The sequence below is a fragment of the Cibotium barometz genome, chromosome 11 (assembly GCF_041138505.1).
Source record: "Cibotium barometz isolate CiBa-2024 chromosome 11, ASM4113850v1, whole genome shotgun sequence".
Lineage (NCBI taxonomy): Eukaryota > Viridiplantae > Streptophyta > Polypodiopsida > Cyatheales > Cibotiaceae > Cibotium > Cibotium barometz.
Genome location: NC_141056.1, coordinates 24,574,531 through 24,646,619, shown reverse-complemented (window position 1 = coordinate 24,646,619; position 72,089 = coordinate 24,574,531). Strand labels below are relative to the sequence as shown.

The 72,089-nt window shown below is 39.0% G+C and overlaps 2 protein-coding genes across 5 annotated transcripts; one reads left to right on the top strand and one right to left on the bottom strand.

The window, feature by feature from the left end:
• Positions 1-40,588: 40,588 nt before the first annotated feature.
• Positions 40,589-44,736, top strand: LOC147633945 (peptidyl-prolyl cis-trans isomerase FKBP62-like). Its single transcript, XM_086805018.1, has 13 exons — positions 40,589-41,059; positions 41,466-41,552; positions 41,940-42,200; positions 42,270-42,350; positions 42,454-42,534; positions 42,642-42,836; positions 42,932-43,021; positions 43,121-43,296; positions 43,437-43,559; positions 43,678-43,824; positions 43,925-44,052; positions 44,175-44,295; positions 44,390-44,736. The coding sequence occupies exons 1-13, from the start codon at positions 40,867-40,869 to the stop codon at positions 44,468-44,470; spliced, it is 1,764 nt and encodes a 587-aa protein (XP_086661144.1). The 5' UTR covers positions 40,589-40,866; the 3' UTR covers positions 44,471-44,736.
• A 22,902-nt stretch (positions 44,737-67,638) lies between these two features.
• Positions 67,639-68,927, bottom strand: LOC147633944 (uncharacterized). 4 transcript variants are annotated; one of them, XM_086805017.1, is made up of 3 exons: positions 68,643-68,927; positions 68,503-68,535; positions 67,639-68,118 (listed from the first exon to the last, which is right to left on the bottom strand). In XM_086805017.1, the coding sequence occupies exons 1-3, from the start codon at positions 68,764-68,766 to the stop codon at positions 67,955-67,957; spliced, it is 321 nt and encodes a 106-aa protein (XP_086661143.1). In that variant the 5' UTR covers positions 68,767-68,927; the 3' UTR covers positions 67,639-67,954. The 4 variants fall into 4 exon arrangements, with proteins under 4 accessions (XP_086661143.1, XP_086661142.1, XP_086661141.1 ...); XM_086805016.1 differs by having other exon boundaries at positions 68,503-68,538; positions 68,643-68,926; XM_086805015.1 differs by having other exon boundaries at positions 67,639-68,124; positions 68,643-68,913.
• Between the last annotated feature and the right edge of the window lie 3,162 nt (positions 68,928-72,089).

Sequence of the window (72,089 nt, the reverse complement as noted above, 5' to 3'; positions counted from 1 at the left end):
ACTTTTGAATTATAATTCAATCTTTTATATATCTTCTCATGCATAAAATCAAAATTGATGAAAATAACTCTTTTAAACTAAAAATAGATTTCTTTATGCATCTTTCTATGCATAAAATCAAAATTGATGAGAATAACTCTTTTGAACTAAAAAAATAGATTTCTTTATGCATCTTTCTATGCATAAAATCAATTTAGTAGGAATTACACTTTTAGAATAAAAGAATTTTTCTTATGCATCCTATTAATGCATAAAATCATTTATGATGAAAATCACACTTTTAATATAAAAAGATATCTTTTATGCATATGTTTATGCATACAATCATTTATGATAAAAATCACTCTTTTAATATAAAAAATATATCTTTTATGCATATGATTATGCATACAATCATTTAAGATGAAAATCACCCTTTTAATATAAAAGAATTTCTTTTATGCATCTAATTTATGCATAAAATCATTTATGATGAAAGTAACACTTTTATAATTAAAAAATAATCTTTTATGCATACTTTTATGCATGAAAATCAATTATGATAAAAGTAACACTTTTATAATAAAAAAATAATCTTTTATGCATACTTCTATGCATGAAAATCAAATATGATAAAAGTAACACTTTTATAATTAAAAAATAATCTTTTATGCATACTTCTATGCATGAAAATCAAATATGATAAAAGTAACACTTTTATAATAAAAATAATAAACTTTTATGCATACTTTTATGCATAAAAATCAAATATGATAAAAGTAACACTTTTATAATTAAAAAATAATCTTTTATGCATACTTTTATGCATAAAAATCAATAATAATGAAAGTAATACTTTTATAATAAAACTAAATTTCTTTTATACAATTAATCAAAATGCATCTTCTATGCATGAAAATGACACTTTAGAATATAGAAATCATAAGGATTACTCTTTTAGAATAATGAAAGATAATACTTATTTCCAAATTTTCGAAAAAATTCGCCATAACCTCCTTTGTATGGCTGACCATTTTTCAATTTTAAGCCTCTAAAATTAATTAGAAATGCATCAAGAGTATTTAAATCATTCTAAAGTAACATTTTTCTACTTATTTAAGAGAAACATTATTAATCATTCACCTAGGATAAAGAATGGTTGGATTTACTAGAGAAGAGGGGGGAATGCCTTTTGCAATGAGGCATAACATCATTTAGAGAAGACAAAAATCATAAAAAACCATAAAAACCATAAAAGAATGGAAAAGAGAAGAATCTCCAACTTACATTGATAATTCAAGAGCTTTCCTTTGGCTTGATGGTTTGAGGGTTCTACTCTTGTTTGGAAACGAGAGTGGCCACCAATCTTTTGGAAGAGGGAAGGTCAAAAACTAATGAATTATGAGTAAAATTCATTGTTTTTGGCACTTGGGAGAGGCAAGGTAATAGTGCAAAAACACTATTGAGTTTCAACAAAGGAGAGGGCTTCTATTTATAGGAAAAAGTGAGCCTCTAACCAAGCAAACTGTTTCTAGAATTTTCCAGATCAGTTTGGTCAATTTTTGACCATTTTTAGGTCAGCTTTGCTAACTTTTTGGATCTAGTTGAAACAGGAGAGAGGAGAGATAAAAATATCTCATTATTTGGGAGTTTAAAACTCATTCAAGCATGTGAAATAGGCGCCTCCTTCACGAGGGGAATTCCCCCATGCAGAGGTGTCAAAAATGCATCATTACTTCTAAATATCTCCCTTTTTTAACTATTAACCTTGTCCTTAGTCAACTCTTCATCTTATGTGAGTATTTACTCATTTTTGGGGGATTTTCCTCTTATTGCTTCATTTATCTCCTCCCTACATTTGGATGAATCTTATTGGTCCATAGGAACCTTAATTTAAAATTTTGAAAAAATCTTCACCCCAGGATAATGCCTCTTGAACAGATTATACTTAATTTCTAATGCACCTTCTGAAAATCTTTTTGAACTTCTGTTTCAGGGGAACTTATTTTAATAAGATGAGAAATTTTTCTATCCAAAAATATTTAAAAAATTGAATTACCACTCTCTAGAAGATTTTCTCTCTCTAGGTCAAAACTGATAGAAACAAGATCTTTTATATTTCTGAAGAGGGATTTGACTACAGGGGAAGATACTGGACATCATGAGGGCCTGGGGGAGGAATCTTACATTGCCTCTCGAATGGATGCATGCATAGCATAGAAAACTCCAGTGAGGCTTTGAAGTGGTTGTTCCTCACATAATTAGAGGGGAAAATATCTGCAGATAGAGACATAAGAAAATTTGAAACAAAAAATCCAACATTAACATGTTGATAAGGCAGTGTTTATATTACACTGACAATTTGAAGGAAACCTTGGTCATTGGCCTTGAATGTAAAGGTCTCCAAGGGTATACACATGTTGCACTATGGCAACTAGTCCTTCCTTTAATGCTTGAAGCCTTATAGCCGCCCCTTCCAATGATGTAGCATATTCCCCAGTTTATGTACTCGATGTGATCCTTTAGAGCTTGGCTACATGTAGACCCAAGCCCTAACCCTGAATCTTGTTGGAGCCCAAACTCCATGCTCATCTCTTGTGTTATGCAGCACAAGCTCTTCCACCTTCTCCCTAGGTCTTCTCACATTACTGGAAGAAGCCATGGTGGTAAGAAAAGAGAAGAAGGGAAAAGAAAATCTTGTTACAACAGAGGAGTGGAGAGGAGATAAAGTTCAGGGTTTTCAGCAATGCAGCAATGGAAAGCTTAAAAGAGGGTTAGAGTTTGAGAATAGGCTTCCTAAACCTAGAGTAGACTAAAGAGGGAGAGAGTTTTTGTAGCAATAGAGAGGGAGGGAGCTTGAGAGAGAGAGAGAGAGAGGGAGCTTGAGAGGGAGGGAGCTTGAGAAGGAGGGAGAGCTTGAGAGGGATGGAGTTTCTGCAGCAATGGGGAGAGCTTAGAAAAGGAAGAAAGAGGGAGAGGGAGCTTGAGAAAGAGGGATCTTGAGAAGGAGGGAGAACTTGAGAGGTATGGAGTTTTTACAGCAATGGAGAGCCAAGAAGAGAAAGAAAGAGGTTCAAAATGAGCTTTCCAAACCTAGAGTATGTTGGGGGGAAGTTTGAGAGGGAAAAAACACTTTTAGGAAAAAAATAAAATTTTTAATTTTTAGGGTTTTTTAATCTGCGAGATTCTAGGTGGGAGGATCCCTAAGTTTGGGCCCAGGAGGTAGGGGGACAAGAGTAGTAATTAGGCCCCATTAGCAAACCAAAGCCTGGGCCCCCTAGGGTCAAAGAAGTTAAAAATGTACACCCAACCCTCTTCCTATTGGTCCATTCCTAATCAAAAGTTAATCCAAGAGGCCCTCTTTGGGTCCAAAAAATTCCTAATGGATATCCCAAATATATGAACAAAGTTGGAAAAGGTGATATCTAATATGATCGTGTCATGGGTAGTCCATGGTACTGCATGCGAAGAATCTCTAATAAAAATCTAGCATCACATATGCATCCCCGATCATCTCAAGAGCAATAAAATAATGTCATCATCAAAGAAAGAAAGGACCATGGCGACGAGTAGCAAAAGGGTAGTAGAAATAAACCATGGCTATACGTGAACACCACCCAACAATGCTCAAAGCATACGAACAAGGTCTATAAAACTCAAAGTGTGCAAACAACCCACAATGTGCTATGCATGTGAACAAGGACTAGCAAAGCACCAAGGAGAATTAAAATGAATTTGAATTTTAAACACTAAATCTATACATATAAGAATAAAATTTAAAAAATATATTCAAATTCCTTAAAAATTTATTATTTCTTACAGTCATAAAAAAATTCTTCAATCATTATAAATAGTGTCATTAATATACAAAATCGAAAATGTATTTTTAATAATTATACTTAATATAAATGCTTACATAACTAATCCCATAAATAATTACTTGTCTATCTATCTTGGATTTTCATGACTACATGTAGTTTGTACGTGGTGGTCACTCTCGTGATTAAAATCATAATTCTTAGACATGGAAAGCCCATTATTCTACTTAATACTTAGAATTTTAGGTGATGACATCTCCTCTTTTATGATGATCACTCTTAATGGATGCTATGCAAGGCCTAGTATAAGAGTTTGATTTTTTTTGGGTTTAAATGCAACTATCCTCTAAATACATTAACTTACTATAGAAATTACACTTGCTAATAAGGAAATCATGTAACAAGTGTTAACGAGTGTCCAATCTTCACTCTCTAAATGAGATGTCCTCTCTCTCTCTCTCTCTCTCTCTCTCTCTCTCTCTCTCTCTCTCTCTCTCTCTCTCTCTCTCTCTCTCTCTCTCTCTCTCTCTCTCTCTCTCTCTCTCTCTCTCTCGCCTCTGTTCGCTACTGTCGCCACCGCCGCCTGCTCCCTGGGCCGTCTGGCTGTCTGATAGCCCCTTGTCCTCCCTGTTCCCACCCACCCTTCGTCAGGCCCCCAAGGCAGCAACATAGCACTCTCTCTCTCTCTCTCTCTCTCTCTCTCTTTTCTCTACATGGCTTGACCCCCCTTGCTGCTGCTGTTTCGTGCTGCGCGCAGGCGCCATGGATTAATTTCCAGTCCATTGGTTGTGGGAAGTACTGCAAAAAGTCATGGCCAAGACCAAAGTTAAAGAGAAAACAAGAAGATGGTCGACTCTTCCGTTACCACAATCATAAACCGCCTCTCCAAACTCGAGAAGGGATTTGACAAAATCCAAGAGCTCGAAGAGAGAACATTGAGGCAAGAGGCTGAGATTTCAGCCTTAAAGGAGGAACTAGTGAAGGCCAAATTGCATGCTAAAAGTCAAGCGGCTGAAATCTCAGCCCTCAAAAAGGAGTTGGAAGCCACTTCACAAGGCAAGCTTGAGGATGGAAAATTTTAGCCCTCCTTTATTGAAGAGCTGAATACCATCAAGGAACAAATGAGGATCATTCAAGAGGAGGAGGAGCAACATAAAGAGAAGACATCTTCATGGGTGGAGGTAATCACAAAGACACAAAAGAAGATGGACGAGGCGGAGAAATGGATCGAGGTCGCCAAGAAAGGGAAAGGTAAAGAATCGCCACCCATCCCCACTCCCACCATCATCAACATGACCCTTGAAGAGGAGCAAAGAAGGAAGACTCGGGCCTTACATGTACGAGTGTCTAGTCTAAAAGACCGTGATAAAGCAGAAGGGGAAACCAAGGAGCTCTTCTCTATGATGGGCATTGAAGCCACGCACACAAAGGCATGGAGAGTGGGAAAGAAGAGAGAAGGTAGTGGCGAATCTTCTAAGGAAAGAGCACTTATCATTCGTTTCCCCTCCATGGAAGTGAAGAAGGACTTCTTGAAGAGACGTCCTACACTCAAGAAGATGGGAATATTTCTTGGAGATGACCTCACACTCTCGCAACTTGCCCACATGTGAAAGAAGTTATGCCCGAGATAAGGGCAGCCCGAGAGAAAGGGAAAGTGGCCTTCTATAGAGATGGTAGAGTGGTGATTATGGAGAGGCGCTCTTCAATGACGGTGCGAGACCTATGGGACTACACTCAAAGTTGCTACTTGGAATTGTAATGGATCTCTACGCCTTGATGTAGGGGCTTTTGAGGATAGTTTCACTAGGAGGGACATCATCTTCTATTGTGAGACGCATCAGGCTCCTAGATAGTCCATGCCACATGTAAGTGGATACCGATGGGAGATAGCTTGTAGACAGGAGACTCGCTCAAAGCATAGAGGACGGGGCTCAGGAGGAGTGGCAGTATTGTTTAGAGAGGAGCTATAGCCCACTGATACATATAGTCCGCAGAGATGAGCAGGCTAGGTACATGTGGGTTAGACTGAGGGGGCAGAGACGGGCAAATATCTCTACATTGCTATATGCTATTTTGCTCCTAGTACATCAGTGTATGCATAGCGGGCAGTCCCCCTTTTCTATTTTGGATGATGACATTTGGGAGTTCTCCAAGGATGGTTACATCATTCTCCTGGGGGACTTCAATGCCAGGACCACCCATAACCAGATAGTATTTTATGATACCTCAGAGGAGATGTTGAGGGAGCTTGATGTTAGGGATATGGGCCTATCTAGACTCTCACAAGATGAGGAACACACTGAGTATATGGGGACTGCACATGGATTGGCCATCCTGAATGGCCTACAAAGATTCCCGACACAACGGGCGGTTTCACTAGCTTTCCACATCGGCATGGTGCTAGTACAGTGGGCGGTTTCACTCTTTTCAGGATTTTATGGTAGGCACTAGGCCAGTTGGAGTAGCAGTGGATCATGCTATCTTGTCCTTCACTCTCACATTTCAGTTCAACACAGCTCCATTGGGACAGGTCTCCACACACACACTCATTATACCTTTACGAGGGAGACTGACACTATGTACACGGATGAGATATATAGACACTTATGTGTCGAGGAGCCGGGATGGCCATTAGATGAGCTCACTCAGATATTGATAGAGACGCTTCATGCTGCAGCATCAGAGGCATATCCCCATAGTCAGCCTACACGGAGACGATCTGGGAACATGCCCCAGAACAGCTGGTATGATGAGGAGTGCAGAGAGATGAGGATCAGATTACAGAGAGAGGTGCTCATGGGTGTTACCACTCACAAACAATCACGGATTACCTTTCGGCGCCTAGTGCGACGGAAGAAGAGGGCTTATCTTGCTCAGTTAGAGAGGGATTTGTATCAGTTATTTATGAGTTAGGACTCAGGCGAGGCATGGAGACTATTCCATGAGCATTCACCATCACTAGCCATTACCTCCATAGAGATTTGGGATGAGTATGCAGCATCCCTGTACACAGCACCAGGATAGCCACCCCTACCAGACCCATCGGAGCCATGCCTAGAGACATGTGCTTTCTTTACCTGCTGCTGCTGAGATGGTAAGGAAAGCTATTGACAGGATGAGGACTGGGAGAGCATATGATCATGATGGTTTTGGTAGTAGCAGAGCACTTTATTCATGCCAAAGATATGCTTGCAGAGCTTATTACTATGATGTTTAACCGAGCCATGTGTGAGGGTTTTCCTGAGACTTGGAATATGTCCACGATTGTGCCTATCCTCAAGTCAGGGGATCCCATGCTTCCTAGGAATTACCATACCATCATGATTGGTCACACATTGGCTAGATTATATGCATCTATTCTTGAGCAGGAGTTGAGTAGATGGGCAGAGAGAGAGGGCATACGTGCATCAGGGCAGGTAGAGTTCAGGAGAGGTTTCTCCACTCTTGACCATATCTTGACACTCAGAGCTAGTATTGAGGAGGGCAGATCATATGGCAGGAGGATTTATTGTTGCTTTGTGGATTTCCGCAAAGCTTTTGACACAGTTTCGAGAGCCAGACTGATGCGCAGACTACAGGAGATGGGAGTGCCCACAGAGCTGATTTGGGGAATCATGGCTTTATACAGGGGACAGTTGTGGGGCAGTTATACAGGACAGTTGTGGGGCAGTTATATAGGACAGTTGTGGTGCAGGTACATACATGAGATGGGAGTGCCCACAGAGCTGATTTGGGGAATCATGGCTTTATACAGGACAGTTGTGGGGCAGTTATACAGGACAGTTGTGGCGCAGGTACGTACAGAAGATGGGAGTGCCCACAGAGCTGATTTGGGGAATCATGGCTTTATACAGGACAGTTGTGGGGCAGGTACGTACTACTCAGGGTATATCTGAGATGGTTCACTCCACTATTGGGGTGAAACAGGGCTGCCCCCTTTCTCCCACCTTATTTGGGATGTATGTGGATGAGGTTTCGGACTATGTAGAGCGGCAGGGTGACAGAGGAGCACAGCTAGCAAGGACATGGATTCCGATGTTATTGTATGCTGATGATATTGTGTTGATCTCAGATTCTCCAGAGGGAATGCAGCATCATTTGGATGCATTGCACACGTTTGCACAGGACAGTGGATTGTCTGTTAACCTTGGTAAAACCAAGGTGGCCCACTATTTTCCTTGAGGAGAGCAGTGGAGACCAGATTGACCAGAGCTTATGTAGCATTAGGGAGACTAGAGAGGATGTGTTTGTCGCAGGTTCAATTTTCGGAACCTCAAACAAAGCTCTGGCTCTTTGATACTTTGGTCACTTCAGCCATGCTATATGGAGTGGAGATATGGGGACCCACAGCCGAGCTGGTAGCACTGATGGATGGAGATGTATGGAGAGGCCCTTGGTTTCTATGATTTCCCGGATGATTAGGGCCAAGGCCTCCGTACCACATGATATTATCCGTGCAAATATGGTTGCCCCCCCATTGGTAGATGCACTCACTCAATCAGTCTCCTTTATACATAGCACTTGGGCTCTCCCTAGAGACAGATATGGCTTAGCCCTGGAGTCTTCATGACAGTTGGCATCACAGGGAGATGGATCATGTTGATATGCACAGATGACAGCTTGGTTCCAACTGCATGGCTTTAGTATGGACAGCTTGGATGGCTTTAGTATGGATAGGCTACCTCCATTTCAGTACTCCCTGGATATTAGAATTTTGTGGTGCGCTCATGCTAGATCAAATATGTGGAGGAGAGAGACTCACAAAATACAAGAAAAGATCTTGCTTATTAAGTTGCTCAAAATACAACTAAGTTTCATGCTCATAAAATGCCTTCTAGCTCCACCTTTAAATAGGTGAGCTAGTGGACCATAAGTCCATTCATACACACACCCTTCTCCTCCCCTTTTACATAACCTTAGTCTCTTAATACCCCCCTCTCAATACCAACTATAAAAAAACTGGAATAGGTGGTATTGGACATAGGATGCCTTTATAACATTAGGCATACAAGGTTAGGAATATAGGTGTGGTTACATTGAGATTTAAAACAACTTCTCAGTGGAGTTAGAGGCTGATACAAAGTTAGCCTCTGACTCTTTGTTAGGACATTTGGAAGTGAGATGTCCCGTTTGATTACACTTGTTACATTTCATTTTGTTGGGATATTTGATCCAACAATTATTTGCCAAATGACCCTCCTTTTTGCAATGGACACATCTTACTTTGATTACTTGATTACTTGATATTTGATCGAACAATTATTTGCCAAATGACCATCTTTTTGCAATGGACACATCTTACTTTGATTACTTGATGTGACAAAGCTTGTTTGATATTCGATGAAGTTGTTGCATTTGAAGATTCAGCTCCTCCCTTTGGCCTCTTTTCTTCATCAAGACAAGATTGAATGACTCCTTCAAGGGTGGGATTAGGTATGTTCTTCAGGGTGGTGACTAAGGTGGTGACTAAGGTGGGGTTGACTGCTTTTAGCAAAACAGCCCACTGCATCATCTTCATCCATTCTCACATTCACTGATGCAAGTTGAGCCATAAGGCCCTTCAAGTGAGAGATGAAAGCTCCAATGCCGTCTCCCTCTTTGAGTTCTAAGCTGAAAAATTCAATTTTAAGTGAGATCTTGGAATTCTTACCATGAGCTCCATAGAGCTTGTCAAGCTCATCCCATTTCTCCTTTGCAGTCGAAAGCTGGTCCACATGGTGAATGAGAGCCTCAAGATGAAGCATGATGATGGCTTGTGCCCTCTCATCATCTTCAATATCTTCAGCCTTAGTTTGATCAATAACCTTAGTGCCGGAGATGAATGGCCAAAAACCTTTGGACATCATCTTGTACTTGACAAGGACTTGCCAAGTGTGGAAGCCCTCTCCTAAGAACTTCTTAATTTGGGTGTTGTCTTTTGACATTGGGTATTGAAGGAGATTACTAGAGAGTAATGGGCTGATTTATGAAGAAGAACAAACTAGAAATTTGTGATGTTTTAGCTTCAGTAGAAAGAGAAAGGCTTATGAGAGTGCAACAACCCTTAATCAAGCCAAGGATGTTGTATAAAAAAGGAGATTAAGATGGTGAAGTTTATGGTTTAGCACTTAGCATTTGTGCCCAACCACTAATTCTAATGGAGATTAGCTTTATTAGTATCAAAGAACACTTTGTTCGGTGATTAAGATCACCATTAGTGTTTAGCAACACTATTAGTGCTTAAGAGCACTAATAGTATTCTTAAGAGCACTTTTTTAGCATCTAATGACACTTGCATTGGTGATTAGATTCACCATTAAGTTTAAGAACACTCTTAGTGTTTAGAAACACTTTGGAATGGCTCCCCTTTGTTGGATTAGTAGCCTCATTAGTGTTAATCAACACTATTAGTGCTTATAAGCACACTTTGAGAAGCTTTGTGCACTTGTTGAAGATGCTGATGAAGCTTGATGACAATGAGGCTTATGAACACCTCATGGTGTATGCCCACAACATCAGAGGATCTGGAGCAAAGCCCTTTCAAGAGACTAATGTTATGTAAAAGGGGAGGAGAAATCGACTAATTAGCTATACGTTCCTGAGCGCCCGAACCTCCTCTACATTTTCCTAGATGGAAGCACGCCGAGTTCTTGCCTCCACAATTTGCTAGAGCTCCTCCACTGGCAAGAGGTTCAGCTCCACAAAAGAAAAGGGAATAAAATTGACCTATTCTACACCACCCACAAAAATAACCTAATCTTTCCAAGCTCTAGATACCATGTTAGAATTTCGTGGTGCTCATGCTAGAGAGACTCACAAAATACAAGAAAAGATCTTGCTTATTAAGTTGCTCAAAATACAACTAAGCTTCATGCTCATAAAATGCCTTCTAGCTCCATCTTTAAATAGGTGAGCTAGTGGACCATAAATCCATTCACACACACACCCTTCTCCTCCCCTTTTACATAACCTTAGTCTCTTAATACTGGATGCACCCTCCCTCTCTCTCACACGGGCAGAGATTACCAAACTTATCAGGCAGGACTTGACTCAACTGGACACTAGGAGGACATGGATATAGCCGACACACAAGCTTGGTACTACGAAGATGGCTTTCTATAGAGATCATCTTCTCTAGCTCACGGAGGATGGGTTTTTTATTAGACCCAGCTACATGGCTACTCATCTTTCTCATGGGGTATCTAACATTTGCAATATATGATTAACATTTACATATTGTCAAACTAATGTAGTAACCTGTGAATAATAGGATGAGTACCTTGAAGCCACCTGAGATATTGACCCCCTAGTAGATACCTTGCCTGCAAATGAGTTCAAAGACAAATGGAGAACTACATTTTATAAAGATAAGAGAAAATGGAGGCATGCTACTAGACGGCTAGGTGTGATTACAAACCTTGCACAAGGAGAAGGTTTCTTTGAGTAAGAAAGCCTACACTCTTCCCTCTTTGTCTTTTTGGTAGGCAATGACATATTATGGTTTTAATGTTGTGGTTTAATTTTTGGTGTCATGTTATGGATGACTAGTGCAAGTAAATTGGGATGAGAAACCAAATTGTTTAACAAAGGCACAACTTAGCATCTAGCTCATTGCCAGTGGACCAGAAAGCAATGATGTTAGATATTTTAATTGATGGAGATTCGTAGAGGCTCAAGGACTTACAAATCTCTAAAAGTAAGTAATAATTACTTTTCCTATTTTCTTTATGTATACAAAGCCCTGTATTTTGTATGAATAACAATTTCAATGACAACACAACAAATGCGAGTTTATTCAAGGATTGGCTAGGAAGAGAAGTCATATGGCACAAGATTAGAGCATAAGGTGTGGCCATCCTTGCAGAAATAACAGATAAGTACAAAATAGTTTTTCCAGATACATTTCAAGAGGACCTCACACCGATCTCAAGAGACTGTATTTTGGGAAAGGAAATGGTGGATTCCTTGAAAAAACAAGGCATGGTAGCTTCAAACCCTACTATCATCAAAGCTACTAAGTGTGATGTGTTTAGGTGTGTAACATTCTAGAAAGACTACTAACTACTTTAATGTGCTCTTATATTCATAAACTGAACGGAAACAATTATATGTAGATGGATTCATAAGTGCCATGCCAAGAAATATATTACAGTTGTGCTTGCCGTCATAAATGACTATCGTGATCCACGACATGAGAGAATAATATATACCCAACAACAACTTTGAGACCTTTGGGATGTAGGGATATACAAGAGATGCCCATTATTTCTTGACTTAAATTTTCCAAGAGTGAGAAGGAGATGTATACTCGGGCTTGTAAATTAAAGCAATCAAAGATGGTATGTGTCAACCCATTCTTAGGGTTAACAAGATCTATTGCCATTATCTTATATCAAGGAGTCAAGGTAGATACACCAAAAAGTCACACATTCAAGATATGAGGCAATGATGGTGTCCAAATCTACAACTTGGACGGGCACCCGTAATGGCCAGACGGAATACTTATGGGCGAATCCCACTTCAAGAGTGTGTGGTAGCAAGTTAGGATGAAGTCCCAAGTGATGTACTTCATGGATATATTATGAGAGTGGTCAGTATAATAGCATTAGGGCGGTCGACCACATTTTAAGTGAGTGTGAACACTTATGGCCATGTATATAAGTGAATATCTCTCATAATACAAAAAACTCTTCCATTGTGCAATAGAGTCTTGCTCTTTCTAATATCTCTCTAATCCATGCTAGTGAGCATGTGTGAGTGAAGTGAGGTGAGAGGAGGGACGAGTACACGTAGTGCAACACAGCAATGTGACACTTACGGGAGGTGCGATGGAATTGTTTCTCAAGGAGTTGTAGAGCTTGGAGACCTCAAGGGTTACGAGCTCGAACATTGGAAAGATCCTCAAGACAGTTGCGGTTCACCAAGTAATCTCTTGTTAGGTGTGTTTCAAGGAAGTTTGGGTGAGCCATAACATTTTTGGCGCCGATGTCGAGGAATCATCCCTTGGTTTTTTCCATTGTTTTCCTCTAATCTATGCATTACCCATTGCCCATTGTCTTGATTAGTGGTTTTCCATGAAAAATATGTGGTTTTGATGGTGATTTGTGTGTGATTTTGTGAGAAATACCTCTCTTTTTTGTTTTATAAAGAATGCTTTTTTGGTTAATTTAAATAATGGTTTTTGTTATTGTGAATTTGGTTTTTAATGTTTCTAGGGTTTGCATATAGAGGCTAGTAGGCTTTTTTTTCTTCCATTACATCAAATAAATGCAATAGAATGCAATTTTTAGTGATTTTTAACACTCTTTAGAGTTAAAATCATTGATTTTTGTTTGATTAGTGTGTTTTCTGTTTGATTTGTATACATTAGAGTGTTATAAATTATTAGGAGTAGCTTAATCCTTTAAAAAAATTTACAAAAACTTTTGAAATCGACTAATCTTCCTTAATCGACTGGTTTTTATCATTAAGGATGATTAATCCAGTCATCAAGAGGCAAAAAAAACTAGAAAATGTGTTTTTTGGGATCAAAATTGATCATGTACAAAGAGGTTAAAATTAGTGTTTTTGAGTATTTTGAGAGCATCTAGATGCATCAAAATACCTAATTATATCAATTTCTTCATCAATTGGAAGAATTTCCCTCACTTTTGCTTAATTTTGTATAAACAGAAGAGACTAGAAGTAAGAGTTTAATTAATTTACACATTAGTTGATGCACATAGCTTAGCAATTTCATGCTCTATCCAATGATGTGCTTTACACATTAGTTGATGCACATAGCTTAACAATTTCATGCTCTATCCAATGATGTGCTCAATGGTGTGAATTCATTAGTGATTAGTGGTTAATTAGAGTCCTTAATTAGTTCAAAAGGAAAAAAGATTAGTCAAAGGATTAATCTTTAATTAATTCTGAAGCTCCTTTTTTCATAACCCAATAAGGCTAATGAACGTTGAATGAAAAGATGCCAATGAGTTGTCAAATTGTCCATTTTGGGGGGTCATTTTTGAAGGGTATAAGGGGGTGTCATAAAAGTGTTAACTTTTTTGATTCCCACTTGCCTTCTTTGGAAAATGCCCATATCTCCCCAATTTAAAATTCAAAAAATATTCCCTCCACACAAGGAAACTCGAATTTCCAACTAGACTCCAAAAAAATTAATCCCATGAAACCTCAGTTCACGAAACCCCAGTTCACAATTAGCCAGTTCACGCACCAAAAAAAAAATTATGTGAAACCCCAGTTCACAGATTAGCCGATTCACGCGCCCAAAAAAAATAAAAATCCATGAAACGCCAATTCACGGAACCCCGATTCACGAATTAGTCAGTTCACACGTCAAAAAAAAACCGTGAAACCCTAGTTCATGGATTAGCCGATTCATGTGCTAAAAAAATCTATAAAACCCCAATTCATGGAACCCTGGTTTACGGATTAGCCAATTCATGCACATAACAAAAAATCAATGAAACCCAAGTTCATGGAGCCTCGGTCCATGGATTAGCCAATTCATGCACCAAAAAAAATCCATGAAACCCCAACTCACGGAGCCCCGGTTCACAGATCAGCTGGTTCACGCGCCCAAAAAAAAAGTCTCAAAAATAGCCCTGTTTGGAGGCTCGTATCTCCTAGACCATGAGGCCGATGAGCACGTTCTAGTGCTCATCAGAAAGCCAGCATCGAGCTCTTCGAAGTTGGTCTTTAGAGTTTGAGGGCAGAATCCATTGTTTTGGCCTCCGACCAGTAGCCTCAAAACTCGACCCAAAAATCAAGGCAAAAAAACAGGCCTTAAAGCACTAAAAATTATCCAAAATAGCCCGAAAAAGATAACAGTGTACCATATTTGGACTACTTTTTGAGTGTCTAAACGATAAAATCGTCGAAAAAATCAGTGACAAAGTTGTAGTACTCTAAAAGTACTACAACTCTCTCATATAGAGTTTTTCCAAATTCCTTTTAGAACAAACACATTAAAAAACAGGCTGCAAAACAACAAAAATCTTTTCGAAAAGAAAATTTATCTTGAGACATTGATGGAAAATAGGTTTTGAGACCTCCTCTTTCACCTGGGATACTATTGCCATCATGCACCTTTTCTAGAAAATTTCATTCGTAAGGGCGTTCACGTGCTTCTGAGACCTCAGCTTCCATTTGGGACACCGGTGGCACACACTTTTTTTGGAAAAATATCTTAGAGGTCGTTCACGTACCCTTGGCGTCTAAGCAAATTAAGGCAAATGGACACTCATTTGACCCAGCAAAGGGTGCACCAGGCCAGGCTTTAACGGGCTGAAAAGCAAAAAAAACACGTGTGCTTGCTCATTAAGGAGCAATTAACAATGTCAAGATTATGGCAACAATAGGAGGATTACGAGGGCTCACACCCAAACTAAACCCAATGTCTAAAATCTTCGAGCCATTGAGATCCATGCCCCAAATGCAACTCCCAATACCATTTGCCATGCCAATAACAAGCGTGTCATCGGGTTTTACATCCCCTATCACATCAATCCCTCCGGGCTTTGGTCCCTTTCCTAACGCTACCACAAGACCTAAACCTATAGAAGTGCTAGATACCAACCCTTTGCAACCCCTAGATTCCCACACCTTGGACATAATGACTAATCTAGGAAGGGGAGTTTCCCAAGGACTAAGTGAGTCCCTACCTACAAGAGCACACACAGCCTCAGTGACTCATACAAAAGCGCATCCGTACAAATTTCCAAAGTCATGGGCAAATACGATGGAATGACTAACCCTGTTCAATTCATAAACAAAGATGTGAAGCCTATGGAAATCCAAACTGCCCCACCAAGGTACATGCGTTGAACCTATGCTTAGTGGGAAAGGCCAATCGATGGTTCATCACATTGATGTCGGCAATCAAGACAAACTTCAAGACCTTGAAAATAGCCTTTATCCACGACTTTTCAAGACATGGTGATCAGTGGAGTGCAGTAAGAGAACTCTATTCGATTGAACGAAAACAAAAAAAAACATTAGAGATTTTATCCTTCAGATAAAAATCTTGGACTCACAATGTGAGCCATGGGAGAGAAACTAAACGATGCTCAATTGAAGAGATGTTTCATGATAAGCTTAAAAAATAATAGCTTAAACAACTTGATCATTGTATCCAATCCAAAAACATTCGATCAATATTGTAAAGAAGTAATACGTTTAGATGACAACATGATAGAAAATGATAACAATATGAGTTGTTCCTTATCTAAACTAAGTGAAGCAAAGGCTAAAGAAAAATTGATCTCGGAATTGTGGTTCCCTAAATATTACACAGCATTGCTAAAAATCTTTGAACTGGCATCTCCAAGAGAGGATGAGCTCCCTCAAACCAAAAATCCTTAATGCCTAATCAAAGTGATGGGCGAAATTCCCTATGTTCATTGCCATCACTACGTCCATCCTAATCCCAAATGTGCGTACAATAGGCCTATCTTTCTGTACTGCATATATTGCAAAACCTTTGGTCACGACACACCACAATGTCCCAATTCACCTATAATTACCTCAAAACCTCAATCTCACGTGCCCAACCAAACACAATTCAAAGAGTTGAAACAGCTCAAGAAATAGTTCAACGAACACTGCAGTGCTTCTATTGTCATGGACCGCACAAGGTGGCGACTGCACAGTTTGGAATACTTCCATGCCCATCGTCACTAACATTTTGCAACACATATGCAAACGATGTAGTATCGATCACATATTCTAAGATTGCCCAAGGTGTCTTGCTTCAATGCAACTTGTCTCGCATAATACAACTCTTAACATTTTGAGTGTGCAAAACGGGCAATTGTCCACAATACCCTTGAATGTGTTGACACACTTACAAGCCAATGCATGAGAAACAATAAAAAATAATATAAAAGAACACACTTCAAATGGGTAGAGGAGCATGTTTTAAAACAGAAACCAAAAACGAAAGCAAAACCTTCTAAATCCAAGAAAAACAAGAGGCAAGAAACTATCAAAACCAAGGTTGAAATAAAGAACAAGGGAAAGAAGCATATGGCAGTCCTAACCCCAAAAGATCCAAATGTTACATATGATGCAGACGCATCTACCTCAAAGGCTACCACTTAAACCACAAAACAACAGGTAAGACAAAGAACAAAAAAGCAAGCAAGAAAGTTTGTTCTCGTCACATAGTCAAAAACATAATGAAAACTTGACGATCCAAGGAAAGTTAAAAGATGAAATAAGTTTTAGTACATCACTTAGTGAGAATGAAACAAGTTCTGATTCGTCACTCAGTGCACCTCATAGACCAATCAAGAAACTAGAACCTACCCAACCACCCCAAATTGAAAATATGGCATATGCACAATACAAAAAGCAAGCTCAAGAGAGCATGCTTGGCATTGTTGAGTGTCATACAAGATCACCGGTTGTGATTGAACCTCATAATGTCAATCCTAAAAAAGCAACCAAAATATAAAAATCAGAGGAGTATCGCTTCCCCTTTCAAGAGGAAGACGTACTCTCTATAGAAGAGTCATTAGAGGAGGCAAATTGCACGAATGATGCACTTGAAAAAGCACGTAAGGAATTTGATGAATCACTTAAGGAATTTGATGAATCACTTAAGGAATTTAAGAAATCTCTCAAATCCTCATTTGGAGAAGTGCTCTTCTCTCATGGTGGAGCTAGCATAGCTTCAGCCCTTGCACCTTTAAAGGCTAAACATAAGTTATACCAAGACATCAAGAGCTACATAGAACAAGACTGTAAGGATTCGCAAGCTTCCAAACAGACCTCACTTAAAGTTGTCAAAGGACCAAGTGTGCCATTGTACACATTGAGCACCCTTGAAAAATCTAAGAGCCAAAAAGAGGATGAAAGTGAATGGGAATATGAAACCGAAACTGGATCTGAAGTTGAAACAATGTGATATAAATGAATATGGATGTGAATGATGAGATGAGAATGAGAAGTGAGGTTATGTGAAAGGATGTGATGTGATGTAAATGGATGTGGATATGGATGTGATAGGATGTGATGTGATGTAAATGGATGTGGATGTGGATGTGGATGTGATAGGATGTGATGTGATGTAAATGGATGTGGATGTGGATGTGATGTGATGTAAATGGATGTCGATGTGGATGTGGATGTGATAGGATGAATGAGATGGGATGTGTATGAATGAGATATGATGTGGATGTGATGTAATGTGGATAGAATGTATGTGATGGGATGGTGATGAGAATGAAAATGATAGATATGAATGAATGTGAATGGATGTCATGTGGATGTCATGTGATGTGATATGAGTCGGGATAGATGTGAATAGATGAGATGTGATGAGAATGGATGGGATAGATGTGAATAGATGAGATGTGATGTGAATGGATGTAATGTGATGTGATGTGAATCGGGATAGATGTGAATGGATGAGATGTGATGTGATGTGATGTGAATCGGGATAGATGTGAATGGACAAGATGTGATGTGAAATGGATGTGCTGTGAATCGGGATAGATGTGAATGAATGAGATGTGATGTGAAATGGATATGATGTGATGTGATGTGAATCAGGATAGATGTGAAATGTGATGTGATGTGATGTGAATGGATGAGATGAGATGTGAATGGATGAGATGTGATGTGAAATAGATGTGATGTGATGTGGATCAGGGTAGATATGAATGGATGAGATGTGAATGAATGTAATGTGATAAGATGTGGACATGGGTAGATGCAAATGGATGAGATGTGATAAGGATAAATGTGGATAGATGTGATGAGATGGAATATGATGTAATTGGATGAGAATGGATAAAGGACTATGGGAATACATATGATTTGACATGGATTAAGAAATGTAGATTAATGTGAAACAATGTGGAAAGATGAGAGTTCATTAAAAACTGTATTTATGAAACCTGTTTTCAAATGAATGTTTTATGTCAAGAATGTTGGGAAAGCATTTTGACCATCTTGTGAATGAGGTCGTGGAGACCTAAGTGATAAAGTTGCAACAGCTCACGGAGAGTTAATGAAGGACGTTTCGCGTAGCAAGGTCTCGACCAAGGTCTTGACCAGCCTCGGTTTGATTTAAATGGTGAGCTTCTGGTACGATGGATGAGGGACCACCTATGAGTGAAGCGCTAGGTGACCTGCGAAGGATCCTAGAGGGTGCTGACCATACGGTGCTCAGGCTCTAGGTCGTCGAAGATACCCACGCGTGCATCGAGGAAGAAAATGGAACAAGGAGTTAGAGTTGTTTTCTAAAACCGAGCATGGATCTTGTTGATTGACCTTGCTGGTCCTCAACGGATGAGTTCATGGCTCTTTTATATGGATTTGTTGGTTGATCTTGCTGATCTTCAATGGAGAGTCCATCTGGATTTTTATAAGTGAATATATTTCCGGGTACTATGGGCTAGGAACTATTGAAAAGGCCCCTTAGTGGATAGGTGGTGAGCGTTCTGGTTGCCAATGATGCCATAGGTACACCAATGAAGGAATGATTGGAAATTAGAACTCAACCGGATATTTTGAGGATTATGATCAGTGATACTATGGTTTCATTAAAAGATTGTTTTAAAGACAGATGAATCTGTAAAAAAGCCAATTTCATATTGGGTGTGTAAGTGGTGTGACTATCTTGAAGTTTGCATGAAGCGCCAGCTAGGGGGCCTAGGAACTCTTTTCCCTAATACCGCCGAGACAAAACATAACCAAATTCCTAAATGGATCCTATCACTACAGTGGTCGGTTAGCTAACCCATGGGAATGGATGGGGTTAGGCTGGACTGATGGATCCTTAAAATGAGACTCAATTCTGTTATGGTATGATAGATGAAGTAAATCCCGGATAGTCCTTGTTCTATGGAAAAGAATCAACGGCTGTGCCTCTCGATGAGGAAAAAAGTGTTGGTCTCTATGATCCAAGTGCAAGCCTTTTCCTTGATGTGACCATGTGACTTACTGGTTCGGTCGGATCAGTTTGGTTAGTTAAGGCTCTTGACTATGTTAGAATAAAAATATCCTGGAGGAATCGCCCGTGCTTTCTGGGGACGAGGGAAGTTTTTCCGGGTTTGGTTTTGGAAGAACCGAGGGATTAGTCTCTTGTTCGGATATCCGTGGGCGAGGCCCCGAGTGAGAGGCTATGCCCTACGCAAGAAGTGCTACTTCCACTGCTAGCAACCCCGAATTCATTTTGCGAGGAGGGGGCAGGGATCTTTCATAAAGTTTTATGTTGTCAAAGATCCTACTTCTTATCAGGCACTAGTTGTCCTCTTTGGAAGTTCAAGCCAAAGTTTCTTGTTCTTTTTTAAGCTTTAGGATGACACCATTTGGTGTTGATGTTGACCCCCCAATAGAGGAGGTATTGTACCATATGTTGCTACCCTTGTCCAAGCTTAGAGATGAAGGGGTCCAGATGATCTTTGCACCATCGTCACTAGGATGGAAGATAGTGTGCTAACCATGGCATCTCTCTACAAAAGTGCACAAGCATAGGCTTTGTTGGATGACACGAGGAATTATCTTCGTGATCAATTCCACCTAGTTTTTAAGAGAATATGGTGAACAAATTCCTAGAAGTAGACTGGAAGGGCAAGACTATAGAGGAGTATCACCAGGCTAATCTCCTTTTCTTTGCCCCACAAGTGGATGAGGAAACTCTACTACATTAATTCATCAAGATGCCGAATTCTCAATTGGACACATCAATTCATTAGGATGCCAAATTATATATTGGATAGATTGGTCAAGAATGCCAAGCCAACATCTATTTATGAGGCCGTAAAGATGGCAAAGGATTTTGCTAAGGCCTTTTCATGTGGAGTTTCAGAAGCTAATGCAACCATCCCCAACAAAGAGGAAATTACCCCAGAGATTAGCACCAAATCCTTCAACCTGTAAGAGGGGTTGTGGATCAAATGTAAGTCAAAGGACAAGGTTCAATGGTGTCAAAGGTGGGAAGAGTTATCAACCTCAAATTTCTACCCCAAGTGTTCCCTTTTTTACCAAAGAACATAGAAATACTTTACGACAAGCTAATGCATGTTTTTAACATAAGAAATTGGGGCACAAAGCTTTTGAGTTTCTGAATAAAGTTAATACCAGGATGCCTACCTAGAATAACTAGAAACTTGTGTTTAGAGTAATCCCTGAGGATGGTTCAATATTCAACCAACGGCTATGTCTAAACGTATGGACAATGCCGAGCAAGAAAAAGAAGAAAAGAAAGGCCAAATTCATGTGGCCATAGAGCATCAAGGACATAATCGACAATTTTTAGTAATTCAAGAACTATTGAACTATCAAAGTAAAGAATTTAATCTTTTGATAGATTTCAAAGGCACTCATTCTTTCATTTTGTGTGGATGGATGTAAACTCGTCTTAAAATAATGGCATGGGAAATCAATGTAAGTGGAGTTGGATAGTGGAAAACTTCTCATCACCACATGAGACAAACATAATTCAATTCTTAGGTGGAAACTTGATCGAGTGTAGATTCTCAAGGTCCTACACTTAGGATCGTATGACGGAATTCTGGGAATGGATTGGCTTATTTGGAATCAAGCTGACATCCTTTGCCACAAGGGGATTATCTCCTTTATCAACCTACATGGTGACAAGGCAGAAGCAATCAGTGTCAATGGAGGCTCCAGTATTGCAACTAGTTAAGGTTGCTAAATTACTCAAAGGACTCTCAATGAGGCAAGAAATCTATATAGTAAAGCTTGACAGAATGGGTAAAGAAGCAAATTCTAATGGCTAAGTGAGTATGTAAATGTGTTCCTAGAGGAGTTAACAAAGACGCCTCTCCAATTCATGAAGTAGATCATGAAATAGAATGAAGAATTGGTTCTTAGAGCCCAATCCATAGCCAAGTGAGCATACAAAATGGTTGTTCCAGAAGCCATTGAACTCAAGGAATAGTTAAGATAATTAGCGGAGGATTTATTCAACCTAGTGTTTCATTATGGGAAGCTCCTGTGCTTTTTGAAAAATAATAAGGATAGAACCCTTAGACTATGCATATATTATCGGAGTTTAAACCAACTTACCATCAAGAACAAATAGATGAGCTTTTAGACTGCTTGCACGATTTCCAGGTATTGAAAATTTTCGACTTAAAGTTAGAATACAATGAGATTCTCCTATATCTTGTTTGACTATGCTATGAGATTCTCCTAGATCTTGTTCCTTCATCAAAGGCACTAGCTCCCATGTTGCATTTACATCCAATGCTACCATCTTGTCATTCATGGCATCGTCCCATTTTTTATTTCCAAGTGTCTATTCAAAATAAGTGGGCTCTAACTCTTGTATTGCTTTAACCATGTAAGCATAATGATGGGTTGTATATCCATCATATCTCAACTTGTCAATAGGATATCTAACCCTCATAGACTTCTATACACCTGGACTCAAACAGCCTTGGTTCTCCAAGCTCCTCACTAAGGCTCTGATCAAACCCACTAGAGTGACCATTCACATTTGAATGACTTGTTGACAGATCAGGCACTAAAGGTTGATCTACCTTTTCCTTCCTTGACATGATACATGTGTATCTACATCTATCCTCAACCTTCTTGACCATGGACTAACACTAGATCCATTGTAGAGGACTCTCCAAGTCCACTAAGCACCTATGATTACTACTCTACATATGGGGCAACATCATTACTTCTTATATCTACATCTTTTGTTACATTCACTAGTGCATACTAGCTACTCATCTCATCAAAGATAACATCTCTACTTACTCGCATCTCACGAGTGGTAACATCTATAACCTTTTTACTCTAAAGAATAACTAATGAAGATATATTTGTCAACCTTTGGATCTAACTTTGTTCTCACTTCATTGGAAACATGCACATATTCAATACATCCAAACATTTTCAGGTGAGACACATCTGGTTTCATACCTGTACACTTCATAATGTAAATAGTAGTAGTTGCTAATTCTACCCAAAAATAATTTGGCATATTCTTTTTACACATCAAGATACATGCCACTTTTGCAATGTGCCTATTTTTCCTTTTCGTAACTCCATTCTATTGCAGAGTATACCTACATGTAAACTATCTCTTCATTCCCTACTTTCTCAAGAAATCGCTCAACTAATTGGAAAAGTGATCTCCCCCCCCACCATTCAATCATAGGCATTTGATTTACATACCTTTTTCCTTCTTGACCAAGGCTTTAAATCTCTAAAAGTGAGAAAACATTTCACTTTTCTCCTTTATGAAATAAACCACACTTTCCTATTGTTATCATCAATAAATGTAACATAATACCTATAACCTGCAATTGTTATAGTCTTGGTTGGGGTCCCTATATTATAACATCCACCAATGCCCTTGCACTAACATGCTTTCTATGTAGGAAAGTATGCTTAGCCTACTTACGAAGATGGCATGCTTCACATGCTTTATGCATACCATCAACCTTAAACTTTGGCAACACAAACTTGCAATAATATTTCGGGCCTATATAGACTGCAAAACAGCTAATGTGTATATTCACATGACTAATGCACTTGTGACATATGTCAATATTTGCAATGATACCTATCCCATGCGCAAACATAGCTTTTTACACTTAAGGCATGTTAACATCCAAAGTAAACATCTTGCCATTTCTATTACCCTTTACAACCAAGCGGCATTGATTTTTTAAGTCTTCCATATAAAATTCTCTTGAGGATTGAACCTCACTTGTAGACCCTACCCAATCATCTGTCCAATAGAAACCAAGTTCTTCATAATGTTTAGAACATGAAGTACATCTTCCAACAAGTACTTTATTTTGCCATCCTCTAAATAATGACTCTTTCCCAACATGCACAATGGGGTGCGTAGTATCATGATTCACATGTTTTTACATAACATGGTCTTTTCATTTTCTATATATCTCTAAATCACTCACCTAACTGGTCATGTGGTTAGAGGTAGAAAAACCCACATACCAAACATCTCTAGATCTTGACACATCTAACGAGTTCTGAGGAGTAACTATGTTATCCTCACCTCCCAGTTTCCCTTTCAATCTATTGATATGAAAGACTAGATGAACTCTAACAAATGGAGGTAGTTTTAGTTCATATGCAACCATGCCAATCCGATGTATAAATCGAAATGGACCACAATATCTAGGAGATAAATTCGAGCATGTAGCTATAGTGTGAAATATTAGGTGAGTAGTTATGATCCTCTACACAAGAGAGTATAACATAACCAAGCCTCAAGCCCTCAAGCCTCCCTTGAGTGTGCCCCATGCCCCTATTATATAGGAGGGCCCTCAAGTGACTTTTGACTCTCCATTTCCCATGTGTGACCCTTGGATGCCTAACCCTAACCTTAACCCTTAACCCTTAATCCTTAACCCTTAACCCTTAAGGTTAGTTCTAACCCATGCTCCACAAGAGCTTGTTCCCATGCTCCCATGCTCACAAGCCTAATGTGGGTTAGCCTCCTAGTATATGCACACATAATGTGCATATAACATACTTCCCCTCTCTCAAAACATTGCACTCTTGCAATGAAAAGAAGGAGAACTACGTTGAACAATCTTAACCGACTCCCAAGTCGAATCCTCTAATTTCCTATCTTTTCACCTAATTTTAACCTTAGGGATTAGTCAACTACAAAGTTTCCTTTCCCTAAATTCAAGTACCTTATCAAGTTCATGTGGAACATAGGATAATTCTTCGACTTCAACGAGTTCTTAAGGAGTAACTATGTTATCCTCACCTCCCAGTTTCCCTTTCAATCTATTGATATGAAAGACTGGATGAACTCTAACAAATGGAGGTAGTTTTAGTTCATACGCAACCGTGCCAATCCGATGTATAAATCGAAATGGACCACAATATCTAGGAGATAAATTCGAGCATGTAGCTATAGTGTGAAATGGTAGGTGAGTAGTTATGATCCTTTACACAAGAGAGTATAACATAACCAAGCCTCAAGCCCTCAAGCCTCCCTTGAATGTGCCACATGCCCCTATTATATAGGAGGGCCCTCAAGTGACTCTTGACTCTCCATTTCCCATGTGTGACCCTTGGATGCTTGACCCTAACCTTAACCCTTAAGGTTAGTCCTAACCCATGCTTCACTAGAGCTTGTTCCCATGCTCCCATGCTCACCAGCATAATGTGGGTTAGCCTCCTAGTATATGCACACATAATGTGTATATAACAATGACTTGTTAAAGAGACATTGATTCAACTTTCATTGTGTGATAATGAGCTAGATCTACTACTTTGCCTTAACATGTGTCATAAGGAATTGTTAAAGAGACACATATGCAACTTCCATTGTGACAATGAGCTATATCCACTACATGACATCTCCTTATTGTCACTCCAAGAAGCCAATAAAGTAGCTAGAGATAGATCCACTTACCTAGATGGGAGCAAGAGAAGTACCTAAATGGCACTTACCTTGCCAAAAAGGAGGAAGGAAGATCCCTAAGAATAATAATAAACCAAGATCTTACACGCAAGCTTTCATCCAAGATTGACTCAAACAAGCAAGAGAACAAGATAATAAGAGATTCGAGAAGATAGATCTTTATCCTTTTTAGACCTCTTTGTGTCGGTGTTATTGAATTTGCTTCATTATGAAAACTAGAATCTGCTTATTCCATGTCTTGATTTTAGGATGAAGTAAAAAAAGTTAGGCTTTAAGTGGTAATTATAGACATACTTATCTCTTGACCATAATTTACTTAGCCATGAGGGGGAAAAAATAGTGGTGGCCTCTCATCATCATTGCCACATGGCAACCTATTTTATCTAGCATGCTTTTTAATTTGGCTTACTCCCTTTTCCTAAATAACAAGCAAGAAAGCCAGTGGAAGCTGAAGAATTCATGAAAGCTTATGTTATTTTCTTCTTCTTACTCATGCACACCCTTGGTGTGTCAAGCTCAATGAAGAATCGCAATGTGCTCTCAATACGATAGCTATGAAGATGGACATGTAGATGAACATTGAACAAGGCTTTTCTGGCAAGCCTTTCCACTACATTCTCCTATAAGTGGCTTGAATCTAGTACATATAGCTTCAATAAGAAGATCGGCTTTGATGGTTTCAACTTTGTCCTATCAAGGTACCCTTCGTGATGATTTCATTGCTTAGAGACTAGAGAAACAAGGTTGTGGCTAGAAGGATATTTGTGTAGAGGTTAGCACCATATCTAGAATTAAACATGTGAAACTCATCCTGTTGAAGGGGTTCAGTGATAAGACCATGTAGAGATTTCTTGTGTATGAGTTCATGCCTAGGGGTTGTGTGTGTGTGTGTGTGTGTGTGTGTATGAGTACATGCCTAGGGGATCAATACTAGAACCTTGGGTCTATGCTCCTCATGGTCTATGACGTGCTCAACGACATGTGAAGTGTCAATCCCATGTGTAAATAGGGATTGACACTTCATGACTAGTCAAATGCCCATCAAGATCATAGAATGCATCACTATGGTCATCTACTGTATCCCTATGACCACTAGGTTATCACTATATATACATGTGTCAACATCAATATCATCATCAACATGATGATGATCATCAATATCCACATCATCATCCAATGAATGCATGCCATAATAATACCCATCCTCAGGTATATAGTCATCTCTGCTCACAAATGTAGGGCACTCAATCAAGTCCCCACATACATCATCCTATGCAAGCAATGTCGAACCATTCATGTAAAGATAACCACATAAATCCTCAACAAAATCACCATGTGTAGAACGTCTAGACCATCTAGCACAAACATCCTCCTCATCAAATAAGTGTCTAAATTGGTTAGGTAACAACATCAGAGTCAAACATCCATATGTGACATGAATATGATGTGTCATCATAACATGATGTCGGTGAAGAAGGATCTAGAGGTCGAAGCCGCGATGTGCCAAATGTATGTATGAACTTGGGAACAAATGATATGCGACTCCTCACCTAAAATGGCAAATCAAGATGACGGGCATAAAGCCAAAGTGATAGGGTATGAGCAGATGCCGCACGATCAGTGTCTGGGATGAAGAGATAGTGATGTCGACGATGATGATGGTGGGTAGCATGGTGATCGTCAGTGGGGTAGAGGTAGAAATGGATACCCATGTCATCCCACCAAAGCTCGAAAGTGTGGAAACACTCCCAAATGTGCTCAAGAATTCCACATCGTGTATGGAAAAAACACCAATATGCTCAAATGGCCACTTGTACATGAGTAAAAGCCAAAACAATGACTAAAATGCTCAGAATGACCACCCGTGCAAAAAAAGGGCCAAGATACACATGTGAACAACCCAAATACACTAAATGGCCAAACAAATGTATGTGTGAACACATCCCCTAAAGGCCCAAAGCATGTGAACACCTCCCAAATGCACCAGATCTATCCCTTGGCACATTAACAACCCCCTCGTGGCTCAAAACGTATAAACAAACCCGCACGACAGTACTCAAGATGCAGGTGTCTAGGGGCCCAAAATGTAGGTGTCTAGGTGCTCAATATAGTATAAAGGGTGCCCATAGTTTGGAATGGCCAAAGAATCCAAGGTAAAAATAGGGGTGTGAAAAGGCTAAGGGGGAAAAAGAGAAAAGAAAAAAACCTAAACGTTAAAGACTTCACACCCCTTTTTTTTTATCCTCTACTTCTCCCTCTCACGTTGGCGGCCAGGTTATCTCCCCTTCTCTACTGAGCTTGTCTTCTCTATACTAAGCTCCTCTTCTCTGCTGAGCTTGAGCAAAGAGCAGCCTAGCTCTCAGAGCAATGATGGCAAGAAAAAAAAATTGTGTTTTTTTTAAACGTTGTTTCTTTCCGCTTTCTCCTGAGTTCTGAGCTCTACTGTGTTTGTTGTGAATCATGGTGTGCTTGCTGCTGTGAAACAAAGCTTGAACACAGTGTTACGTTTGCCTGTGAATCGTTGTGCGCTTTTGCTGTGCAAATGCCCAACATTGCTCCAGGTTGTGAAGGTAGGTTAGCGCGATCACGTCGGGTTCACGATTTTCTTGATGAACTCACTCTTCTGTTGCAAACACCCAACCCTTGCTCTGGGTTGTGAAGCTATGTTAGTGTAAGGCAATAGATGTCTCATGCAGCTACTATAGTAGGTTTGTGGTAGCTCGATGTGATGACGATGCGATCTACAATGTTTTGTTTTTGTGCAGCTCGATGATGATGATGCGATCTGTAGTGTTTTGTTATGACGATGCGATCTACAGTGTCTTGTTTTTGTTGCGTTGTCTTATGCCTGAGTTGGCCTCCCACCGCTACTGCCTGAGTGCTTGTTTTGGCTTGCATTGGCTTGTGCCTGAGTGCTCCCAAATTGACTTCTAGGAGGGAAATTATTGTCTAAATCCTCCTAGATGACATGTGCACCTACATTTATGGAATGAAGATGCTGAAAGCCATCTCCCCCTACACTGATTGTTGCACTAATCACTTGTGAGTCATCCATTGAGAGAGATTCTTTGTAATGCCTTGGCCTACTGAGACAATCCTTTGAAATGCTTGTTTGCCCAAGGTGGTACCCAGTGTGGCCGTTTATGTGCTAGCTTAAATTGCGAAGATGATGTGGTAAATGTTGGCTATGTGATGATTGCGACAATGAGCTTAAATTGAATCCATCAAAGCTATCTAAGTTAAGCTGAATGTTGGATGCATTTCATTCAAGCGCTATTTGCAGTAAGAGTACTGATGGAACTTTGCACAATGCTTGTGCATTTAAATGATGAAAAAAATGGAGAGAGAATGCTTAGCAGCCAAGGGGTCAAGAATGCCAAATTTCCACATGTGTGTTGGTTGTTTAACCTCTGATGGTGTAGCAGCAAAAGAAGAAATCCTTGGTCTTTAAGCCTATTTCCATCTTCTTTGTATTGTAAGCTAGCTCATATGTGCTATTGTCTTGTGCAAGATGATGTTGTGTAGAGCTGGAAACTTAAGACCTAATAATGCCAAGATTCAAGATGCAAATTGTTTGCCTTCTCATCCAAACTCTGCACTATTATTTGGAGATCTTCACACTCAAGAAGTTTTGTATGCAAGTTAGGAGAACCTTGTGGTGTATGGGGCACACTGGCTCATACTAGTGGACTGGGCTCAATTCCCCGCAAGGCCATACTTGCAACAGAGTGTTAATCAATGAACTTTTTGAATTTCTGCACTCGAAATTGTAACACTTGTACACTTTTGCATCAACTAGTCATCAACATGCTTTTTGCATAATATTGATGCTCATATCTGTAATAGAATAACATGCTATACATCTTATTGATGGCAATGTGTTAAGATGCTGTAAACCAAGGTATGTGCTTGTAAATAGTGTTTTCTCAAAACTTTTCTTGCTTCCTTTACTTCTAACACATCAAGATTTATATTAATCTATGTAGATTGTGCTACTCCAATAGATTTGTAATCTCTGTCTATCTTCTTTGCAAGAAAGTATCTTGAGATTTGCACCAAGATATTGCACACTTTCTTGGAACTGTATCAAATTTATGCACAATAATCTTGATTTCTACACAGCAAACTATACTCTGCATAAACTCTACAATATGAATACTCTGCACAGCCTGCACCAATCTTTGAAAACTGCAATGAAATTTTTGCAAAACTATTTCAGCAACCAAACTTCTTGTAAATCTACTCGAACTCTAAGATTTTAGAAAATAGGACAAAAATAGAGGTTTAATGGATTAATAATTGGAACTGTAAGCTCTCTAAGCAAGATAATGCAAGAAAATCCCTCAATATTGGTTGCTAAAATCTCTGTAAATCCTAATTCTAAAATTAAGAAAATCAAGATCAAGAAGTTCAAGAAATCAATAAATAAATTAGATTAGGGTTTTGAAAATAGTGTTTAATGCAAATTCAAAAATAATTAACAAAAGTTTCTTTGCTAATCTTATCAAATAAGGAATTAGCAAATTTAAAAATTGTGTGAATTATTTCTGAAAATGATTAACACTAATCAAGATTAAGAAAATACATTTTAGAAAATTGGATTAACAGTAATCTGAAAATGATTATTTTTAATCAAGATCAAGAAAAAGCATTCTATAATTTAGATTAAGCATAATCCAAAAATGATTATCACTAATCACTCCCTAAGTAAGGATCTAAGCCAATAACTCTGATCCTAGGGATTTAAGCCAAGAGCTCTGATACCAATACAATGAAGGAAACCTAAGGAATGCACTCATTAGCATTGAGTATACACGTCCCACTCATCATAGGGAGTAGCACCTATTGCACTCATAATGGAGTACACATATAGCTTCTCAAGAGGGAGAAGTCCACTATATATTTAGATTATGCATAGTTATAATGCCAGCTCATATAGTCAAGTTCACAAACCGACCATTGAATGTTATAGTAGTAGAGTACTTTCCCTTATAACATGTACTCTTATCTCTTTAGTTTATGGTTGTAGAGAAGAGAAGAAGATAGAAGAAAATTCAACCATACATCTCTCTCTTGTGTGCGTGTGTTTTTACTTGCAAGGAACTCAAGCTCTCCCTCTTCCCCCACATTCTCTTTATGGTATTAGAGCTTTGGTTATAGAGAAGAGAAGAAGGTAGAAGAAAATTCAACCATACATCTCTCTCTCTCTCGTGTGTGTGTGTGTGTGTGTGTGTGTTTACTTGCAAGGAACTCAAGCTCTCCCTCTCCCCCACATTCTCTTTATGGTATTAGAGCTTTGGTTCGTGTGAGAGCTAACGAGATAAGTAAGAGACAAAAACAAGGCAAGTAAGGAAGTGGTACACATAGGTAAGGATATTTCCATGTATTTTCCTCTTTGATTTTGGAGCAACACCTTTGGTAGCTGTGAGAGCTATACGAGACAAAGAAGTCATTGTCTCAGATTGAGGCATCCTCCTGGGTGAAGGAAGAAGACCATACAATGTGTTGTCAACTTTGTTTAAACTAAAAACTAAAAACCATACAATGTGTTGTCAACTTTGTTTAAAGACCATACAATGTGTTGTCAACTTTGTTTAAACTAAAAATTTCACATTTTGGCACAATAAGAGCATGTTTTGGGCCTTGTTCTTGCAATACAAGTTTTTCGGTAGAGGCACTCTACGAAGTGTCAATTTTGATTGTATATGCCCAGTTTCTAGTTTAGTGTAAAGTGTACTAAAAATTTGGTTGCATGATAGTTTGTTCAAAGAATCTAAGTGTTATAAATGTTGGTGGATGTCTGTTATGTGGTTGGTTTTATATACAGTTACAATATATATGTATTGTGTGTGTGTGTGTGTGTGTGTGTGTGTGTATGTATGTATGTATGTATGTATGTATGTATGTACGTATGTATATATATATATATATATATACGTATGTATGTATGTATATATGTATGTATATATGTATGTATGTATATATAACTATCTCTATACTATAACCATATATAAATATCTATTATACACACACACACACACATTTTTAGTGAAACCGCTATCTCATTAAGAAAAAAGAAATATACATTCATAGCTATCCCAAATCAGGACACCTACTACTCATATCAAAAACAGTGGGAAAACACTTAATTGATGGAAGGTTAGTCCTCTGATTTCATGAGAATCTTGGAGGGACTAGAAAAGGGCTCTCTGAAAATTAAAAAACAACTGGATAGAATCTCTAGAGAAGAGCAACTGATTTCGAGCATGATAGATAGTCCACTGTATAGTCTGGTAGGGGAGGAGAAAGGCAACCAAAAATCCATAACATTCGATCGAAACACCCCCTAGAAAACGAGCCCGAAGATGTGCAGACAAATCATCAAGAAAATCATGAGAGCGCAAACAATACCACAGAAGGTGAGGCACTGTCTCTGTAGGATGATAGCACCACCTACAAGAAGCAATGGCAATGCGCCTTCATGCCAAAAGATATCCAACTGTGAATACTCAAACTAGACATATCCACAGAAACAATTGTTGCTTGAGGGAAAAACCACTCTTCCAAATTCTTTTCAATGCAGCTTTCCACCATGCAAGAGATTTTGACATATGCCATAGGCGATTTGCATCATGTGTTGAGATATCGAGCTCGTCTAGTGAGGCGGTGGACACTGATGACCCGCCTGGGGGATAGGCCCCACACTTACACCACTGGCATGGTTGGTGAGATCTTGGGTGATATGCAGCCAGTGGGATGACAGGCTGTGTGACAGCCATTCTAGAGACTGGCATAGTTATAGCGCCAGCTCATTTAGTCGGGTTCACACCATAGAGAACCCGTGTATGTATTGGTTGAGTACCCTTCATATTATGTGTACTCTTATTCTTGTATATGGTGTGTTGAGTGTTGAGGGAAGAAGAAGAAGATTTCAGCCTCTCACCTTGTGTGTTCTCTATTAGGGTCTTGTGAGTGTGTGTGTGTGTGCTTGCAAGAGCTCAAGCTCTCTTCCCCCCTGCATCTTTTCATGGTATTAGAGCCTGGTTCGTGCTAAGGGCTGAGCTGCAAGCAAGATAACCACAGGAAGCGGTACGAGGGTAAGAGCTGCAACTACTCTTCCCTATTTGTGTTGGTGACTACACCCTTGTCGGGAGCTCTACGGGAGGCACCGGCAACGATCTCTGATTGAGGATCTTTCTTCGCGGGAGTAAAGCTATAGGGCAACTATATTGTCCTATTGGACTAAATTTTTGGGCCGAAAACGCGTTTCGGGCGCGTCTGGACCATCGTTTTTCAGAAAGCAGGCGATTTCGAGTGCTGCAGGTAAGATCGATTCTCTGCAGAACTCTGTTTTAAGAACTGCAGGAAGACAGATTGACTGTGCAGACACTGTGGGTGCTGCAAAGAGGTCTACAATTGCCATTAGATGTATGTATGCACATTGAAGTCACTGGCTATGACATTTGAGAGTACTACAGTACCGCTGAAGGAAATACATTTGAGAGTACTACAGTACCGCTGAAGGAAATACAGCAGTTTGTGCAAGACAAACCAGAGTGCTATTTCTGGTAAAATTGTGTGCTTGGCAAGATGTCAAATGATGGGATAACCCAGATTGTGGCTGAGAAGCTAGATAAGAATAACTTCCATGCTTGGAGGTTCAGGTTGACGAATTTCCTGATGGGAAAGGGCTATTGGGACTACATAGAAGGTGAGCATGAAGAGGCGCCGGAGATACTAGACATAAATCCGACTGCTGCAGATGTGAAAGAGTTTAAAGACTGGAACCAAGGAGCCAGGAAAGTTATGTATTGGCTCTCCATTAGTATACATGACACCATGATTGGGCACATTCAGGATGCCAAGTCCCCCAAGGAGGCATGGGACACCTTGGTAAAGCTTTATGAAACAAATACCAAGGCACGTAAGATACAGTTGAAGAATGAACTTCATACTGTGGAGAAAAAGAGCATGTCTGTGAATGACTATGCGTTGAAGATAAAGGGTATTGTGTAATCCCTTGCATCTATTGGTGTGTCAGTAGATGATGATGATAAGGTGGAGGTCTGTCTACGTGGTCTCGGGCCACAATACAAGGCGTTCAAGACGTCTATTCAGACTCGGGAAAACATTCCCAACTTTACAGATTTGGTGTCTATGCTGATTATCGAAGAGAAGAGCTTGGGTGAAGACCAACAGTCTTCCACAAAGCAAAAACAGTTCAGAGCAATAGGCCTTCTACACGAGTTCAGGAAGAGGACGAGGTAGAGGGGGCCATGGACGCGGTCAAGGAGGTGGCCGAACAGGTAATCAGAATTATGGCCAGCAGCAGCAGCAACAACAACAGTCCCAGAATCAACAACAACAACAACAACACGCAAGTGGAAGAGGCAAATTCAGAGGCAGGGGGAGTCAAAGAGGCCGTGGAAATTGGCAAAGGCAGTATAATGATGCACGTGAATGCTATTATTGTGGTAAGCCTGGACATGTGCAGGTAGAATGTTATAAGAAGCAGGCTGACATGCAAAATGGGAAAGTGCAGCAAAACAACTATGCATCCTCAAGCAGAAATAATGAGGATAATGAAAGGTTGTTTGTTATGCAGCATGTCATGAATGCCATGTCTGAAAATGTTGATGCAGCACAAAAAGATAATGTATGGTATGTGGATTCAGGTGCTTCGAACCACATGACAAGTCATGGGGAGTGGTTCAAGGAGATGAAAAACTCGGAAAGACCAGGTTTTGTGGAAACAGGGGATGACACTGCTCATCCAATTGCCCATGTTGGAGATGTGCCATTGTCTATGCAGGATGGCAAAGTGAAGTACCTTGTAGATGTACTTAATGTACCAAACATAACAAAGAATCTAGTTTCAATTGGCCAGATGATTGAGTAGGGTTTGCAGGTTCGGTTTAACCCTGATGGTTGTTATGTTGTTGCAGACTTTAAAGACAAGTGTGCAGGTTAGTTGCAAAAGGCAACAGAGTGGGCAGAATGTTTACGTTGAATGTAGACATGCCTGAAGTGAGTGCTGCGATGTTTGCAAATGGTTCAAGGATTGTTGCAGACACAGACATTTGGCATAAAAGAATTGGTCATGTGAATGTGCAGCGAATGAAGTCTATGCAGACTAAAGGAATTGTGGCAGGACTGCCAAAATTTAAAGTGGAAGGTATGCAGAGAATATGTGAAGCATGCCAATTTGGAAAGCAAACAAAGCATGTATTTCCACGTAACAGATATGTGAGCAGAAATGCACTAGATGTTGTGCATTCAGATGTATGGGGTCCTACGAAGACCTTATCTATGGGAGGCTGCAGATATTATGTGACATTCATTGATGACCACACAAGGAAAGTGTGGGTATATTTCATGAAGGAGAAGAGTGAGGTGTTCACTCACTTTCAGAATTTCAGAGTTTTGGTTGAAAAGCAAACAAGAAAATATGTAAAGTGCCTAAGGTCAGATGGAGGGGGAGAGTACTTCTCCAATGAGTTCTCTGAATTTTTGAAGCAGAATGGTATTCGGAGACAGTTTACATGCAGATACACTCCGCAGCAAAATGGAGTTGCTGAGCGGAAAAACAGGCACATTGCTGAGATTGCGCGAGCATTGATGGAAGAGAAGAATATGCCACATTGCTATTGGGCTGAGGCTGTTTCTACAACAGTATACATCATGAACAGGACTCCAACTGCAGCCATACATGATGTAACTCCAGAGGAGAGGTTTACTGGCAAAAAACCTGATTTGTCTCATCTGAAAATCTTTGGATGCATTGCATATGTGCATGTGCCAGATGAGCTGAGAACTAAGCTGGATCCGAAAGCTGAAAAATGTGTGTTTATTGGATATTCCCTTGAGCAAAAGGGATACAGGTGTTATAACCCTGCTACACGTGAGTTGAGGGTAAGCAGGGATGTTGTCTTTGATGAGATGAGCAGCTGGTATGCTGCTGGAAAAGAAGCTGTTGGGGCTGATGTGAGTGGAAGTGTGGTTGCACAGAATGCAGGCAGCAATCACAGTCTTTGAGTGGACCAGGAGAGTCCTTATCTAGTGGGTCTGTTGATAGACCATGGAGTGGCAGGCTGCGTCATAATACCAATCCTACAAATGTGATTAGTACATCACGTAAAGGAAAAGAGATTATTTCATGAGTGTGTGTGTGAGAGAGATATATATTAAACATGATTTGTAAGAATTGTAGGTTCCTTGGATGAAGCTCTCTTTTCTTTCCATCTTCTCTTTTCTCCTCTGATGAGAAGATGTATTGATTGTATCAAATTACTTCATACCTTAATAAATCATCAAAATACTTATATGTGAGACCTTGGGTCTCACATATGGGGGGGCAGATTGGACCCAATGCTTTTGTCTTGTGTTGATAAATATTTTTTCGTTTAAGTTTTTTATTCAATTCTTCTTCCAAGGTTGATGTATTATCTTGTAGTAAAGTAATTGTAAAATTTGTTGAAAGCTTTTACTTGGAGAAAAGGTCTTGTAATAGTAGTATTAGAGCTACAGGCCGAGTACAAGATCTTTTCATAGGCTTCGAAAAAGAAAATCAAAGGTTTGGGTTATGGACTGACCTATTAATACTTGGACTATAGTGCTTCTATTATTATATTGAAGCCGTTTTACAATTTTTAAATTCCCCTTCTTTTCTACTCTTTTAACCACACACTAGATGCAAGTTGTTTTCTCGAGAAAGAGACACTGATCTGGTGTGTTTGATTACCCTCTGGGGTCATTGGGGATGCCCATGGATTAGACAAAACTGGACTTGAGTATGGGTTAGTACTCATGATTGCTGTCGGGTGTTAGTAGCTCTGAGTTGCTAATTGTGTGATGATGGACAACTAGTATAGTTGAAGAGAGTGTGAGCATGTGTTGCTCATTAGCAAGAGGCTGAATATGGCATGAATATAAGAGAATGGATCTAGATGGTTAATATTTCAACAGCAATATCGGGCTTTTGGTATGATGGGTATGTTTCTTACAAGTTATTATTATTATTTTAAATATTGAACAACATGCATACCTTGTTGATGGTTTTGGTAGGACTTGACAGCCACATTTTATTAGCAATGTATGATCTCATTTTTAAATATACAATGTGCACAACCCTATTGGTTTGTTGGACTTTTCTTTTGTCAAATTTTAAGACCAGGTTTACAAACTACGTAACTGAGGACAATTGCTTTCTTAACCGCCCCCGGGAGGACTGTTATGTGAGTGAACTTTCTTAAGGATTGAGTTATATTACTTGAAATTTAAATTATATTTATTCAATAAAATTTAGATTTAGAGATGAGAGTATATTAATATCTCTAAACAATTAAAAAAAATATAAAGAAAATAAATTTATGATAAAAATAGAATCTTTATGATAGAGATCCCCAAAAGTAGGTCGGATTTTGCATATGGCCGAATTTAGCAAAACGGCTCGGACTAGGTTGTAGACCAGGCTATTCCCATAATTTTAAGTACCAACTCAACTATATTCTGGTGAAAAAGAAGAGAGTTACAGTGTCTACAAGTTGCAAGCTTGTACTTCCATACAGGGAGACATGACAGGCTAAGACAGGAAAACATCTACAAAGAGTATCAGTTTTCTCTTATTGTTTTCCTCATAGGGAGTATCAATTTCTCTTATTGTTTTCCTTATATGGTTTAATTATTTCATGAGTGTATGTGTGTAAGAGAGAGATATTAAACATGGTTTATAAGAATTGAATGTTCCTTGGATGAAGCTCTCTTTTCTTTCCACCTTCTCTTTTCTCCTCTAATGAGAAGATGTATTGATTGTATCAAATTACTTCATACCTTAATAAATCATCGAAATACTCATATGTGAGACCGTCGGTCTCACATATGGGGGGGGGCAATATTGGACCCAATGCTTTTGTCTTGTGTTGATAAATATTTTTTCGTTTAAGTTTTTTGTTCAATTCTTCTTCTAAGGTTGATGTATTAACGTGCAATTAACTTATTTAAATATTTTTTCATTTAAGTTTTTTGTTCAATTCTTCTTCTAAGGTTGATGTATTAACGTGCAATTAACTTATTTAAAGCAATTGTAAAATTTGTTGAAAGCTTGTACTTGGAGAAAAGGTCATGTAATAAAAGATGATGCCAATCATAATCTTTCAAAGGGAGCAACATTGATTTTTAAAAAATTACATGTAATCCTGCAACCAAACCATAGAGGGACAATGTTTTCATGAGAGTTCTAACATCCGCCTCTGTATTCTTGGGAAAAAAGAAAGTGTCATCAGTATATGCCCATGACACAAATTGTGTACCATCAGCCATGGAAAGACCATGCAGTTATCCATCTTGTGTTAGTCTATCCATGTAAAGGAGCATTGGATGAGTCGCAATGGCATACAAAAGTGTACTAAGTGGATAACCCTACATCTTGGTAACCAATTTGTATATGACTGGCATTAGAGAGATAGGATACCAATCTGATATGGTTTCACAAAGTTGTTTTTTGGGTAGTAATTTCATGAAGCCTTCTTTCCATGAGGATGACAAGCATCCAACATTCTAGCAGTGATTCGCCACCATAAGCAAAACTGGCGATCTTAAAATGTCGTAGAATGTGTGAAAGAACTCCACTGTCAAACCATCCCCGAGCCTGGAGACTTCAATTTACCTAGGCCTTTTAAAGCATTATCCAATTCTACATCTGTGAAGGGCTCATTTATATTGTTAGCCTCTTGACTTGTTAGCTCATCCATATTGTTAGCCTCTTGACATGTAATGATAGGCACAAAAACTGATGTAAGAAAAGTTCTCGCGCATCAAGATCTTCTCTTGAAAGCGGGAGAGGGGCATAGACAGTGCGGGAAAAGTGATCATGGCAACCCTCTACAAGCTATGTTTTTGTGCATGTCCATGTACCATTTGTTCTTTTGACTCTTGTAATGCATTGTTTTTGCTTGAAAGCATGTAGAACTTTGAAAAAAGATTTTGACGAGCATCCTTTATCAAGTAATGGCTTCTGCCTGCCATTTATTAAGCTTACGTTCATCATCATGACACAGACAAAATTCAGCTTTCATTAAGAGTTGTTGCTCATCATTATTCAAGTCTCTAGAATGGCTGATTTTCGTGTACTCTTGTATTGTCGATTTTTCCTGTTCAATGTGTCTTGTGTTCTCTCCCATATGCCACCTTCTATACTCTTGTATCACAGCTTGCATTCGTCGTACAAAGCTAAACCAAGCAAAATCTATATCCTCTTACATGTGTATGAGAAGAGGATGCACAACGGCATGTACCAAATCATAAAAAAGAGCATGCGATAAATAACTTTTATTAATCATGAGAAATCTTTTATGAGGTAAGGGATAATCATTGTTAGCGCCATTGTTTGGATCCAATCTTGCCTTTCAGAGCACATCATATGAGAGCGGTGAGAGGTGTTGTCATGAAAGTCAAGGGGCTTATTAAAATCCCCTGTGATGAAAGCATTTGAAATCCATGGGTATGTGCATAAAGAGCGCCACATTGTAGCTCTATATGCTAAAGTTTGCGAAGCATAAATACTCACAAATTTATAGAGTTCTCCTTGAATCATACATTATACCACAAGCTAACGGCCATTCGGATCATTGTGGGCTAATATAGGCTGTAAATCATGCTTAACCATTATGAGGGTATCAAAAAAAGATCGAGATCCTCCATAGAAGATTTGATATCCAGAGAAGACTCCCCGTCTTCTAGCAAAACTATGTTGATTATGCTCTTGGAAACAAACCACATGGGGATGCATAGTGTTTACGTATGACCAAAGAAGCCTCCATCACATAGGCCTTGTATACTATAAGTAAAACACCAGATTGGTATAGACATATTTACAATGCGAGCGATGTAGAGGCTACACCTCAACTTGCATGGTAGCCTAATTGGTCAAGTCACCATGTAGAGAACGTTCTGTAGTTTAAAATTTAGCCGTATTTTTGTGCATGGAATTCTCTGCATCATGTGCAAACAAAGAATCACCTTTGACTACTGTAGCCCACATCCTTCCTACTCATGTAATATTGCTTAAAGTGTCTAGCACAGGGGAAGGCAAAGCAGATGTAGAAGATCCTTCCATCCAGTTATGAGAGAGACCGGGGTCTTTGTCTAGAAGGTATTGTTTTTTTGGGAGTTTGCCATGTATTAGAGTTAGGTTTGTCTTTATCTTCCACATTCATCACATGAGAACCTACCGAGGTAACTTTTTCTTTTCCTTTATCCAGACCTGCATGCTGTGAATGATTAATATTCTTTCCCTTTTGAGTTTGCACAGATGGCATGGGAGCAGATTGCGGAGAGGGCATGGCTGCAGGCAGCCGTCTTGCAATAAAAGCGAAGGACATTCTGAATATGACCAAACTTTTTGCAAGTAAAGCAAGAACTTGCAAAATTTCCCCATTTAAGCTAAAAGAAAACTTACTGTGTCAGAATGCCTTGCATTTCAATATCCATTGCAACCCTGTCAAGGGTTTATTTGTCTGTATCCCAAAGGATACAGAATCTGTTAACATTGCCAGAAGATCTGGGAGGGCATACAACCTTACCTAATGATTCCACCAGAAAAGGCAATGCAGGGTGCATATAAACTGGGAGGTCCATCACTTCAACCCATACATGGCACCTGTGTTTGATAAATTCTGATAATCCTTGGTGGGCGACCAAGGGTATACATGCACCATTTGTTGTCCAAAGAACAAGGGTGACTTTTCCAACATCATTTGTTTATGCTTGGACTCAATGAGAATAACCTCAAATATACCCCTTGTTGTAGAGTAAACAAACCCCTTCCACAAAACATCCACCAAGCATGGCTTTTATCCATTGGCCAACATCTGCTTGCAACATGCATTTTACCAGAAAAAAAGGATTATCGCTTGTTGAGATAGATAGTCTTGTAACTGGGTAGATTTTCTCCTATAAAACCCACAATATAAGAACTTAATAGAGAGCTTGGACACCTTCATTGCATGCTAAATAGTGTGAAGAATTAGTAAGAGGAATATAAACAAAGAAATGGGAAAAAAACTTTGATTAAGTTGTCATTTTGCTCATCTCGAGGGAGAAACAAAATCATGATTTGGTAGAGTTGGCACACATGTGTTATCATTTGTTTGGGAGGGCCAAAAAGTTGCTCTTTGAAGGAAGGAGATACAACACCTAACCTTTGTTGCTATGTTGCAAGTAGGATAATGTGATGACAATGCTAATGCAAGGTTGATTTTCATTGGAATTCTTACTTGCAGATTGAAAATCGATGTTAGAATATGCCGAGCAAATTAATTGGAACGAGAAAAAAAGACATTGTGGTGCATATTCAATGGTGAATAATGCTCATGTTACCAGATAAATCTCTATTGAGTGGGGAAGAGCTCTTTTTCCACTATACAGGTAATAGCGTGTAAAACACACCTTGTTGGAGGGACTTATTTTTTGAGCTTCATTTTTATGAGAGCAGTCTTACCAAGAAGCTTCTGGAAGGGCCTAGGCTATAAACTGTAATCTTCGAAAGCCCCTTACGGGATACGCATTCATCTGTTTTTTCTCGCGCTCTGTTGAAACCCTAGTTCTTACTTTGTTTTTTCTGCGCCGAACTGGTTTCCCTCTGCGTCTGAAATTTAAGCTTTGCCGCGATCTTCATCCTCTGCAGTTATGGCGGACGACCTCGACATCCCGGACGTTCCCGAGGTAGAGGAGGACATGGGAGACGACTTCGAAGAAGCCTCGTCCTCTGCGCCACAGAAGGTTGGGGAGGAGAGACCTATCGGCACTGCAGGGCTCAAGAAGAAGCTCATCACGGCGGGCAAGGACTGGGCTACGCCAGAGAAAGGCGACGAAGTGAAAGGTAAGCATGCAGATTTCAAGGTCTTCTCTTCAGAGCTTTCATGGCCATTGGCCTCTCTTTGCGACCTTTTTGTTTTCTGCTCATTGACCTGCATCTGCATAGCCTGCCTCTCTTTGCGACCTTTTTGTTCTCTGCTCATTGACCTGCATCTGCATAGCCTGCTGTGCTCAAAGTGACTTATGCTGTAATAATTTCCTTTTTCCCATTTCGATGGATTATTCGCTATTAACTTTGACTCTAATGTTTATCTTTGAAAATTTCCCATACGTGCAGTTATCTTCTTGAACTGCAAACGACAACACAGATGTTTAATTGTATCTATGTAAATGTAACTTTGATATGCCTCTACTACTGGTAGCTGTGTTCCACATACATACATAAAGCGACGATCGTTGATTATCTGCAGTGCACTATACTGGGACTCTCCTTGATGGATCCAAGTTTGATTCTAGCCGGGACCGTGGGGACCCCTTCACCTTCAAGCTCGGTCAAGGTTTGTGCCCATCAACACAAATGCACCTTTACAAGTTAATGAAATTCACAACATTTGTATCATAATGGAAACCTCTCTTAATGCCTGGTCCTCAATTTCTATTGTCAGTGATTGATCAAGGGCCAAGTGGGGGCATTGTTCTCCCCAAAAACGTGTTGTGTGTGAGAGAGAGAGAGAGCGTGCGTTTAATTTACCACAATCAAGTTTCAATCAAGGATGAGAGAGAGAGAGAGAGAGAGAGAGAGAGCGTGCGTTTAATTTACCACAATCAAGTTTCAATCAAGGATGAGAGAGAGAGAGAGAGAGAGAGAGAGAGAGAGAGAGAGAGAACAATCAATTTTCAATCAAGGATGAGGACTTAGATTTCATTTGGTGTATTTAACCTAGGTCAAGTGATCAAGGGATGGGATGAAGGTATAGCCTCTATGAAGAAAGGGGAGCAGGCTATCTTCACAATCCCGCCAGAGCTTGCATATGGAGAATCTGGTTCTCCTCCGACCATTCCTCCAAACTCTACTCTTCTGTTTGATGTGGAGCTGATTTCTTGGTCGAGTGTAAAGGACATATGCAAGGATGGGGGTATCTTCAAGAAGATTCTCAACGAGGGAGAGAAGTGGCAAAATCCCAAAGAAGATGATGAAGTCACAGGTAACGGATCTGCTCCCAAAATTATATAAAATGATGGCTATGGTTGTGACATTGTGTGCTCTCGTGCAGTGAAGTTCACCGCAAAGCTTGAGGATGGAAGTGTTGTCTTCTCGACTCCAGAAGAGTGTGTGGAGTTCTGTGTGAGAGATGGTATGTAATTATTGGATGGTTTTCAAGCTTCAGCAGCTGAATTTGGGGTTCTCTCTTAACAAATGTACATTGTATCCGAATGCAATGTGTTGGTTTTCTGTAGGATATTTCTGCCCAGCCATCAGCAAGGCGGTAACAACAATGAAGAAAGGAGAGAGAGTTCTCCTAACTGTTCAGCCAAAATGTAAGTTTATTCAGACTCTAAAAGCATCTCAGAAGGTATATGTGGTATTTCTAATTTGATGCAGTGCACCACATAAGAATGTTGCATGTTAATTCTGTTTCCTGCAGATGGATTCGGTGAACAAGGAACAGAGGCCAAGGCTGGACACTCAGCTGTTCCTGGCAATGCAATATTGACGATTGAGATGGAGCTAGTATCTTGGAAATCTGTTGAGGCTGTTACAGATGACAAGAAAGTTCTGAAGAAAGTGCTCAAGGAGGGGGAAGGATATCAGAAACCTAATGATGGAACACGTGCACAAGGTAGGGTGGGGTGTCATGTTCGTATTTGCATGTGCTAGGGGCTACCATATCTCACCTAGTCTCACTAATGGATTTGGGATTTGTGCTTTGTGCAGTTAAGTATACTGCTAAACTTTCAAATGGTACTATTTTTGAAAAGGAAGGGTTTGGTGATGGTGGGCTTTATGAGTTTGTCACAGATGAAGGTTTGTGTTAAACTTGGCAATACAGTTAACCACTCAAGGTGTATGTAAATAACAGATTTTTTTCTGCATTCTTGCTTAGCTTGTTTTAATGATTTGTAGAACAAGTAATTTTGGGATTGGATAAAGCTGTGGCCTCAATGCTCAAGGGTGAAGTGGCGCTTGTGACTGTTCCTTCCGAGTATGGTTTTGGTGATGTGGAGACCAAACGGGCACTGGCTGTTGTTCCACCCAATTCTACCTTGACCTATGAAGTGGAGCTTGTTGATTTTCAGAAGGTAAGTGCCCTCTTGTCTTGATTTCAGAGCTAACAAGTTTTGGTAAAATTAACGACTTTTTGGGTATTCTGCCTGTGACTACCTCTCCTGTCATCTTCTCTTTCGTTTATGCAATAGAAAATCTGGGTGTTCCTTAACAGGAGAAGGAATCTTGGGATATGGATACACCTGAGAAGATTGAGGGGGCTGGGAAGAAAAAGGAAGATGGGAATGCCTTATTTAAAATTGGAAAGTATGCTCGAGCTGCCAAAAAATACGAGAAGGTATTTGAATTCTCTGTTCATCTTGTGTATTAGTTTGTGTGCTGTAGTGTGTGAGCACATGTGTGTATGTGGGTAAATTATACTTATAATGAACTGACACACGTGGGAACTGTCTCAGGCAGTGAAGTATATTGATTATGAAAGTTCCTTCTCAGAGGAGGAGAAGAAAGAAGCCAAGACACTGAAAATATCGTGCTATCTAAATAATGCAGCATGCAAGTTGAAGGTCAAGGATTACAAGGAAGCTGCCAAATTGTGCACCAAGGTCTTAGTGCCGTTTCCTTGTAATTTCTTGTAATTCTGACATTATCTTCATGGGTTGCATGAATTGTGGCTCACTTTGCCTCAATGATATGTGGCCACAGGTTTTAGAGCTGGAATCCCAGAATGTGAAAGCTCTGTATCGAAGAGCGCAGGCTTACATTGAAACGGCTGATTTGGATCTTGCTGAGCTCGATATCAAGAAAGCATTGGAAATTGATCCTTCCAATAGGTAAAAGATGCTCGCTCTGTCTTCACTGTTGGTATGAAGATACTGAGTGTAGAAAGAGCCGCAGAAGGGCTGTAAAATGTAGGACTGAATTTGCTGTGGTGTTTTAACTGACTGCATTTCAGAGACGTGAAGTTGGAGTATAGAACCCTTAAGCAGAGGCAAAGTGAGTACAATAAGAAAGAGGCAAAGATGTATGGAAATATGTTTGCACGTCTCAGCAAGCTGGAAGCCTTGGAAACGAAGGTGAGTGCATGGCTGCGAGCAGACTGGCACTGTGCATGTCTGAAATGAATGCTAGTGATTAGGCTTTTCTTATGGTGCTTTGACTGTTGTGTAGAAAGCTGAACCTGAGGAAATGGCTGTTAAGGCTACTAGCACGGCTGCAAGTGAGGAGATGGCTGTTGAGTCTAGTACATAAGCACTATGCAGTTCCTCCTTCTGTCGAGGCAGGCCTGACATTAAGAGTAGCCAGAGGTTATAGCATTCAGGGGTGATTTTTAGACAGATAAAGAAGGCTGCCTAAAGGAGGCAGCAGTTCTGGGACAAAATGGAATGCCATGGAGGCCCTTGTTAACATTTTGGAATATTATTAACGTAGAACTGTTCGTGTATTTTTGGATTGCCATTGTCTGACCGAGGTCAAAAAGTGTAACTGTGAATGGGGCAAGTGAGAAATCAATATCTGTGTCTCTTGTTAGAAATGTCTCCAATCTTTAAAAACCCTTATTAAAACTCGTCTTAATAAATATTACAAGAAACAAAATTGACGTATATGCAGCTTGGTATCTGTACTTGTCTTCACAGAATATCTGTTGGTAGGGGTGTTTGTAAAGGGTGATGTTGGTTGAGCCGAAGGTTCAAAAATAGAAGTGCGCATGTGGTGCTAGATGCCGGGCTTGAGAAATGATTGTCTGAAGAGGGGAGTCAGCTAGGTGCTTGGCTTGAAAATGAATTGTCTGCAGACGGGTGTCAAACTTGCCAGTTGGGTGGATGAGGCTCTATCCTTTATCAGTTTGGCTAATTAACATGGAAAGCTTGAAGGAATATGCTTGGATTGGGTTACTAGCAAGAGATCTGCTCTCCGAAGAAAAGACGGTTTTCTTTTGGCTAGTAACCAAGAGATCTGCTCTCCGAAGAAAAGACGGTTCTCTTTTGGCTATCCTGATTTTCTATATAGCTTACTCATGTGCATACACTGCAACTGAGATAGCTATGATTTGTGGGTAATTGAAGTTATACAAGCCATGTTTTCCAAACATAGAACCTATCAAATAATGTATGGTAATCCCTGTATCCGGTAGGATTGGTTTATATTCTATGCACATTATTTATTTAGGCTAGCGAAGATAGAGCTCATTAATGTTTTAAAATTCAAATTCAACTTAGCTTTAATTAACTAATGTTCTAAAATCCATATACTAACCATAAACTTTTCAATCAATAATGATTCTAAAACCCTTCATCGATATAACCCAACAAATTTATTAGCCTCTAAACCTTGTCATCTAACGAAGCTTTCAAGCTTAATCTCAAGGGAAGATCATCTGGACCCCTTCTTTGAGCCAAAGCTATGCTCAAGCGAAGGTTTTAATTTTTATTATTATTAAGAACTGTCTACTTTGCATACTCTGTGTGTCTACAACATACATGTAAATGTATATACATGTGTGTCCACGCGCGAGCATGTGTATATTATACGAACATGTATAATACACATGTATATTTATATATACTAGTTGGGGACTTGTGCTTCGCACTTCCTTTGAGGCTTCTAAAACCAAATTCTACCCAAACCTCCTCAAACCTCTTCCTCTCTTTCTTGAACCTCTAAATTCTTGCAAGACGATAGATTTGTGAAACTCTTCCTTAAAGATAATACTGAGATAGAAATGATATATATGTGTATGCATGTATAATAAATATAAATGAATATATGTATATGTAAATCTTTGCTTGCACACGCATATTGTGTGTGTGTGTGTGTGTGTGTGTGTGTGTGTGTGCGCGCGCGCGCATGTAAGGTCACCACAAGCCATGCCCAAGGCTAGAATTGAACCCTAACGAGGCTTCATAGAATGTATTGCAAAATTGCAATACGTCGTGGCTAGCAACCCATTGCCCGTCATAGGTTCAATGTCTTGAACCACCTTGCGTTTGAGATTTGATTTGTTGTGAGCTTGCTTGGTATTGATGGCTCCAACCTAGCATCCCTTGCCACTTGGGTTGAATCATTGACCTTGTAGACTTATGGCCATGAGGTCTTGCATGCCCTTTGCATTCATGTACTAATGCACGGAGGAACCCCATTCTTCGAGCAAGGTAAGAATTAGAGCAAACCTTGGCAATAAATCTCAAAAAAAAAGTAAAATTATAGACAATTTCAAAACACAAATGTAATTAAAAAAATAAAGTAACGATTTATGCCATTTCAATGAGCATAAGACATCAATACTTACATAATTTTCCATTCACACCTCACCATTCCAAGTTTCAATCCCCTTATTGACGTTTTCATTAAATTTTTTTGTTAATCGTGTCTTCCATATTATAATTTATACGTCACAGAACCGTGGACGAAAAGCACTAGCCAGCGTAGCATTTGCAATCGTATTATTCCGTGTGCTTTGTGGAAGAACAATCCTTTTTTGCAAAACGAATCCATTTCTTTCAAGAATATTCGCCTCTTGAGAATCTAAATTGGTATCTTCTTCCATAGGCTAGACCTCGGGCACTAGTCTTGGTGCACCAATCTCCACCGGGGTACTTTTTACGACCCCAAAAAAACATGGAGCCGGAACTCCATTGTTTTTGTCCAACCCCACATCAATAATTTGAGAGCCACATCTGCCATTCTATCATGGTGGCAAGCGTCCAAAACAAGTTACTTTGCTACCATGAGTAGTTTTGCGAATTGACCACATTGTTTTGGGCATTTTAGTCTCCACACATGTACTTGTCTCCACACTCTGCACTACTCGTGCTACCTTGTGGATGATCTATTGTCACAGTCACATACTTTGGCTGATGACTGTCTTCATTCAAGATCTCACTTGGATCCGCACATAGTGAACGCTTTTGGCACACACTTTGCTGGTCTCTCTTGCCACACTGCATCTCAGGAGAGTCAATCCCCATCTCTTTTGATTATTAAAAAAGCTAGACAATGACTATTTTTACTAATTCATTTGTGCTCAGCTCATTCATTGTTAACCTTAACGTTGGATAATTTAGAAATATCTTTACTCATTTTCTATATCCAGCTGATAGTTACAACAAATCTCCAAATATTCTTTTAATTATGAATACCTAGTGGTGCTTCAAAGTAGTCACCGTTAATGATTATGACAGCTCTGAAGACGCATTATATTTGCTTACTAGACCGTTTCTTTCTCATTTAACACTGAAAACACAACATATTTTTTATTTTATTTTTTTAAAAATATTTTTCCACTAGATATATTATTTTTAACAATTACAGTGTAAATTTTAAGTCTGAACCTTGTTTTTTATATAAACAATCTAGTTGATTTTTCCAAATTGCTCTCTAGTCTATACTACATATTTCGAAATCAAATTTCTTTAATTGTTTAACAATTTCCCAATTTCACCGATTTCATCAAACTAAATTAATAAATGTACTTTTCAGTTGTAATGTTTTCATAAATTTTACCAATATAAAATTATGCTTGTCTTTCTTAATTCATCACAAAAACATAATTTTTTAATATTTTCAAATTAATCAAGAAGTTATAGACTATTTTTATTATTATTTTATATTTAACAAATCCTATGAAGAAGTAAATGACAATATAATATAAGCTGGGTATGTTACAATAAAAAACTAAACACCAAATTTTAAAAAATTAATAACATTTAAGAAACTAAACCTTATATTATTAAATAATTGTGTATTATATACTAAACGATATAGTAGAGAAACTAAAAACTTCATTTAATAAATAGTGTAGTATATATAATAAACTACATTACATTAATACAAAAAAGATACACAAAAAATATACCATATAGCATTTATTATAAAGAAAGTTTAACAGTACTAAATTAAATCAATAATGTGTTATTGAAGTACCAAATTGAAAAACTAATGTGTATTTTGCAGAACGAAATTAAACTATAATGTGTATTATCATTTTAATTTAGCAGTACAAAAATAAAGCTATAATTTAAAATAAAACTAACCTAATGGTAGGATAACACTTGTCAAAGTGTTTCATGAGAGAAAAAACGATTCTCTGTGAGTGAGGGATTGAGGAACTGAGTAAAAGGGAGTGAGAGAGATTGAGCACGAAGGCAGAGGGCGCTCGGAGGTTCTACTCACAACTTCTTACCAGGAGGCACGCTTGGAGCACTGTCTACTCTGAGTGAGGGATTGAGGAACTGAGTAAAAGGGAGTGAGAGAGATTGAGCACGAAGGCAGAGGGCACGCTCGGAGGTTCGACTCACAACTTCTTACCAGGAGGCACGCTTGGAGCACTGTCTACTCTGAGGTTCTCAACATGCATATGAGGAAGCCACCAATGCCCTGGTACGCTTCCTAGGCTTCAAGTGCAAGTGTTTAGGGATTTAGTTAATCAATTTGTGTTCAAGATTTGGAGTCTCGCTATTTAGGGTTTTACACATTGAAAAATCTTACAAAACAGGCCGCGCCACCAGCACGGCATGTTTTCTGGGATTTTTTAAATGAACTTTGTTTAGGTTGAGTAGAAGAGAACTTCTAAACTTTATCTCTACTACTGAAGAGGGTAGCACATGTGTAGACTATGGTTATTTTCTTGATATGGTAACTACATGTGTAATAGAAGGTTATGTTCTTGATATGGTAGCTACATGTGTAACAGAAGGTTATGTTCTTGATATGTGTAGAACTTGTGTATATGAAGGCTATGTAGAGTATCAAAATGGAGTGCTTAACTTGATATGTTAACTACAGTACATGAAGGTTTTCCTTATCAAAATGGGGTTCTTAACTTGGAAAAAAAAAGCCTAGAAACAAGTCGCACCGGCACGGCCTATTTTTGGGCATTTTTTTTCATGTGTTTGCAACAAGGATTCATGGTTATGTTTGCAAGGATGCATAGGTAAGTGTGTTGAGCATTAATTGGAATTGGATATAGAAGACACAGAATGTCATCTTTTGTAAGTGTTTCAAGGATCGTCATCAGCTTTATGAGAGGCCTCATGAGCCTATAATTTGATTAAAAAAAGTCTCAAAAACAGGCCATGCCGGCGCGGCCTATTTCTGGGGCCTTTGTTTCCATATAAAACCCCAAGATGAAGGTATATACAAACCCAATATGTCTTGATGATATATTCAAAACCCCAAGATGTCTTCATGATATATACACTATGATTATTTGGTAGAAGAGTCCAAGTTTGAGAAGAAAATGGTTATGCTCAGAAGAAAATGGTTATGCTCAGAAGGTTCTGAAGTCACATGGTTCACTGCTTCAAAGGCTATGCTCTTGTGGTTTGAGAGGGCTCATGAGCCCAAAGCCTCAGAAACAAGTCTATTTCTGGGATTTTATTTTTTCAAGGATTGTGAAGATGAAGGGTAATGGTTGTAAGGCTTACTGATGTGCTTTTGGAGCCTTACTGATGTAATTTTTGAGCCTTAACTGATGGTTGCAAGGCTTATTGATGTGCTTCTGAGCCTTAATATGTGCTATTGGAGCCTTAGTGTGTGCTTTTGGAGCCTTAATATGAGCACCTGATATGTACCTTATATGAATACGAGCACTCGTGGACTGTATAGCAGTCATAACTATTGTAGATTGTGAGTTTAAAGTGCACATGGCATAAATATTGTATAGAGGGCTTGCACTTACTTGGTACCCTCTTACTCGTAGATACTTGGGCAAGCTTGTTTATAATGTGAGTATTTGTTGGCTTAAGCACTCATGCTTTGCTTTAAATTGTCATGTGATGAGATTCGATGTGTTATGTGAAGGTTCAACTTACTCAAGCCTTGAACAAAAAGCTTGACCATGGGAGAAGATGATGTGAAAAAAATTGAAGCTAAGGAGATAGAGGAATTGGCCACAAGATATGGTGACCGCATATGGAAGGTAATTTGTAGTGTGTTTTGCCATGGTGAATTGCATGACTATTGTATAGTGTGTTTCTAATTGCATTTCAAGAAAATATTAATTTTGGACATAGTGTATTAAGAATGATTTCTATTTGTGTAGATCCTTAACATTATTGATCCTAAGCACGATGATGCATGGCGGGCTAAAGTGTGGTCCTTAAAGCGGGATGTGGATAGCTTTGCAACATTGGAGAAGATGAATTTATTAGCATTGTGTGATGTACCAATAGATTTTAGAATCTATTGGTTGGGTTTATTGGAGGTAAACAAGACAACCAAAAATATGTTTGGCCTTGTGCACAGAGGTCATATCTATAGACAATAAGTCATGGTTTTCTATTACTTGTTGTGTTTAGTTGTTTACAATTTTTGCAAATATGTCATATGAATACTTTCTTTTGTGATTTGATTTCTTTTTGCTTTGAAGCTGGCTTCGAAAAGAGGTCACTCTTGGAAAGATTTTACAAAGGGAAAATGTTGTTCTTAAAGATTTTGTGGATGAGCCTAATGGGCTGGTGGTGCCCAATGATTGCTTGCTCTATGATTATTACGAGGAGATAAAGATTGAGAAGAGGAAGCAATTGTTCCCTCATGAGACAAGCCAAGATACAAGGGGAAAAAAAAGTGTTGAAAAGGCAACAAAGAAGTTTGACATGGTCCAGATGGCTGCCCAAAGGTTGATCTTTTTGTGAGTAGTGTTGGAAATGTTCATAAGAAAATGCTACATTCTTTTTAAATAAAAAATCCATTCTCATTCATATGTTTCTTTTCAATGTTTTTAGATATTTCATGTGTTTAAAATAAAAGGGTCAAATGGTTGTCATGCCTGTAACAACAAAGAAATGGTTGGCTCTATGTATGTACCCTCAAAGTACAACATCATGTATATGTATGAGTATAACATCCGAGATACATATAGATAGGTAATGCAAAACTTTGTATGCTCTCTTTGACCATTGCTTATGAGCTATAACCTGTTGTTGTGTAGGTTGTCGGGGTAGTTCCGGCTTTGGCTCCGCACCTGTAACAAACCAGGTTCCAAAAACCTTTTCCCTTCAGAAAGCTTTTAATCCTGTACTTCCATGCCTGGAAGTTCTTCCTATCCAACTTCTCACCCACAATCTGTACTGGGTTATCTGACATATTTGCTTAATGCAAATGCACCTTCCGCACACGTCCAAATCTATAAACAAGCCTTCCTTAGCTCAACCACACTCTAATAAGTGTTCCAGATACTCCAAAGTACTCAACAAACTTCGCTTTTGATGTAGAAAATCAAACTGATTGCATTCAAATTGAATTGGCATACACAGTCCAAGGTACCCTGTTTTGGCGTGCATTCAAATTGAATTGGCATACACAATCCAAGGTACCCTGTTTTGGCGTGCATTCCAAGGTTTCAAATTGCAATGTAGTGGTTCAATCAAGTGTGGATAACTTGCATTGACACCTAAACAAGCTCAATGTTGCATGCGTACCTACCAAATTTTGTCAAATCTCCTCTCTCTTTTGAGAAAAACCAATAAAACCAGAAAAGACCAGTAGTAAAAGTGCTTTAATTCCTTTGATTCTTGTCCAAATTGAGTGACTAGGCATTCATTATCTTAGCATTGATGTCCACTAACTCCATGTAAAAGGAATTAGACCAATTGTTTAAGTTGAGAGAGTAAAATTAGCCGATTAATCACCCTCTATTTCACTAATTACAGTAGACAGCCTATTTAATCAGCTCATAATCAACTCCATAATGCATAATTGCTTCAACCAATCATATAGCATCCTTCGCAAGTGTATGTACCACACAATTCCTAAGGAGATTTTGGAATTTATCAATCACAAAACTTGAATTTTGGCCTCCACCTAGCAAAAAGATGAAAATCTGCTCTGTTTCTTCTAGACAGTCTGTGCCGCCTGCTCCTGAGGAAGATTTGGTTGTTTGTAGTGGTATTTGAGAGCATATATAGTTACCTAACACTCCAAGGCATGTGCACAATCCATCAATGTAGTGATTTTTGTAAAAAACTAGCTCTAATTTCATCCACAATGGACCCTTTTTCTCTGTTTTTGTGAAGGCTTCAAACTAGTGATTTTCCACTCACATAAATGCATCAAATTTGCTCCAAATTCAATGTAGGGCTTGCACATGGTTGCCAATACATTCACATTTGCCAGATACATGATTCTTTGTCAGATTTGCATCATACATTCACCACACTCAAGCTTCAATGGAGAGCTTGCAAAACAGAAATTTCTCTTTGCTCAAATTTGGTGTTGTTTGTGTTTTTGCACCTGCAATCCGCTCAAGGATGTTTAGTAGTCCTTACCCGATAGGCCAAGCTCTCAGATTTGATGGAAATCGGTGTGCTCCAAGCTTCACAGCTTTTCTTCATAGCTTCTTCTCCCTCTTCTCTCACTCACTAGCACCAGGCTCTAATATCATGATGAAAAACAGGTAGAGGGAGAGGAGACACACACACAGGAGCAAACCCTAATGTATATTGCAAATCCTAACCATAGAGGGAAGCCATCTCCCTTCTCACACAATGCATAACGCCATAATCCATAATCTACAATGCACACACTGTGTTGCGTCCACACACTGCTAACCCTAGCTAATGTGCACACAACTATGACCAACTGGACATGGTCATTTATGTCTCTCACATGTTACTACCTAACATGCCAGCACATAGTGCAACTGGCATAAGCTGACATTGAGCTTGAATCTCAACAGTTGCATCTAATCTTCAAGCACAATCCTTTCAATGCGGAGGGCCTTAGCCTCTTGTAAATGTCTTTGATTTGCACTTTGTGCTTCTTTTAATGTAATTTCATACATCTGCACTTTTGCTCCATGAGCCTACAGAAACTACAGGGTATTGTACACACCCCTCCTCTAGCCTTGGGCTTTGCACAACTGCCTAGTCAATAACATCTCTTGTATACAACAATTGTGTTGTTTGTTTGGAATTTTTTGAAAGCTTAGTAAACTGCTTGGCTAATTGCATTGATATGAAACATCATTGGGATTCTTCGACAACTTTTCTCGAGTTCTTAATTCTTACTCCACAAAAATTGGTACAACATACGACTTTCATCAAATTTTTTGAAAGTTTAGTAAACTGCTTGGCTAATTGCATTGATATGAAACATCATTAGGCTTCTTAGACAACTTTTCTTGAGTTCTTGATTCTTACTCTGCAAAAATTGGTACAACATATGACTTTCATCAAATTCAAAGCAAGGCCATAAGTATTATTCCACACATATTATTTTCTTTCTTGTCATAATTACTATCAAATTTTTATAAATTTATTTTTCCTTTTTCATTCCACATTAAACCCACAACCACCTTCTATTCCTAAGTAACTTCTCTCTCTCATTGAATACTACTGAGGGGGTGGCTTGATGTTGTAGTGGTTGTGGGCTATGCGGTGGGATAGGTATTCATTCTTAACCTCGACTTTTGCATCCATGCCCTTTTTTTAACTTTCCTTTAGCTTTTTCTTTCTTCTTTTCAATTTCTTTTTCTGCTTTTATGTCTGTCTCAAGCTCTGAACCAGACTCAATTGTGATGTAGATTTAACTTTTGCTTCTTGGGAGGTGGCTTTTCACTGCTGCTGCTTTTCCCTCGAGTCATCTCTTTTCTTTCTTGACTTTGGTCAGTGTCTTTAATTGGAAACTTGCTCCTATCTATCAGTGGGGGGTGGGGGTCACATTATATCCAAGGAGTCAGTAGATTGATAGATCACTTTGGTAAGTAATGAGGCTATGCCAAGGTAGAGTTTTTTTTGGTTCTTCAATATTGGCACACACCCTCTTGTTTTTTGCACAAATTGTCTCTACCCAGTTTTCTTTGGCCTAATTAGGGTTTGAGCATAAATGGGCTTTGTTAAAGTGTGTGAGAAACCCTACATCCACTTGAGTCATGCGATGTGACTTATAGAAAGAGAGGTACATGTATTATAACCAGGGCATGCTGAGGTGCAATAGCATCACATCCTCCCAATGGGGTTTGTGCTTGTCCATCTTGTAGCATGCTACCTTCTCTACTACTACTGCTGTGTAGGTTTTTTGATTCTCTTGAAATCCCATTCTTTAGTTACAAAGAGTAAGTTGAAAATCTATTGGACCATTTCTTCAGTGAGCTCGATAATCCTTCTTTCGTTGTCAGTGGTCCCAGCACGGTTGTATGACAAATGACCTTGTTGCACGATTGCTAAATGAGTGGATAGCCTAGCAACACTTGACTAGGTGCATCCTCCATGGAGGTAATTCAAATAAGGGCAGTAGCCCTATCTTTTGCAAGAACTGTTTAGTGGGCTTATCATCCAAAGCAAGCTTTTGGCATTGTGGGGGTGGGGACTGCATTGAATATTGCATGAAGTTTAGTGGGTCCTAGAATTAAAATTTTAGGACCACACTACCCACCACGACTTTAAAGCTTGTTGCCTCCAAGTAACTCTCCCTAGCTTCAAAGAGCTCTAAGGGCATATATGGCTCTGGCAGGGGCCATTAGCTTTTTTCCACACTGAGCTTTTTCCCTTCCCTTTAGTAGGGTTCCGGCTGTCATGGCGCTCAAAGACTTTCAAGGTGGCAGTGCACTTTTTCTATTAAGACCTCTGTGGTGTTTTACTGATCTGTTAAGTGTGTTGAGCATATAATGTTTGCATTCACCTCAAGGCAAGCACTGGCTTATTGCACCAATTCATCTATATGCAACCTAGTCTTTTTCATGTATTTTAGGCATCCAATGATGTGTCTTAGTTTACCATGTAGGCATCTATGCATGTGTTCTCCTTGTGCAAGTACAGTTGCAAAAAGATGGCAATTAACGTTTTGTTTTCTGGAATTGTTGGGTGACCATGGATCTGGGATCGTTTCAATCCAAGATGACTGTGAAGCAATCCCACTTTCTGGTTGATTATAATTCATGAGTGATCCCACTCACATTGATAATTTTGGTATTTTAGTGATCTCACTCACAGGCGGTTCTTGTTGCAGCCAATAAATCTTACTTTGATCTTACTCACTATGCTGATCCTTTTAAGGGTAGATGATCCCACTATGTATGGACGTACACTTGTATGATCGTTGACCCAAAAAATAGGGTTTGCCTTGATTTTCCCTTACTTCCCTACTACTGGCAATGAGATGATTAAGAAGTGTCTATCCTTTCCCCCAAGTAACTACTCTTAAAGTGTGTTCTTCAATACTAGGGCCCTAACAACTTTTTGTGCAATGCCCTACTCATGCTTAATGCAACTTTGTCATGTTGTGCAAGACACTTATTAATGAGGGTTCACGTGCTTTTTATGTCAAGGTTTCTAGCCTAAGTGTTTGGTGCATGAGTGATATGACATCATGTAAGTGCTTAGGGAGATCAAAATTGTTATGTGCACATTATATGTGCATATACTAGGAGGCTAGCCCACCCTAGGCATGTGAACATGGGAGCATGGGAACATGCTCTAGTGGGGCAAGGGTTATGTCTAACCTTGGGTTGAGGTTAGGGTCAGGCAAGCAAGGGTCACACATGGAAATGGAAGGTCAAAAGTCACCCTGGAAATGGAAGGCCAAGAGACTCTAGAAATGGAAGGTCAAGAGTCACCCTCTTGGAAATGGAAGGCTAAGAGTCACTCTGGAAATGGAAGGTCAAGAGTTACTTTGGAAATGGAGAGTCAAGAGTCACTTGAGAGCTCTCCTATATAATAGGGGCATGCGGCACTCTCAAGGGATGTTCTCTTGTGTGTAGGGTATTGTGTTTACTCTCTTGCCATTTCAAGAGCTAGAGCCAAGTGCTGCTGGAGTGAAGTCATATCTGTTGGTGGTATGGGACACTAAGGTAAGATATGTGATACTTCATTGTATTTATGTGTGTATCCTTAGGCTTGGGGGTGGTTGTGTAGATGAAAATATGCCTGGTTCATGCACGATTATTAGCTAGAGAGATCTTAGGGTTTTAACAGTGGTATCAGAGCGGTCTCTAGTTAATTTCTGATGTTTTTCTCTCTAAAATTTTAGCATTTTTAAAAAGTAAATTTTATCATTTACTAAGCAAAAAATGTTATTTTTTGGTTGGTTTTGGTAACCTATGTGTGTGGAATGTCAATATGACGGTCGGAATGCATGTTTCTCAATTTTAATGAACGTCTTGACGTTGCGGGGAAATTCCGTAAGTGTAAATGTTATTTTCTCTCTTTTTCATGGGTAAAATAAGCATTTTGTAGATTTGTTATCGGAGTTCCGCACATGATATTGCGGATAATTTTGGTAGAAAGGTTCCCCTTACATCTCATGAAATTTTAGGAAATTTTTCCTTAAATTTTAAGATATTTTTTTGACCATAGAAATGGTAAATTAGGCTTTTTTAACAGTTTTTTTTATGAAAAGCCCGCATGCATGTTGACTAGCATCGTGCTTGTATGTCATGTGGAGCTTATGCTTTCCCCCTTCTCTCTAAGAAAGCACGATGGCCAGGATGAGGGCAAGAAAACCTGGTAGGTGTAAAGAGAATCTGGAAAGATTAAGACTTTTTGTGCAACATATGTGTCTTTGTACATAAATTTTATTTTGGCACACGCATTCACAGTTGGTGAATGGGATGGTGTTATGGGCTCTTCCTTATGGAGTCGGGGGCTAACATTTCTACCACAACGACCTCGATCCATGATCCTATCAATATATGAAAATTCTTTGTCAAGTCCCTTTTTCCAACTTAACCACAAGATGCTCAGGTGAAAAGACCACTTTATTTATAATTTAAATCCAAAAAAGGAGTTAAAATTTAGATCCAACTGATTCTGGGGTTCCTTAAAGTTTAGTCAACCCTCTCAAACTCTGGATAAAGATCCCTTCTATAAGAAGAAACATATAGAACTCATTATCAAAAAATAGATCATTCATATCCTTAACACAATAATGGTCCATCATACCCGCTGAAACTTACCACAGAATTTGTAACTATGTAAAAGATGGAACATCGTCTTAATGGCATGTGAAAAGGAGAAGAAATACGGAGGAGTTTGAAATGTGTGTCATTTTTTAGGACAGCGGTTAGTATGAGTCCCGAGGTTGTGGGGTAGAATCTCCCTGTGTGAGAGCGATGGTCTCGCCTTTGACACTTGTCCATGATAGTTTATTTTGCACTTGTTTAAGTGTGGGTTTATGGTTAATTTCCTAAGACTTTAAGACAAATTCTATCATGGGTTAGTTAATCTATTTGTTTTGGTGGATTTTATTGGATGGTTTCCAAGTTTTATATGGACTTATCAGCTTTTGCCTAGATCACTTGCATCTAGGGGTTTTTAATGAGTGCTACACACATGTGTTTCACTTGCTTACTTGGGAGTTTTACTTGAACAACACCACGTTCATATACTCCGGATTGATGAGTTGGCCGTCAATTTTAACGCTTCTTTTGGCATGATTAATGACCATTAGATGGCATGCATTGATTTTTATGATCAACTATGGTTTTCATAGATTCGAGGTGCTTCTATGCTTCTATCCATGGTTTTATAAGGATCTTTTGATCTTTTGGATAATATCATGTGCTTTGAAGGTAGCATTTGCCTTCGTTTTTACACATAATTTTGGACTATGTTCCTTGTACTCTTGTACATATATTCCAACTTAGATACCTAGTTGCTTATGTATCTAGGTGAATTATTATTTTTCTACCCCAACTTTATTGTGTTTATTGGGTAGTTATCATTAGAAAGGCGCCAAGAATTCAAATTATTTTTTAATGATGTACTTGGAAAGAGTTATTCCTTGATGTGATCTCAGGTATATAGAGACAGGTTTTAGTATGCAAAAGTCTGGGATAAGGCCATTGCATTCCTTTTATGCAGGATTTTGTTCATATTTCCTAGACGGCATACTAGGGAGTTCTAAATTGGTAAGATATGTATGGGTGGTATCATGGTGGTATGGGACGCTAGGGATCCCTCACATATATTATCTTATCGGATAATTTGGACTCAGGATTGTTGCCTTGCTTACATCACTTGGCATGTTGACCCCAACATTCAAAGACAATCTCATTTTTTGACTTCACTTGAAGTTGTAGTGTAGGCGTTCTTTAGATAAACTTATTTTATCTATAGCCTGCATGTTTTGATGGGTGTAATCTCATCAACATTTTCACTTGTTGAAATCTCTTTCTTGAGAGTTCAATGAATTTATCTTGTTGTGTTCGGATTAAGGAATTTTGGATTCTTCCTTTGCTGGCATTTCTTTCTCTAGTTCCGTCCTTTAGGTGATTTATACAGTCCACCTAATGGTTTACGGATGTACATATGTGACTCATCGAGACGTTGATGACTCCCTATGTTGATATGGGTAACTCGGGATGCCGATAATTCCCTGTGTAGATGTGGGTACGTCGGGCTGCCGATGGATCCCTGGTTCCTGCGCCGTTATAATGCCATGTCTTCCTACTTTATTCCGAATGGTTTACAACGAGGAAACTACTTTGAGTATGAGTTCCTTTGATCACCCCCGTAGTCTGATGGGAAAATAGAGTGTGAGAATCAGATTGTAGAGGATATGCTTCGTGCATATGTCTCTGGAAAACCATCAAGTTGGGAAAAATATCTTCCAATGATGAAATTTGCCTATAACAGTTCTAGCTTACGGTTACTGGTTTTACTGGTTACTGGTTATAGCTTATCCAAGGCACCTATTGATGTCATTCTTAAGGACATTAAGCTTGATGCATCGAGGGATTTCTTGTGTGATATGAAGGAAATGCTGACCTAAGCTCAAGATTCTATCAGGAGTGCTCAAGATAAAGCATGGTTTTATGCTGATAGGGGACACTCACCTTGGTCTTTTAAGCCAGGAGCGTTGGTTTATTTGAAAGTTCCTAAAAATTCTCAAACTTTGTCAATAGGAAAGTGCTCAAAATTATCTCCCAGATATTGTGGTCCATTCCAAGTTATATGTCGGATTGGCACAGTTGCGTATGAGCTAAAACTACCTCCACATGTCAGAGTTCATCTAATCTTTCATGTCAGCAAACTGAAAGAGAAGTTGGGAGGTGAGGATAACACAATTACTCCTCAATAACTCATTGAAGTCGAGGATTCATCCTATGTTCCACATGAATATGAAAAGGTACTTGAATTCAGGGAAAGAAAACTTTGTATAATTGCTTAATCCTTGAGGTTAAAGTTGGGTGGAAAGATAGGGAATTGAGGATTCGACTTGGGAGTCAGTTGAGAACATTTAGCATAGGTTTCCTTCTTTTCATTGCAAGAGTGCAATGTTTTGAGAGAGGGGAAGTATGTTATGTGCAAATTATATGTGCATATACTAGGATGCTAGCCCACCCTAGGCATGTGAACATGGGAGCATGGGAGCATGGGAACATGCTCTAGTGGGGAAAGGGTTAGGTCTAACCTTGGGTTGAGGTTAGGGTCCGGCAACCAAGGGTCACACGTGGAAATGGACGGTCAAGAGTCACCCTGGAAATGGAAGGCCAAGAGTCACTCTAGAATGGAAGGTCAAGAGTTACTTTGGAAATGGAGAGTCAAGAGTCACTTGAGAGCTCTCCTATATAATAGGGGCATGGGGCACTCTCAAGGGATGTTCTCTTGTGTAGAGCATTGTGTCTACTCTCTTGCGATTTCAAGCTAGAGCCAAGTGCTATTGGAGTGAAGTCGTATCTCTTGGTGGTATGGGACACTTCATTGTATTTATGTGTGCACTTTTGGGCTCGGGGCTGATTGGGTGGATGAGAATATGCCTGGTTCATGCATGTTTATGCATGGTTATTAGCTAGAGAGATCTTAGGGTTTTAACAAAAATATAGAAGAGTGCCTAATTCTTGAGTTAGTTAGGTGTGACATCTAAATGCTTTGAAAAGAACGTTCCGAACAAGTATGTGATGCAAGCAAAATTGCGCGTAGAGGGTCTTGGGTTGTTGTGGTGAGGTTCACTAAAAGTGTTCCTATGGCACCTCTTGTTCCTTCAAGGACTTTTGTCGCTCCTCCAGAGACTGACTTGAACTTGACAGTTATGCCTATTGCATTTTGCATAGGCGACTTAACTAAACTCTTATGCTTGTCTCTCTAGCACAACCGACTCAACTTATGAAATTATGCTTATATGTACAAGTTTCATGAGCCTTCTAGGAATTATGCTTGGGCTTGTTTTGGCCTTTTGCAACCCGACTCTTGACTCTTATGCCTTAGGCTTGTTTTAGCCCTTGGCAACTTGACTTTTGAACTCTTATGCCATTGGTGCATTTTGGCCTCTAGTGACATGACTTCAGAGTTAGTTGCATAATTGATCTTATTCCTTCTTTCTTTCCTATTGCTATGTTTTAAGCAATGGCATCTTTAGCTTTATGACTTGCGCTAAGAGGGTTTGTATATCATCTTGATGAGCTTAGATTCTACCTAGGTTAATAATAATTCTTTATTTTTTCTTGGGCCTTCCTATGATATGATAGTATTAATGCCATGCTCATCTAAGGTTTCAATGTAGGTAGGAAAGCTCGGATTTCTTGTTGAGCCGAAGAAGTGGGTAGTTCTTGGTTTTAGTTATGAATCTACTCCTCTTGCTCTTCAATAGTTCATGTTTAGTCTAATTTAGCTTTCCCTTTATCTTGCTTTTTAGGCCTCCATACATATTTTGATGTGTTGATGCAAGGTCCTTGAGCACAGTGATGATTTAACGATGCTCTCGGATGGTTGCATCTTTGTGTAGATTGCATCTTTGGTACCCAAGTTTGACTCTTCCCTTGGTAGTATCCCTGGGGCTACTAGCGACCTTTCTGTGGTTTCACCCATCCCTGTGTGGCTCGATCATTATATGGCTTCCTATTTTTTCTCGGCTTGGGTATCCACACCAGCTTGTCTTTAACTTTGGTTGACATTTTGGGGATACCCTCTTTTGGGATCCACACTTATTTAGGTCTTCTGTTCCTAGGCTTAGTTTGCTTGGTAGGCTCCACACTTGGTTAGGTTGTCTGTTCCTGGGCTTAGTTTACTTGGTGGGCTCCACACTTGCTTGAGGATACTCTCTTTTGGGATCCACACTTGTTTAGGTCTTTTGTTCCTGGCGTTGCTTGGTGGGCTCATAGGTAGGTTCTGGTGGTATCTTTGGTACCCACACTTGTTTCCTTTGGTTCCTTGGGGTTTTCTAAGATTTGTAGGTAGTTGGTTTGTAAGTATTGTGGTTTATTAATCTTTGGTTTCTTCTACAGTTTTTCCTTGGCTTCTAGCTAGGTTTCTCTGCCTTTGGTAGCACTTTTTCTTATTTGGCTTTTGGCTTTTGGCTTTAAAGGGTTTGGTGAAGGTTGATTGGACGAGGCCTTAAGTTTACAGGTACTTCACACTCTCCCATCTTTAAAGTCTCTGACTTCGCAGGGACTTTCAAATATACAAAGTCATCTTATTCAAAGGCTACTTCTCTGTGACCCTTGTTTGCGATCTTTGCACGATCTTGCGCACTACGTAGCTATCTTTTATTACATCTAGAGTATACCTTGTATGTCTTGTATGTCTTCAAGGAACTCCTCGATCAACTATAATTTCTTCTTCTCTAGCCCTACGGCTATAGGAGGAGATCTCGATTGGAAACCATATATCAACATGAATGGACTAAATCTAGTCGCAGAATATTTCAAACTATTATAAGTAAACTCCAAATCATCTAGCAAGTCCTCCTCCCAATTGGATTGCCTTTTTTTGACATATGCTCAAAGCATGTCCTTTAACACTTGGTTGACTCTTTTTGTTTGACCATCAGACTACAGTGATTAGTCGTACTCATACTCAGAGTAGTGTCCAAATTGTTGAAGACTTTTCTCCAAAAGTGATTATCGAACTTCCTACCTCTATCAGATACTATATCTACGGGCATGCCATATAGTTTGTAGAGATGTTTGATGAATAACCTAGCTAACTCAGGTGTTTTCACCATCTTTTTAGTAGGTATAAACTTGAGAATCTTGGTCAATCGGTCAACCACTACCCAAACCGAATCATTCCCTCGATTCGTTCTAGGTGAACCAGTGATGAAATCCATGGAAATACTTTCCCATTTCCCTTTGGGAATATCTAATGGATGTAGCAAACCTCCAACCTTGAGGTGCTCATGTTTATTGACATAACACTTCTTGCATTTCAGCATGAAGTCCTATAAGTCCTTAAACAAACTAGGCCAATAAAACTATCTTTTGACTAGTGCATAGGTCTTGTGTATGCCGGGATGACCAAAACTTGGACTATCGTGACTTTCTATAATAATTTGGGCCTGAAAATCACCATTAGCTAGTATGCAAACTCTACCTTTGTAGAGGAGGTACTCATCGACTATGGAATAGTGTCTATACTTTTTCCCGATAAACTTTATCACCCCCAAGTGAACTAGTATCGAATGGTTGTGAAGGGTCCACCCTAGAGCTCTTCGTCTCGGTACATAACCCAAGAGACTTGTCTAGTCGCTCCGGACTAGCACTCGCTCCTCTTCCCACACAAAAACCTTGACTAGTCTCTTTAGACTAGTACTCCTTTCTGATGAGGGAGGTGGCTGCTATTGTATATAAGTGCAGCCACGTACATTGTGCCATATCTCTGAAAAAGACGAATCATGATTACATAAACCACGTAGTGATTGCAAGAGTTCACTCTTGAAGGTGTTGAAACTCAACTTGTTCACCATTGGGATGTAGCTAAGCGCATCTGCTACTATGTTAAATTTACCTCTTTGGTAAAACAGAGTGTAAGGTCAAACTCGTGTAGGATATCCACCTACCAAGCTATTCTACCCTTTAACTCACTCTGACTTGAAAGCCATTTGAGACTTTCATGATCATTCCGGACCTCAAACGTAGTGCCATACAAATAATGTCGCTACTTTTTTAGAGCATAAATAATGGCAAGTAATTCTTGCTCTCTCATAAGCCAAGTGGTTACACTGGGCACGGTCAAGCTTCTTGATTTCAAATGCAACAAGGTGTCCCCTTTGTAATAAAACTGCCCCAATGGCCTCCCCACTAGTGTCTATCTCCAAAACAAATGGCTCATTGGGGTCCATTATGCTCAAAACTGATGCCATCTCATTATGGCCACCTTGAGCTTCTCAAAACTTCTTCATTAAGGATCCCCCCATAACAAATAGTTTTATCCTTTGTCCTCAACTCATCGGCTAAGGGGACTGCGATCTTCGTGTAGTCCTTTATAAACTATCGGTAGAACCCTAACATACCTAGAAAAATCTGTAGTTCCTTAGATTTTTAGGTTCAAGCCATCTGACAATGGCTTGAACCACCTTGTCAAAATCCATTCGTGTATCATTCGTGGAGACAATGACCTGAACCACCTTGTCAGGATCCATCTGCGTACATCTCCGGAGACAATATAGCCTAAATAGTAGATCTCCTTAGTAAAACATTTGCACTTAGATTCCTTCCCAAATAGCTTATTTTCCTTAAAGAGTTTGAACACTGAGCGCAAATGCTAAAAGTGTTCTTCTTTCGACTTACTATATATAAGTATGTCACCAAGGAAAACTACTATGAATTTTTTTAAATATAGACGTAAAACCTTGTCCATCATTATCATAAATGTCGTTGGAGCATTCGTCAAGCCAAACGGTATGACTAGAAACTTAAAATGTCCAAAATGAGTCCTAAATGCGGTCTTGGGAATATCATGTTCCCTGAACTTGGCTATACCTCGATCTAAGATCAATCTTAGAAAAGTATTTTGTACCATTAAGTTGGTCAAGCAACTCGTCAATGCATGGCATTGAATATTTGTTTTTAATCATAATGTGATTAAGAGCATGGCAGTCTACACACATCCCCATAGACCCGTCTTTCTTTTTTACCAAAAGAATGGGTGATGCTTATGGTGAAGAACTTGGGGGTATAAACCCTTTCTTCATATACTTAGCTAACTGACGTTTTACTTCCTTTACCTCAGAGTGGCTTAACTTGTAAGAAGGTTTGCTTATACATTTTGACCCTCGTAGCACACCAATGCCATGGTCAAGCTCCCTAGATGTTGGAACACCATCTAGGAGATCATCGAAAAACACATCCCTAAATGCTCACAACAATAAATCCCTCAAAGCAACTGCATACTTTTGTTTTATTATCTCGGCTTCAGCCTTGGTATTTACATTTTGTTCACAAGAAGATAAAATAGGTTTTGGAAAACAATGATCTTGACCAAGGCCATTTAACTTATCACAACTAAAATTAGTTTCAACTATGGAAACTTTATTAACCATATTTATTTCATCTACGGAAACAAATTGATGCAAGAGAGGACAAATGTATACCTATAGTATATCATTGACGTCGATGGCATGGCACAACTTTAGGGACAAAATCATGGGTGTAACTGGAACCTCCTGCTCACCCTGTAGCCTCACCACTCTCCCCTCATTCACTAAATCATGGGTGTAACTGGAACCTCCTGCTCACCCTGTAGCCTCACCACTCTCCCCTCATTCACAAAATCTAGGCTATTATCCTATTAGCTACGACTCATGGTAGGGTTGAGGTCATACAACCATGCTTTGCCTATGTATATATCTCGGCTCTAGCCAATCGACTCTAGCCAAGTGCATGAACTGAAAATCCAAATAGGCTTTATAGCCTTGCATAGCTGAAGATACTCCCAAGACCACTGTGTCTTAAATAGTCTTATCGCGTCGTGAACATTAGCCAATGATATATTGTACTTTTGGTCACTCTTGGTCTTTGGCAATCACATCTTCTTAAACTAACGCGTAGTTAATAAAGTTGTGAGTGACTCCATCATCAATCATACAAGCGGACCAAATCATGTGGTCCCATTAATGGCTACCACATCGCTTCTATAACACCAGCAAGCGTGGATACTATCCATGTGTCCTACGGTCATCTCTCTGAACTTTGCGAAACTAAGAGATAACCATTGGATAGTATGTAGCTATGGAAAGGATTTACCATCCTTCTTGGCATCGCTAGAACTACCTCCAGCTCTCCCAACTTTGGACATACTATCTTACTATGTCCAGCCTCGAAATAGTTAAAGCAAATCTTTTTCTTTCTAGCTTTCTCGTACTATTCCTTCTTAGTGGATTTAGATTGGTTTTTCTTGAAAATGGTTCGATTTCTTCGCCCAGTGCCCACTCTACCCTCTCTGCTGCTCACTCTGGCCCCCTTGCCCCCCCTGTCACCTCGAAAGAATTTCCTCTTCGAGTTAGAGCCCTCTTTACCCTCAGTTGTCTTGCCAAGATTGGATTTAAAATGACGTGAAATGTTGTCATAAATCTGTGCATACTTTATGGCCTTGTCGAAATTTGTCGGCTGCTTAGGCTTTACAAAAGCCTCATAGTCTATGTGTAAGCCTCTTATGAATCCACGTTCATAAGGAGTGCTATCCAAGCTAGATGTGGATTGGAAGTGTGGCATCTGAGAAGCGTGCCTTGTACACGAGAATACAAATGAACTATGACTTAGATAAAACACCCTTTTCTTGAAAAATTAAGGGCACATTTACACCCATGCACTTAAAAATGAATTTAACCTACCCCTCACACACACAAAACAAGATCTTGAAGAATTAAGGGCACATTTACACCCATGCACTTGAAAATGAATTTAACCTACCCCTCACACACACAAAACAAGATTGCAAATACCCATTTGCAAGTGGTGTTTTGTCTTCTCATTAAGTAAAAGAATTTTGTTTTGCTCTCATTTTACGATCATGCATAGGTAACGAGCGACCTATTGCAGATCTAAGTGTTGTCCCTACCTTTAAGTAGGATCCGTGGAAGTTGATTTTCACAAGGGCTCATAAACCTCATCTTGATTAAGAGTATCATTAACAAAAGGAATTCTAGCCATTACTGGCCTTTGATTTTTTTGAAGGAAAGGCAAAGCTTGTCCCTATTGTTGGAGCACTTTGAAGACAAAGATTGGCTCTTGTTGTGATACAAGCTTGCAAACCCATGCTATTAAGCTCATGCCATGGGATTAATGTTGCTAACTCATACGCTTAATTGAGAAAAAACCCTTCCCACTTTATTGACTTATTATTGCATTGATCTAATAAACGCATACAACAAGAATAAAGCTTCTAATCACTGCAATAATCTCATTTCTTGCTTTGCAATAAGCTTCATTTCCATGCTTGATCATTGAACTCCTCAAACTCTCCACTATTAGCTTATTGTGGGGCTTCCATACTATTAGCTCTTGCAATGTCTAAATGCAAATGCTCCAAACCAAAGATTGAGGCAGCTAATCTCAGCCCACCTCACCCCAAGACATGGTAGTGTAGAAACAGATAATTATTGCACTAGTCTAAGCTTAATACTCAATATGAAAGAATAAAATCACTGCATTAATTGGAAAGGAGACTTGGATGAAAACTCAATGAAACAAAATGGCGTGCAATTTGTAATGCCTACTATATTTAGGGCCAATGGGTGCTTCCAATAGTCTAGCTACAGGGATCTACTAGGTGGCACAGTCAGATGGGATCCTATTTAGTCAAGAGGTAGGCTTGCAGGTTTACACCCAATTCATTAATAATCCTTGCACCAACCGTATTTAATCTCTCATACAACTATTGCGTATTCCCAAACACACTGCCTTGATTTCAAAAGGTTATTGAAGGATTGAAATGCCATTGTTCCACTCGATTTCGTGAGCAGCTAGAACCTGATCATTATGCAGGAAGCTAGAACATGGTCATTATACAAGACAAGACAAGGCAAGGCAAAAAGTGAAGCTAAACTTTCCTGATGGAAATCATCTAGCTCGAGGTTGTCCAAACTAGACTGAACCACATCACCTTCCCCAGCAAGGTATGTTACTTAAAGGTTTACAAATAGTACATTTTCCTTATTACTAAGTATATTGGCATGTGAACATCCACTTCCTTCAAGATGTGTGGTTGATGCTAATGAAGTGACAATACTCCCACATGATCATTATACAACAGAATTAGAATGATGTTTTTTTTTCCTTTTTTTTTTTTTTTTGTTTGGGGGGGGGTATTAAATTACATTGGCAAGTTTCAATCCCTGTACCTGCATGCTGTCAAGCCAACATTCGACCCACTGAGATCGACAAGTTAGGGGGTGTGTCTAAGGATCTTGATAGACATCAGCTTTGGGTCTTCCAAACTAGACTGAACCACCTCACCTGCCATGTGGTAGGAGCTTTGCTCAGACCACTATTCATCAATAGTGCAAATACAAAGAGACTTGTTGCAAAGGCACGTTTTACAAGGATAGCCAATGCTCAAATGAAAGTGTCCATTCACAGCCACGGGTCTCTCGTGCAAGGATAGCCAATGCTCAATTTGTGTGTACACACACACCCACCCAACATTCATACAAACAAAGTTTATATCCTCTTCTTGCATCTAAATCATGAGCAATATCACACACAACATCCCTACAAACAAAGTTTATACCCTCTTCTTGCATCCAAATCATGAACAATTCTCCAATACCATATCTATTCTTTCGATAATTATTATCTTCATAATAACACCCCAAGCTTGATAAATAAGCAAGCTTTTGTATAAGATGTAAGTGGAAACTCTTTGGGTAGTGTGAGTTCATACCACCAAATCCAAAGAAGTTTCCTTTCACCAGATATAATGCTCACAAGGTAGACAAGCTATGCAAAAATGGAGTAAGCAACACTTGGCCTTACAGGATTTTCATACCCAACTGCTCGGTTGACTGCATGAATGTACAAACAAAGATACATGGTAATTGGAGGCAGGGTTATTAACTGACCAAGATCTGAAGTACCCATGATTAATAACCACCCAAAATGTATGACTCTGTCATGTCAGCTTTATGTCTACGCAGAAGGTTATCTGCAGGATGCCTTTCTTCAGGCTCATCCTCACCATGTGTTAGTTTATCATTCTTAGACCTTCCATGTAAAGCTCCATGAATTTGGACCCATTTCCCTTGTTCTGGTTCTGTAAGAGCAAAATTAGTACTACATGAACATGCATAAACCTGATGTACAAAAGATAAACATGAATATAAATATATATACGTATGCATGTGTGTCTGTGTGTGTGCGTGTGCATGCACATGTAGATATCTATACCTTTACATGTATACACATGTATGTATGTATGTATGTAGATATCTATACCTATACATGTATACACACACGCATAATTTGGTCAAGCCATTGTGATCACATGCATAATTCTTTGTCTTGGTGAATTTCTTGAATAGCAAGGATGCTTATGAAGCATTTTTTGGTAATGAAAAGGGGAAAAAAAAACCTACAAAAAAATCACAATTCTACTTCTTAAAAACCTAATGAAATTCTAACTTTCCCATACCTGGATGTCTGCTGGGAACTGTCCGAGCAGAAGCTGCTGTACCAAAAAAAAAAAAAAAAGCAGCAGAGAGTAAGAATTTGGAAGCATGAAAAACAATGAACCACCATAAATCTGTATTGAGATTTCTCCATATATCGTACCGGTAAAAGGGTATGCGCAAGAGATTAATACAATTAACCATAAGGCAGAGAACAGCACCGAATTAGGGAAGCGAAGTGGCAAGCATCTACGCATCGTGCTGGGCAAGGGAAGCTTTGCGCTCATGCGGACAAGAAGCAAGCAAGCATAGGAAACCCTGGAGCTGCTGCCTGACAAAGGTTGGTGGATGAATAATTTCCTCAAATCAAGTCCCTGAACTCTCAGATATACAAAGGATTAAATAAAGTTTGGGCGCCCATGGGCCGGTCAAGTTTCACATCATTACACACACACACAGAGAAGGCCCGCCCAACTTTTTGATCCCAATAGCCAATCCCAAAGGCTCAAAGTCAAATCTTCCTGTGAGCACTCACCCTTTACACACAAAAACAAGTTGCAAATTATTAAATGCCCTCTTGCCACCAACATTGTAATTTGCCTTATCTCTTCAACACACAAAAACAAATACTTTCTAGAACATTGCCACATGGGCAACACCTTGATAACCATAGTATTTTTAAGAGGCTATCCACATGATGCAAATGATGGGTTTCTAGTGGGCAGTTCATGGACCCTCACTCGCTTTTCAGTAAATCCCTCCAAGTGGCCTCCTTCTTGTGCTACTTCTCTTTTTGTACAACCGAACCACCCAACTTGGGGCAGGTTAAAAGGAACACCAAATGTTTTTTGATTCAAATGTGAGGTAGCCAACTCGTTAAGGGGTGAGTGAATGCGTGGTTAAATATTGAAACTTGTAGTACAGGCTCCCTATCCCTTCGCCATTGTAAGTTTTGAATGTTCAAATAAACAAAACATGTTAAGCGTTGAATCGCAAAAAACCCCCTAGTTTCACTATTGACTTCACCACTTGCCCAATTGCAATAAACTTTAATCTTTGTCTTTTAATTTCTTCGACCTTTTACCCACGCTTCCAATTGTAGAAAACCCTTACACTTTCCTCTATGCCAAGCACATGTCCATCTTAACTTTGAAGTGCAAATACCTAGTAGAGGCAAGCATTAGTAGACATGGTTTCACTTCTTTCATGGTAGGCCTTGGATTTGCTTATTTGTCATAGAATTGTAGTTTTTTTTACTTAATGTTTACAACTTTCAAGCTTGACCCTAGGCAATGTTTCTTGTGATTTGATATTTTCTTTGTACTTAGGTTCTCTACATTTTCACAATTTTCAATAATCACTTACACGCAAGAAAAAAATGCTATACTTTTTACTTTTGGAAGAGGATTCTATTACTTCCCAAACGACAATGAAATTGTGAAAGCATTGTCCATGCACATCCCTCACACTATACTCAAAAAACACAAATTTGACCAAGAGTAATTTACGTTGTCCATGCACATCATTTACACTATACTCAAAAAACATAAAATTATGTACAACACAAACACATGGAGTCCTTGACCAAAGATCTTTGCTCGATGACCCATTGATTTTATGGGGGAATGATACAAGATTCAACATCACAGAAGATAAAAATACCAGATCTCAAATTGCATATATTCTTGCATACAATATCAAGAAATATCTAGTTGTCCAAAAGTACAAATTAATGGCTACGTCCTCGACACTAGTTGGTATTTGCAATGCAAACTTTAAGATCGCCTCAGACTACATCAAGATGAGAATAGGTTCGTTATTATCCATATATCCATATACACAAGCCTTACATCTTAATTATGTACGAGTTGAAGTAGGTCGTCTTGATTGTAAATAATAGCAATATGGCATGTATGTAAGGGATAGGTTTTAAAAGAGTAAAAAATTTGCTATAGATCAAGACACAATACAACAACAAGCCGTATAAGATGCCATGAACACCGTCTGTTAGCATTGTAACAACTTGAAAGGCTTAATTACAGAGGTTCATATCTAGGACTTATCAGGGACTTCTTCTTGACCTTCATTATAGACAAGTTTATAGACATAAGGAGGAATGAAATTGAGATTCTAGAGAAGATGGCAAAAGAATTCAATCCGAAATTCTCATGGCCTATCATACGATTTATACTAGTTACAATTTCTAAGAAAAACTCTTATCTTTTCTAATTATTGGGGGATTAAGTATTGCCCAATAATTTGCACACCAATCCTATCATAGGCCTATTTCATAAAAGTATGTGCCTAGGCAAGCTTATTTTATAAGAGTATGTGCCTAGGTAGGCTTATCTCATAAAAGTATGTGCCTAGGTAGGCTTATTTCATAAAAGTATGTGCCTACGTAGGTTTATTTCATAAATATCAAATCTATGAACCTAGTTCATACTACATTCGTGAGCTTAGAGACGTGAGTCTATAGGTGTGAGCTTAGAGACATGTGAGCTCGCAAGCATAAGCCCACTAAGCATGATATAAGTCTAGCGCACCATTATTTCATACAAAAAAGAGGTGAGCCTGATAACTCATGCTTTGGAGCAGAATAAACTGATATTTTTTTGACAAAATTACAAAATCGAAGTGTGTTTTTATTATCATTTTCAATCAATTCCAGGAAAGAATAATTATTTTGCCAGGGCAATTAGTTTTAGGAGAGCTTGGTGTGCGCGGAAGGAGTGGCATTTGGGGGGAACAACAAGTTTTAAAGGTTGAAAACCTTAGGAGATGATATGAGGAGGCGTAAACAATTAGAAAATTATTTAAAAATTAGAAATACTCATAACTGCAAATCATGGGGAAGAAAACGTGGAGGAGGAGAAAAAAAAATGATTTGTATCTTGGGTGCATCTCCTCCCATTCTTGTAATATGAAGCATATAGCCTTCTTAGCAATGGTGTGTCTTGCCATTTTTGGTTGGGGTTGTTTTGAGTGAAATGGTGGAGATAAAGAAGAGAGAAAGTTAGGCTTAGTCTGATTAATTAGGGCTTAATTGATGCAATTCGGTTTAATTGGGAGCAAATCCGGCGTTAGAATAGATGGAGAAAGAGGAGTGGAGCAACATTAAAGCCAAAACGTCAAGTTTTTGTGTGCAGGTTGGTTGATTTTTTGAATATTCAATAATTTTTTAATTATTTATTAGAGAAATGGTTAAATTTACATTAATAATTAGTGGATTTGATGAAATTTCAACATGATATTTTTTCTTATGTTTAAATATGGTCTAGAGTTTTTGAAAATTACTCAATGAATTTCCAAGGTTGTTTGCTGATTTCTAAAAATCAAAAACCTACTTTTTAGTGCTAAAATGATATATTTTGGTCATTATAATTAGGTGTAATGTGAAAAATATGATTATATATTTTTCTTTGCCTTGAATTAATGTTAAAAGTTCCTAAAAATTAATTCATAGATTTATGAATAAGTGTACTAATTTTAAAATAAAACTCAGATCTTTAATAAAAAATAATAATTTTGGGCTAATAAATAATCAAAATAAATAGAAAATGAATGAAAAATTAAGGGCTACTAATTTTTAAGTTAGATTAATCTCAAA

Excerpts from the sequence above, each read along its gene's own strand:
- LOC147633945 (XM_086805018.1), top strand. The coding sequence starts at position 40,867 with ATGGCGGACGACCTCGACATCCCGGACGTTCCCGAGGTAGAGGAGGAC. Across the intron at positions 42,535-42,641 it reads CCTAACTGTTCAGCCAAAAT|ATGGATTCGGTGAACAAGGA; the intron begins GTAAGTTTATTC and ends TGTTTCCTGCAG. Across the intron at positions 43,560-43,677 it reads CTGCCAAAAAATACGAGAAG|GCAGTGAAGTATATTGATTA; the intron begins GTATTTGAATTC and ends GAACTGTCTCAG.
- LOC147633944 (XM_086805014.1), bottom strand. The coding sequence starts at position 68,766 with ATGAGCGCAAAGCTTCCCTTGCCCAGCACGATGCGTAGATGCTTGCCA. Across the intron at positions 68,539-68,642 it reads TTGCGCATACCCTTTTACCG|CAGCTTCTGCTCGGACAGTT; the intron begins GTACGATATATG and ends TTTTTGGTACAG. Across the intron at positions 68,125-68,502 it reads AGTTCCCAGCAGACATCCAG|AACCAGAACAAGGGAAATGG; the intron begins GTATGGGAAAGT and ends TTGCTCTTACAG.